Source organism: Primulina eburnea, chromosome 3 (genome assembly GCF_022965805.1).
Source record: "Primulina eburnea isolate SZY01 chromosome 3, ASM2296580v1, whole genome shotgun sequence".
NCBI classification, from domain to species: Eukaryota; Viridiplantae; Streptophyta; class Magnoliopsida; order Lamiales; family Gesneriaceae; genus Primulina; species Primulina eburnea.
The window spans coordinates 50,381,474-50,453,562 of record NC_133103.1 but is presented as its reverse complement, the minus strand read 5'-3'; the positions used below and the strand labels follow the sequence as shown (position 1 = coordinate 50,453,562).

Genomic DNA, 72,089 nt, shown 5'->3' with positions numbered 1-72,089 from the left:
GAACCTAGTATTTAACTACATCAAGATGAAATATATTGCTGCATTAAAAAATCAAAATGGAAATGATGCTCAATTGTAGTTTGCTGACGAGAATGAACGATCTTATATAGACGATAAAGGATCTTATATAGATAATAAAGGTCAGACACATCAATTTCATTTCTTGAACAAAAAACTTTCACTTCATGAATAAATTCTTCCCACCCACATTCTTTAAGTTTTTGAAGGAAATTTTTAGTTGTAGTAACAAATGTAATAATAGTCAAAATGTCCTGAGATTTTTTTTGAAGAATTTGACAAAGAGTATATGTTGTTCTCATAATTTTATGCATTAAGTGTAAAATGAACACGAATTCAAAGCTTGCCATGTTTCTGTAAATCCCACGAACTTCAGACTTGGCTCTTCCATTTGGAGAATGGTCACTAAGAACTTCAAAAATTTTGCAAGTTGCAGTGTACATACCTATCAATCTTTTTACTAACTGATAGTGAGAACTCCAACAAATAGCTCATACTCGCTAAAATTAGCAATCTGATTGGCCCCAGTTCCAGAATTATGTTCTCCACTTGCCAATAAATTCTTAATTTCATTTCTTTCTGCATCATGTAACTCAGCAATACAATTAGTGGAAGAGGTGACAATATTGTCCAAATGAGAAAAGAATTCTCAAATAACACTGACATACCTTAGCTACAAAAATCAATGTTAGTTTTAGTTGATGGGCAAAACAGTGGACATAGTATGTATACAGACAATCTCTGAAAAATAATGCTTGAAGTCCATTCCACGTGCCACGCATATTGCTAGCACTATCATATCCTTGACATCTGATTTTCTTAACCTTGAGGTCATGATGAACAAGAAAGTTTGATATCTCTTTTCGATTTTATGAGGTAGTGTCACTAACACTTTTGATGACAAAAAATATTTTGTCAAAATCTCATTATTGTTCACAAACCTCAAAATAATGACCATTTGCTCTCATTTAGATATATCTTGTGCTTCATCAACAATAATACAAAAGCATTTTCTCTAACTTCTTCACAAATCATCTGTCGTACTCTATTGGCCATAACATGTAAAATCTCTTTCTGGATTTTTGGAGCAATGTATGGGGCATTTTTGGAGCATTCTCAAGTACAATTTCGTCAATTTATGTACACATTTTTGAAAAAATATTCACCAATTCAAGAAGATTCTCACGATTAGATGAAGATAGAGATTCATCATTACTTTTAAAAGCACAACCTTGAAGTGCTAGCTAGCGAACAGCTACAATTGAGATCCTCAAATGCAAACAATATTTCTTTTTTTCCTCTTTATATTGTGCATGCACCATTTTATCAATATATTGCGAGAGTCTCATCAAATTTTCAGCCTTCGTCTCACACATAATATGAGGTGAAGTAGCTGCAGAACTAATATGAACAAGAAAAGCACATGTTTTTCTTTGGTTTACCTTTTTCTAGTTGTCAAATCATTCATTAACCAACATCGAGATATTACACGAATTCATATCATTCAGAAAAAGAAATCAATAGAAAATATATGTCTTATTTGTTGAAGGCGAATATTCCAACCAATGAAATTTCTAAAACCATTTTTTCTGAAGCCGAAGATTCTAATTTCCAAATTTTGTACCCAGATACTCCATCATATCTGGTTGATAAGACCCCATATTTAGATATGAACGTCTTATCTCATCTCGTACATTAATATGATATTTACATATTTGTTTTCTTTTTCCCGGATCTCGTTCAATACAAGTAGATGATGATAAATGCTTGTCTATAGGAGAGGAAATTGAAGGAATACAGATATTGGGAATCAAAAGACTTTTACAAGATTGATCTTGCATTGTAGAGACCGTAGCTGACATGCTTTCACTATTGATGATATCTCTTCTTAAAGAAAGATTATATCAGTGTCTTTCTTTTATTGACGGTAGATTGATGTTCCATTTTTGAAAATTTCAATGATATCCCTAAACAGGTAATAAAACAACCAAAACAAATAGAAATAAATCACTCGACTCTTTATGAAGCAATCAAGTGAATAGGCAGAAACTAACCTTCATACATTCATTGTGAAAAAATGAGGAAAATTGATAAATCAACGAAAAATGAAATGAAATGAATAGCAACTAAATGGAAGCCAAATTGAGAAATCATTATTATTTCCTTTTAATTATTATTTACTTATACTTTTAGAACTAAACATCCTACAAATATGAAATATAGAGATAGATAGATAGATAATAGATATTACGAAATATGAATCTATACACAAACACAACTTTATTTTTTGAATCGTTTCGAAACACCTAATGTCCTCTGCGTTTTTAATGTGTTTTTTCCTTAATTCGATAACATTTATTTAGGATTTCATGTAAAAAGAATAAAATAAGTAGCATAAAAATTTGAGAGGCCTCAACACAGAAACACATAGATACCTTCAAAAAGAGGAAAATATTTTATAATTTTACAAATTTGGGAAGATCAACTCAACTAATTGCAAATCCCACTCAGTAAATCAAGACTAATTTTACAAATTCCAAAGTAACTGTCAAATGGGTTCTAATTGTATTGCTGATTATTACTTTCTCTACTTCAGATAAATATGAAAGTTTGGTGTGTGCCTCTCTTTTTCCTTTACAAAAATCGTCTCGTTGAAATGAGAAAAGCCAACTGATGGAATGAGAATTGGAGATGTCAAGAGTTGAGGTGGGCTAAAAGAGATAGGGTTTGGATGTGTTAATAAAGTTTTAAACGGGTTGTAAAAAAAAGTTATTTTTGTGCTATGCTGCAGCTCGTTAGAGCTCATATGAAAATACGTCTCTGTTTATGATAATGAAATAAATCAAATACGTTAAACAGTAAAACGACCTAAAAAATGTTTAGTCACTCTTCTAACAGAACAATTATCGATTCCTAACATCATACAACAAAATTTAAATAATATTTTGAAATTGAATCGTTTTAAAAAAAGTGTCTACAAGTTATGTTACAAGAATAATCATATATTTGAATCGACGGAGTACAATATTTCACAAAATAATATTATAAAATAATTCATTACAAACTAATTATAACCAACATATGTTCAATTTTTTTTTGAGTGGGTCTCACTTGAGATCGTCTAACGGATCTTAATCTGTGAGACAAGTCAATCATATCCATATTCACAACAAAAACTAATATTCTTAGCATAAAAAATAATATTTTTTCATGGATGACCCAAATAAGATATTCGTCTAACAAATACGACCCATGAGACCGTCTCACACAAATTTTTGTCTTTTTTAATCGTATTACTTTTCTAAATACTATGAATCTCTTTAAGATCGGGTAGAACTTGAACCAAACACCGAACCGTTCTGTTTGGGTTGGATTGAATAAGAAATATTGATTTTTCTACACAAGCCCGTTTGGGTCGGGTCTACAATTAAACTTTTTGTAATCTAATTTTTATTGTAGTGTATTAGTTAAAAATATGAGTGAGTCTCATGTAAGATCGTCTCACAGATCATAATCTGTGAGACGGGTCAACCCTACCCATATTCATAATAAAAAGTAATACTTTTAGCATAAAAAGTAATACTTTTTCATGGTTGACCCAAATAAGAGACCCGTCTCACAAATACGACCCGTGAAACCGTCTCACACAAGTTTTTGCCTAAAAATATTATAAATATAATTGCCAAAAGATTTTTTACAAATCAATCCATTAAAATTTGTGGAGTAGGTCTCTTGTGATACGATCTGAATCTTTATCTGTGAGACATATCAACTCTATCGACATTTACAAAAAAATTAATATTTTTTTATGAATGATCTAAATAAGATATCTGTCTCACAAAATACGACCCGTAAGACCGTCTCACGCAAGTTTTTGCCAAATTTGTATATGAATTGTGAGAATTATATGCTAGCATTTAGGATCGGATTGAGTTGGATTGGTATAAATCTTTCAAAATAATAAATAAATAAATATAAACCCGCGTGATTTTTTTTCAAATTATATTTTCCCATAATACCGATATTAGCCAATAATAACAAAATAAAAAATTCAAACTTTGTAATATAAAATTTTTACGAAATGCCACGATTGTTGAAGAAAAAAATCCCACTCACCCCATACCCACATGGGATAATAAAAAAAACAATCGGTACACTATTATAATTTATTATATAATAAAGTTATTTTATTTTATTATTTAATTTATCGACACACATCTCAAGCCAAGATTTGCAATTTTTTAAATAAAAAAAGATAAAATAATAAAATTATTTTATTTTATTAATAAAAGTCCCATTTCGTGGACGTCAAAGAAACCTTACGAAGCTAAACTCCAACATGTCTTCTCCTACAGAGATTGTCACGTCCTCGCTCGAACCTTCACCCTTTGATCGAAATCCCACCGTTCCTTTCACGTGACTCCTAGACCATCCCAGCCGTCTAATCCGAAACCGTCCAAAGCCCGCCAAGTGTCCTGCGGGACACGTGTCGAAACCATGACGGTCCAACCGTTTAAAAAATCTCATCTTTTGTACTGTTTTCTATGTCTATAAATACGCACCACTCTTTCCTCCGTATACTACATGCATTGTTTGCTTCTGAGGAGAAAATTATCATTAAATTTGTGAAATTCGTTTTGAAATTTTGAAATTTGAAGTTGTGGGTATTATGGCAATGAGTTTCCCTCACCAGATCGGAGCGATATCCGGTGCCCAGTTTCCGGGGGAGGTTTCCGGGGAGGTATCGGCGTCGTCGACGGTGACCTCCGCGGTGTGGAGGGCGCCGGCGAATGTGCGGGTTTTGTCTCAGAGAGCGGGAGCTGAGGCGGACCGGCTGTCGCCTTCGCCTCCTGTGAGCCCGTTGAGGGGCGGCGGGCGGGCGGATCTGTCGGTTGCCGCGCAGGCTCTGATGATGCCGGCGCCAGTTACGGAGGATAAGGAGTATCTAGCGGGAGGAGGTGCACTGGATAAGGAGGCGCAAAAGGGGGTTCCGGTTTTCGTGATGATGCCGCTGGACAGCGTGACGTGGAACCACACGGTGAACAGGAAGAAGGCGATGAACGCGAGTTTGCAGGCGCTGAAGAGCGCTGGTGTGAAGGGGATAATGATGGATGTGTGGTGGGGATTGGTGGAGGGGGAGAGGCCCGGGGAGTATAACTGGGGCGGGTATACGGAGCTGATCGAGATGGCGAGGAAGCACGGGCTGAAAGTTCAGGCGGTGATGTCCTTCCATCAGTGCGGCGGAAATGTCGGGGACTCTTGCACGTAAGTCGATTCAATCCCTTCTTATTTTCTCTCGTAATGATTGGATTTTTGTTGGTCTTTTTGCTGGATTTGTTCATGATTTGGGATTTTTTATTCGTATCGGAATTGTGTGAGAGATCTCAATGGCCGCTGGAGACGATGAAATTGTTTGTTTCTATCTTCTGCTATATATCTTTGATCTGGTGTTAGAATAAAGATTGTTGAGGCCTAGAAATTCATCATGAAAGAAAAACATAGGAAAATGTTGGGTAAACATGGAATAAATGATATCTGATTAAAGATAGGAACTTTACACCATCTGGGATTCCGAGTAGCTTTTTGAATTTGGCAATGTATTTTGATGTGCATCATTAAGCAACATATGCTCAAATAATTAGGCGAAGATGTTATCGGTTTTTAACCAAAACTGGTGTCTTTTTAGACTCCGGGAACCGAGGAAGCCTCCCCAGTATTGTCCATTGGAGTGCACGTTATGTTTTATCACCATATGTGCGCGTTACGTTAGTTTGGTGGCATGTTATGTCCAAATAGTCAAGTGCATCTTGCATTGTTAACCTTGTACAATGTAAAGAAAATGGGACCAAAGAATCCTTTTTTTAACTTTTCCTTGCTTATATTGGATTTACCTTTAGATAACCAAAAAATGTTTGTTTGTTTCAAAGTCGGAGTAGGGATTTTAATTGAAATAATTCTTGATGCGATTCCCGTGTTCATATTGTTATCATTCTCGAATTTCAACAAGTACAGTCTGAAGTTATTGACATCATGTGATCTTTCACTTCTTCAGTATTCCTCTGCCGAAATGGGTTGTGGAGGAGATAGACCAGGATCCGGATCTTGCTTATACAGACCAGTGGGGTAGAAGGAACTACGAATACATATCACTTGGTTGTGATACTCTTCCAGTACTGAAGGGAAGAACTCCTGTCCAATGTTATTCAGATTTTATGAGGGCTTTCAAGGACAAATTCGAGAATTTCCTAGGCGACACCATCGTGGTAAATTTTCACATATAATTTATTTATCTTTATCAAATTATTCTTAATTGTTTTTTAAGATTCCCTTGTTATGGCATGAAAGTAAAATGCATTCCTTATTTCACTTAATAGGAAATTCAAGTTGGAATGGGACCAGCAGGTGAGCTTCGGTACCCATCCTATCCAGAGCAGAACGGGACCTGGAAGTTTCCTGGGATTGGAGCTTTTCAATGCTACGACAAGGTAAATCTTGCTTCCAAAGCCATATTTTTTTGGGCCTCTGTTGTATCTTTCTTTGGGTCGTTCGTTTACTTCTTGAATCATTCTTGAATCACCTCGTTTTCGTGCCATTTTTCAGTACATGATCAGCAGCTTAAAAGCAGCAGCTGAAGCAAATGGAAAACCTGAGTGGGGACTCACTGGTCCAACTGATGCGGGCCAGTACAACAACTGGCCGGAAGATACTGTTTTCTTCCGCAAAGAAGGTGGTGGCTGGAACAGCCCATTCGGGGAGTTTTTCCTTTCTTGGTACTCCCAAATGCTTCTAGGCCACGGCGAGCGAATACTGCAATCTGCCACAGGTATATTCCAAGACCATAGGGTCAAAATCTCCGTCAAGATTGCCGGCATTCACTGGCACTACGGCACCCGTTCCCACGCCCCTGAACTCACAGCCGGATATTACAACACTCGTTTTCGAGATGGCTACTTACCAATCGCTCAAATGCTCGCGCGCCACGGCGCCATATTCAACTTCACTTGTATAGAGATGAGAGACCACGAGCAACCACAAGATGCTCTTTGTGCACCTGAGAAACTCGTCAAGCAAGTGGCTTTAGCAACCATCGGAGCTGATGTTCCACTCGCTGGAGAAAACGCCCTCCCAAGATATGATGATTATGCACATGAACAGATTTTGCAGGCCGCGGCCTTAAATGTCGAAGGCAACTCAGAGGGGAAAGAGATGTGTGCTTTTACATATTTGAGGATGAACCCTGACCTGTTTCAACCCGATAATTGGAGACGTTTCGTTGCTTTCGTAAAGAAGATGAATGAGGGACGAGACGTCCACAGGTGTTGGGAGGAAGTAGAGCGGGAAGCCGAGCACTTTGTGCAAGTAACTCAGCCCTTAGTGGAGGAAGCTGCTGTTGCTCTGATGCATTAAAGTCGAAATATCGGAGATTTAGATGCTATTGTACAAGTATATCTTTGAATATCGGAGATTTAGATGCTATTGTACAAGTATATCTTTTACATATATCTAAGCAAATAGATATATGGATGCTTTTGTATTGCATTTTGAATTTATTATGATTCTAAGTTGGCAGGGATTTCAACTATGTATAAATTAATTAAAATATGTGTCCAATGTTTGTCTGAATTTTAAGGTTTGTGTTTCAAATCTGGCCCCGCTTAAATAATATTTGAAGATGAAAACTAGTCGATGGGTAAATCAAAAAGAAGAGATTGACTGCAGGTGGATTTGATACAACAAAAAGTTACAAATGTTCATACTTCACAAGAAAAAAACAATTGTGCTTAGCAAGAACGATTATTGTAAAACAGCAGTTTTTTCTAGAAATTGTTTTGTTCACAATTCATAAAAATCAAACATATCACATTGAATTTTTTAAATAAAATCTCAGTCTTTTTAGATTTATAGCTATAAAACTCAAACTTGAGGTGGAGGCACGTGAACGACCTCTCAGAGTCCCATACCACAAGGGGCCACAATTTTTTTCTACAATGTAATACTTTAATATTTTATTGTAACTCCCTTAAATAACAAAAAACAATTTTTTATTTTAGCATGTGATCCATTTACGGAGGTACTTAATACTTGTTGGAAAGAACTGTTGATTAATTAGTGGATGTTTTTGCTCCTGCTCATTTCTTAAAATATTAACTTGGTTGAACATTATGCTGAGGTTCCTTTACGTGAAATTAATGATCTTTTAAAACTTTGTGTTTCTTTATAGAAAAGTTTTATGTTTTTCGATATTTCACGGGTGTTCTCTACCTTAGTCTACAAGTTCTCTAGCTTAAAACTCGTTTGATGTTCACATGCGTGTTCGTCTCAACTGTCTCAATGTGTGGATAGTTGATGATTGACAAAATCCTTATTTGCAGAAACCTTATCTTTTTCTTATGTAATATTTTTGGCAGGTTCTAGCTGGATACGGCCTTCAAAAGCTTTTAGGCCCTGGGGAGTTGGTGCTACAAGTGATCATATCTACATGCACCCAGATCTTCCTTCAAACATGGTTCATCCTTTGTCATACTCTCAGTTCAATCCTGTGTTGTGTTTATATCACTGATGGATTACGACGATTCGCCTGGTTTTTAATTTGCCCTGTCGTGTAGAAAGTACCTTGGCCTCCTCGTAGTTTACTAAATGATATTGTAAAATAAACAGATAGATACCCTTTACTTTTACTTGACCATCATTTAAGTTGCACAAGCTTTAGTGTTGTCTATGGCTATCCTGCCAATTGATTACCTGGTGATTATTATAGAGATCTATTATTACCTTTTCTGGTTGGTTCGTTCTTGATGGGGGCTGGTTTGGTGTCTTATTTAAAGGAAGCATTTTCGAAGTTTCGGATAAACTAGGAATCGGGCTGACAACAGGCTCTCTTTGAAGCCTTACTACATTCAGTGGCTGGAATCAAAAGATGCTCGACCTTAGTACCGATGGCGAATGAGTTTTTGCTGTGCTTGGCATTGTTATAGGTGAAGGAGTTATTTTCTTTATCGAAAAACTTCCGGGTTTTTTCAGCTTGTTGCAGCTAATATCAAAAGGTAGACATTTATGTTTGAATCTCAACAGGCTTGCTTATAGTAGCTGGTTATATCGTGTTCGGGATCTAGACTACCAAATGGTTCGGATGGTTTTACAGACATACAAATGTCAACCCCTTCTCTCGCATCCCTTCATGCCTACACGTTTGGACTTCTGACAGGTCGTGTTGTTTCTGGACATTCACGATTATGCTAATACTTATCCTAGGCCTGCTATGGGGAGTGTTCGGAAGTTCGGAAAAGAAAGAGTTCATTGCAGGTGGTAGTTGCGCTCAACTATTCTTAGCTTGCATAGTTGGACCTGTTTATGTCTGGATCAGGTGGTTATTAGCTCCGTTCAATGGGCGTGGCTTGGGCAAAAAAGTGGCGCTGAAATGGATTCCCTTTTGGACCCTTGCTGCAAATGTTCTACCAGCCTGTATAATGGCTGCGTTGGCCACACTCAAGAAAGTAGTAAGAATCCAATTAGATACTCTCCATTTCTTCTTGCTTTCCAGTATCCTATTAATACACTCTAGATCTCTCCTTTCCTCGTGATGTTCGTATGTATATACGTACACACACAGACGCACACGTGTGAGGAATGCGGCCATAATAGGCCTATATGTTTACAATGGACACAGGTAAAAACCAAGAAGTTGGATGCTGCAGCAACAAGGTTCCAATACGAGCTTCCCGGTTGTTTGAGTACGGTTTCAACCTTCATTGCTGAGTTTCATGCAATGAGACAAAGCAAGTATGTATGGAGATCATATGCCTATGCCGCAATAACATTACTCATCTCCTTTGTGTTGGGAACTCTTTTGGTACCCGTCTGGACCAAGGGATACAATTAGAGACATGATAATGAGGCGTGGATCAAGCTATATCGCAGGCGTTTCGTTGCTTTCGTGAAGAAGACGAACGAGGGATGCATGAGACGTGAACAAATGTGGCAAGGAAGTAGATCGGGAAGCCGAGCATTCTGTGCAAGTAACTCACCCTTAAAGTGCAGGAAGCTGCTGTTTCAGTGCTTTATTTTCATTTTTCATATTTTCAAAGTTTTAAATTTACTTACTTGAAAATTTAAATAAATATTCTTGATCTGTTACTATAAGTGATGCCACAATTTAATTTTGGCAAAAACTTGTGTGAGGCGGTCTCATGGATCATATTTGTAAGACGGATCTCTTATTTGGGTTATCCATGAAAAAATAATATTTTTTATACTAAGAGTACTACTTTTTATTGTAAACTAGTATCTAAGCCGTGCGATGCACGGGATGAAATTAATTACTATGCTAAATTTTATAGAATTTAAATATACAAAATAAAATTTTAAATTTGAAAAACATATAAATTAGGTTGAACTTGATAATTATTTTTCCAAATTTTAGTTAAATAAAATAATTATTTTTCCTGTTTTTACTAAACTAAAATCAATCCGACGAAACAGTTCAACTTGCCAACTTGATAATTAGGTTGAAAACATATAACCATGATAAAAATTTTAAATTTAAAAAAATTAGATATGAATTATTTTTTCAAATGAGATTATTATGTTTCATGTGTTTATAAATTAAATTTAGTGGTCCATACGTTTCTAAATGATTAATTAATGAAAAAATAAAAAAAAAATTAGAAAATAAATGTTACATGTTTAAATTTTGAATTTTTTGTGATAACAGTATACAAAAAAATGAAGAATAAAAAAATAACTTAATTATTTAAAGCTCCATTTTTCGATATTTTTTACAATTGTCAAATCTTGAAACCACGAAAAAAAAAAAAATTAAAAAATGGAAAGTTTTAATAAATTTTAATTTATAAATTTCAAATCATTAAGTTAGTTTTCAAAGTGTGTATCCATAATTTGATGCAACTTATTATGGGTCGAAATGTGACAACATGATCCCGACTCTATCCTAACCGAATTTTATTTACAGGACATATTCACCCGAACCTGAAACCCCAATCTGACCTCAAATTTTTCCTTTGAATTATAATTGTGTTTGTTTTTTGCAACTCCTAACAAAACTTAGTATTTGATAAATTTAAATAAAATTTAAGGCCCAACCAACTTGAATTTAACACAATTTCATCTAAACAGAGGCCCATTATAACATTTAATATTTGGACATATGTACATTGTGTGCTTGGGCCCACAGAAAAATTTTAACCTAATTATTGTCATATATAAACAATACAACGGCAAGAGCTTCCATTTTGTGCACCATTTCTCTCCACTTTTCGTTTTTCAATGTCTGAAAATACAAACTTCCACAGTTTTTTTAAGTTTGTAATTTTTTAGGGTTTCTGTGCTATTGAGAATCAACATTTGTTGACAACATGATTAGTAGTTTGATCGATTTCAAAGATTCTCAAGAGACAGGTTGCACATATTTTTCTGAATTTCAATAGCTAATCGAAAAGCTATTTTATACATTTTGCATTCGGATTTGAACCTGGAGCTTTGTTTAAAGCTATTCCACACTTCAGATCTGAGAAATGATATGATTTCTTTTATTTGTGTTGGATCGATTTTCGGTTTTTTTATGTCTGTAATTTTTTATGGTTTATATGCTCTTGAGAATAAACATTTGTTGACAACATGATTAGTAGTTGGATCAACATTTGTAATTTTTTACGGTTTCAATGATTTCTTTTATGTAAATGGATCGATTTCGTTTTTTTAGTAAAAGCTATTTCATACAATTTTTCATTTACCTGGAGCTTTATTTGATTAAAAGATATGTTATACATTTTTCATTCAGATCTGAACCTGGAGCTTTGTTTATAAAGCTATTCCACACTTCAGATTATACAACAATCTCAAATCAACTTATATCTCGGTGACTATCTCTTGATATTTTTTTTAAAATAGTTTTTATATATAAAATAAACCTATATAAATTTTTATTCAGATAGATTAAGGAAAAGTCTCGTGCATTGATGTTCTCTTATTTTTTTACTTTTCGAATATAATAATCAATTTTTATACATATTATATTCGGATTATATTTCTTTATTAATCTTTGTTCATATTGTACATACATTTCGAAAGAGTTGGTATGATTGTTAAACATGAAAGATGTAAAAATCTCGTTTTTTATATATACTAGTATTTAACCCGTGCGATGCACGGGATGATATTATTAAAATTAGTGAAAAATGAATAGATATTTAAATTTTAAAAAACAATACAATTATAAAAAATAAAAATAAAAACTATTTTTCACTAATTTTAAAAAGTTTCTTATATACAACGCATGTCGATTAATTTTTTTGGATAATAATCACTATCATATATCAAAATTTTAGATCGTGTTAGCCTAAGGCAATAACATGATGTTTATCGTGTTTATTGTATTGATTCGGCCATCAACCTTAATACATATTTGATTATTTACTTTTCGAGAAGTTATATATTATTATTTTTTAACATGTGATAAGAAAATATTTTTAAATCACATTCAATAAAATTAATAAAAAATACTTTTTAAAAATTCAGTAATTTCGTCTAAATCCACATTCACAAACAATTTTGTGACATGACACGTATTTGACACATTTGAATGATAACAATAATTTTTCATCAATATTTTTATCCAAATGAGTTGTGATTTAATTTACAAAATCTCTTCGTAATATACACAACAGCCTATTACTCCGAAAGAAAAATGAAACATTTGATCATAAGTAGATTATGTATAAATCAGAAAAGGTATTTTATTAACATTTACTATGTGTATTCCAAAATAATGTCAACAAATTTTAAAAGGTATCTTCTAATAAGATGTTTGCTTTCTTTAGAATTGGTCTAATCATTTCCTTTACGGGACATTATACTATCATGTATCCGTGAACTTTGTAATATAAAAAAAATTTATCACATCAGTAACAAATAATAATTAAAATTTTGTATAAATAGAAGAATAATATTTTTTATTTCTTGATCATGAAAGATGGATTTCAAACTTAATGTCTCGTTGTTTCCATATGTAAGTATTTCATAACAACGAACAAATTTAAATTTAAACGAACATTACATCTTGAAAGGATTCAACTCATATATGGTGCTGAAAAGAAGAGCCATTTCAGAATTCAATTTTAGAATAAATAAATTTAATAAGATAAATTTTAATAAAATTGGTTTCTAATATAATATGCAATATTGCATTATTTATAATTTAAAATTCAAATAAGACATCTCAAGGGACAAAAAGTATACATTAGATGCTTTTGACAGAATTACAACATACATTAACTCTTTCAAATTATGGAAATCCCGAATTGCATGCATTGAGTGTCAAACATTTCTGATTATTGAGAATAATATCGAAAGTAATTTAATGTCAATTTGAAATTCTTTTGAATCTATCTCTTTTAATTTTTTTGTGCTATCTTATTTGAATTTTTAAGAAGACAAATCAAGATATACAATATACATATGATTTTGGAAGAAAACTACAATGCAATAATTCTTTAAAATTAAGGTAATTTCAAAATAATATGTATTTGAGATAAAAAATTTATGATTATTAAATAGTACATTAATGTCCATTAAAATACTTTGTTGTAATGATAATTTTTAACACTCAACCAATTTTATTTTTAGAAAATTTAAATAATTCTAATTAAATATAGTATTTCTTTTTTAGTAAGTATTTTGAGAAATAAATTATTTAAAATAGCAAAATTTATTTTTGGATGATTTACTTCATTAGTGATACTGAACATTGCAATTATTTTTATTTTAAATTTATTTAGATTGTTTTTACTTAAATTGATTGATATAATTAATGCAAATTTTTTTAATATAGTTTACTTTTTCAATATAGTTTAGTTTTAATTTGAGTAAAAAAATAAAAAAAATATTTAATACATAAATTACATTTGAATTAATATAAAAATTAATTAAATTCAAAATTGAATTAAATGAATTGATATAATCAATGTAAACAATAATTGAAGTGATCATTTATTGCATTGCACATATTTCAATTTTGATGATAAATATTTCCTTTTATAGAAATGGCATTTTGGCGGGAAATTACTATTTTTGACAAAAACTCTGCTTTTATATATATATAGATATAGATTTTTACAGAGAAATATAAGATAACTTTCCTGACCATAATTTATATGTAATATAAAGTCAGAGACCAATACATGAGAAACATACCGTTTGTTTGGGTATTATTCTTGGTGCGCTTGTTATTGATAATCGTAGATGTTGTCAACCTTTTCATTTTGTATTTGAGTTTTTGAGATGTATTTCTGTAAGATGATAAAGTCTAAACTTATCTCGTTGTGTCCCGAAATCTGTCAAAAAACATATAAAATTAAGATTTGAAATGTAAACTCATTCCATTCGAAAAGTAGTTTCAAGATACAAAATTGATATACATACTGTTTATCTTGAGCTTCTGAGAATTTGTTTTTCTACTTGTAACTTGTAAGAGTAAAAATTACTTTATAGGAGCTTTTTTTGAAAAATGGTGCTCGTGCTTGGGGTTTGTGCATATGTGGTTGGCTTGTGTAAATATTTTAACATTGGGTTGTGTTTATTTTTCTTTCGATGTATTGAAACTCTAAATAATTTAATGAAAAAATTATAATTATTTTCATAGCAGTTTATTTTTTAATCTGTAATTATTGATTGTTTTGTTAACCCAAGTCCATTTTACAAACGTTCCAGTTAAAATTATCTGCCGAAATATTTTTTTCGATTTCAACTAATAATTGTTTTATTGAACGTATGATTATTTTTAATGTTCACTTCAAACTCTTAAAAATCTAATGAGATAATTATTTATAGTATTTTTATATTTTATGGCTTTAAATATTATTTTTACAGAATATGTAAAAATGACTAATATTTTATCAAATATTTATACACATTATGTCTTTATTTTAGGCTCTTGGGCTGCCTTATTTGAATTCAAATTCAAATATGGCTAAGGCAGCCCATACGACTGGAGTTAAGAGGGTTGTCCTAAGTTAGATTTATTATTGAAAAACGATATTTTGTCAGACTTAATTTATTTGACAATGGGAAGACAAATCATTTACTCTGAATCATAAATGCTGAAGTCAGTAGTTTGAACAGAAATTAATAAATTAGGATCTCTCACTTTATTTCCTTTTTTAACTAATCATTTTGGCGGGATATTTCTATATTTGGCAGAACTGTGCTTTTATATATAGATAGATATGAGTAGGGTTGACTCGTATCACAAATTAAGATCCGTGAGACGGTCTCATATGAGACTCACTCTTTAATTATTTACCCCAATGAGCTTTCTGTTTAATTAATTACTAATTGAGATCCATAAATTTAAAACAAAAACTCATGTAAGACGGTCTCAAATGTTAATTTTGTGAGACAATTGTTCTATTTGAGTCATCCATGAAAAAATACTATTTTTTATGTCAAAATAACTATTTTTTATTGTAAATATAAGCAAAATTGATTCGTCTCAAGACTAAAGATCTGTGAAACCGTCTCACAAGAGACATACTCTTAATTAAACAAAAATCACATGGACCAAAAGCCGCAAAACTCTTCAAAATCTACAAAAAGATGAAGCTTTCATATTCTCAAAGTACTTTTTCTCATTACCAATAAAATGATCTATCTAACAAAAAAGAGAGATTCACAACACCCGAGCTTTTTTAGATATAATGTGAAGAATCAAAGGAGTCTTGAAACCTATGAATTATATATCTCGTTCCAACTTTATATTTCTAACTTGGTTTTTTTTTTTTTTTTTTTTTTGCTCTCAACCAGGGTGAGATTTTTACAAATCAATTATGATCATATGTACAATAATAAGTAATGTTTTTGATATAAAAATGATACTTTTTCATGAGTGGTCCAAATAAGATATTCGTCTCACAAAATTGATTCATGAGATCTATCAAAGTGAAATAGAGTATTTAGTTCTTTTTTCTTTTCATCCATGCCTATTGGTGTTCCAAAAGTACCTTTCCGAATTCCTGGAGAGGAAGATGCATCTTGGGTTGACGTATAGTGCGACTTGTCAGAAATATGGGGTCATATGGGATTTCCCCGTTCTCTTCCCCCATCGAGATATCCTCTGTTTCGCCCAAGAAATAAAAATGGAATCATCAAAAAATTGGAGCGTGAAGTGCATGCAATTAGATCCATTGTTTGGGGGGATTCATAGTACTATTATCAATTAAAATAATTTATGGTTGGCTTTGGTTGGACTAAAAAAATGAAAAATCCAGGCTCTGTTTATAAAAAACCCAATTGGTAATATATCTACGATTACTGCGCGTATGAAAAAAGATTCCTCTTTGTTATTTGTAAAGATATCCTATATTGGGAAACGAGGGAATCTCAAACTAAATACTTGGTGAAAGATTTTAAATTAATTGAAAAAAGTCATAAAAAAGAAATGGTGATCAGAAGATTTGTCCTATATGTGTAAATCAATATCGGGCAGATCTTTACCCGGAGTAGAGCAGAAACCTAAAAAGATGAAAGAGACCTATTCATGAACAAGAAAATACCATCGTGGTTTGGATTGAATCTTGATGAAATAATACATCAATGAGAAGTTAATTCGATTAATTTAGTGACTTTTTTCTATTCTAAGGAAGAAAAAAAAGTCCAAAACGCGTCTTTATTAAAAAATCGAAGAAAAAGTCCTTTCGTTATAAGTTAGAAAAAACCTGCTATCAAAAAAAAAGAATAGGCAAAAATAAACAGGACTGGAATCTAGACATTGATTCTTTTTTTTTTCGCAATCTTCTTTGAACCGTATGCATCAAAAGGTGCACGTACGGTTCTTAAGGGATGCAATTTTACCCTAATCAACCGACTTTATCGAGAAAGATTACTCTTTTTAGGCCAAGACGTTAATAGCGAGATCTCGAATCAACTTATTGGTCTTATGGTATATCTCAGTATCTAAGATGATACTAAGGATCTGTATTTGTTTATAAACTCTCCTGGCGGATGGGTAATAGCCGGATTAGCGATTTATGATACTATGCAATTTGTGCGACCAGAAGTCCATACAGTATGCATGGGCTTAGCTGCGTCAATGGGATCCTTTCTCCTAGCTGCGGGAGAACTTACCAAACGTCTAGCATTCCCTCACGCTTGGCGCCAATGAGGTTTTTTTTATTTGAGAAAACAAAGAGAACTATGCCTTCGCCATATGAATATTAAGTAATAATAAAGTAATAATAGCATGGCACTTCGAATTCGATATGAAAAATTTTTTGTATTGTTCAAGGGATTATTTCCTAACAAGGGAAGCATTAGGTTAATATTTATTCTATTCTGTTCATAATAATTGAACAATTCTGTTGGTAGGAACAAAGAGAAGCAAGTTTATTCTATACTCGATAAGTACCAATACGCAACGATACCATTTTCAATGATTAAACGCGTCCATCCTTAATTTATCTTCAAAAGAACTTATTCGTCAAAAAATTCCTTTATTTATTTTGTCTTTATTTTTGAATTTTTCTAATCTATGGATAAAATTAATTATGATAAAGCCAATATTATAAAGACAATAAAACCCTATTGTTACGTTTACTCGCGTTTCTCGAATTACTGCGTTTATCCGAGTGATCCACAAACGACGAAAATTTCTCTTTTGCTTATCCCTATCCCGATGAGACGAAACTAAAGCTCTTATTTTCTGTTGAGTAATAGTTCGAGTAAGTCTTGAATGAGCCCCTCGAAAGCTTGATGCAAATAAACGAATTTTTGTTCTACGTCTCCGAGCTATATATCCGCGTTTAATTCTGGTCATTTAATAAATAAGACTTTGATAAATAACTAATTGATTTCCTTTCTTTCAGTTATTCTTTTCCCCTTTCCTGGTCATTAATAATCAAACGAAATTTTCCAATGTATAAAAAAAAGATTCCAACGGCTTTGGCTACTATAACCTTCCCAACCACGATTTTTTCTTTTTGTAGGCATTTTACTGCGAAATACGAAATAAATAATAAATTTTATTTTGCTAGGTGTCAAAAAAAAATAGAGTCAATAAAAAAAATAAATATAAATTAAATGGATTATAGAAATAGTGGGTTCCTTCGTTTCTATGGTTACTTCTTAAACGGTGAGGTCTTCTCTATACACCGGAGCCTTTAACTTCATTTAATCAATGTTATTGAGAACTTGTATAGTTCACACCACGCTCTTTGGCTCTACCCCTGAATTATCCAGTAATAGGTCTTTCACAATCAGACCCGCTTATAACAGTAACGGTATTTAATTATGAAAGTTAGCTGGGTAGCTGACCCTTGTAGTCCGTTCTTGACCGAGTGGGAACTTAATTTTTATGTTTTTTTCATTTAAATTAAATAAGATTTCTTCCGCTTAATGGATAGCCATTTGCTACCAATGGAGAATTACTTATCATCTTAAATTCAGGTGATTAGATTTGCACCAACGGAAACCATAAACTTTAATACACAATATAAGCGATCAATTTCCTTATTTTTAGATAGTGAAGTGAAGGGCGTTCCTTCTTCTATTCTATCCTATTCATAGGTACTGATCATTCATACTGGAAAGCGTTTTTCTTTCTTTTTTTGTGCCAGCTTATGATCTAAACGAGTCGCACATACACCCTAGTACATGTTCCTCGACGCTGAGGACATCCCCCCAGAGCAGGGGATTTCGTGACATTTCGAATTGGCTGTCTTGTATTTCTAATAAGTTGTTTAATAGTTGGCATGTTGAATCATATACATAATGGGCTGGTTTAGATTGATCCTAACCGGATGATTATGAATTTTTTCTATTTAATAGAATAGTAAACTCGGAGATAAAATCTAAAATCACGGATTTGAACAAAATCCATCTTTTTCATTCAACTGCTACAAGATCAATAATTCCATAAGCTTGGGCTTCTGTTGCTGACATAAAAACGTCTCTTTCCAAGTCTTCAGATACAACCCATAATGGTTTGCCCGTCCTTTGTGCATAAACCCTTGTGATGGTTTCGCGTATTTTCAGCAGCTCTTCCGCTTCCAGGATAAATTCTCCCGTTTGCGCCTCATAAAAAGAAGCAGCAGGTTGATGGATCATTACCCTGATGATACAAGGGTTTTCTATCTGGTGTGATGAAACGAACAGAAAAGAAAGATAAAGAATAATAGGAAAAAAGATAGAATTATATAACCGTACGGGCATCGTCTTTTGTTCATTGCATACGGCTCTAGAATCAAATTGACTCTTTTACCCTCCATTGAAGATTGAAGAAAGATAAAAAGAGAATTTATCAGCCCCAGATGGGTAAATGATCAAATTGCCACCCTTCCTTTCGTAGGAGTTCAAAAATGCTATAAAAAATACTATGATGGCTCCGTTGCTTTCTATTTTAAAATGGATTATTTGTTATATCTTTGATTGAGCAATCCCAAAGTTTCTTTTTTTTATCCAAAAAATCTTTTTCGCGCTCTTTTTTATAACAAAAATATTGTTTAAGAGCCCTTCGGTGTGAAAACAAAAAAGTTTGTGACGCTGGATTTGACTTCCGATAGATAATTGAAAATCGGAAATCCCTAATCCCAAATTAGGTACCTTGGTGCCAACATCTTTCAACTCATATTTTCAGTGTTTTATTTCATGTTTTTTTAATGCAAATGTCAACAATTTAATGAATAGAAAATACTCTACATAATATTATTTGTAATCTAAGCCATTCATCTATGAAATCTACGACGAATGAAAATAGATATTGTATTTTTGGTGCATGTATTTGTCTATGTGATTTCGATCATCAAATTTTTCAAATTTCGATTTTAATCCGATCTTTTTTTAATCTATTTTACTCTCTTTTTTTTTTTGATGTAATGTTAAATAGTGTAATGTCCAGCCACTACTTTAAATGAAAAATCAATAAAATTATCAAAATTATATGACTAAAACTTAAATTTTGATAATACAGACACGAACTGCATACCTTCAAACTAAACTTAGAAATATTCCCGAATGAAAATATGCATTTGGGACGTGAAAATATATTATTGAATAAAACTAAATGTACAACCAATATATCGTTACAGCGATATTTACAATTATTATATCGCGAGAATTTAATGTTATGTCGTGAGATTTTGTATTCAGTATATAGTGAGATTGTAACAGATTGAATTTGTTTATTGATTTTTTTTATATGGTACAAATTGATATACAAATATCGATGTGACGATGTACGTGTAACACCATCTCTATATTTTTTCCTACCTGCGTGAACGTGTGGGCTAACATGGGCCTGTCCATAGATGATGGACCTAAGGCGAGGCCTGTGAAGATACAATATGGCCCATAATACAGGCCCAACATAGTAAACGAGAAATGCTAGATAATATCTTCACATGCTTATGTTATATTTACTCGAAAATATGAAACACAAAACCACTTGAATACATCAGATAACATTCTCAATCAAATTAATAAAATAAAAGCTAACGATATAACTCAAATATTTTAACAATAAAACAGTCCGAATAGTATGTTGATCATTCGTCCAATCAGAACAATTTAATATATACTTATGTATGTTCTTGTATAACTAGGAAACAAATTTCTGTGTCTTATGTTTTGGTTATTTTTTTCAAAATAGAGGCTTAAATCTTTATTTTTTTGTAATATCAAAGTCGAGTTTTCCTCCTATATCTTTCAATTTTTGACTATTTTTTGAAGGTAATTCGTTGAACCTTATTCGAAAGCGGATTTGTCTGCTTATTCAATGGATTCTAAAACTGCATTTGCAATTGAGGAAGCAAACTGGCCCTTTACCTTTGCACCTTTGCTGGCTTGAATGGGAGAAAACGAATGTCTAAAACTCATATAATGAACCTCTTTGATTAACCCCTAAAATGGGAAAAATCGATGAGAATCTCATCCATTAGATATGATTCGCCTTGACCGGATCAAATAGCGTCAGCGACTTTCTCGCTACATGAGATTGAATGTCATAACTCGTATTTGTATTTTACGAAGAAGAACCGAGATTTAAAAGAAACAACTAATACCACGCTAAGACCGAAATAAACATATTTCCAATAACATGTGACCACATGAACACTTCATGTTTGTAACATGAATCTCTCAATTTGGAAACATTATTACCAATAATAAAAAAACCCATCACATTCTAGTTAGTTCCAAATTTAATTAAAAAAATTAGAAAAAAATCTAAGAACATTGTTCTTAGGGATATATTAATTAATGGGGAGTTAACTTAATGTGTTCTTGAATTGAAATTGAGGGATGATTCTTTGTATGAATGTGGATATCTATGAAAAAAATGAGTTCTTGAAATCTTAAATACAATGAATGGAGATTAATTTATTTAGAGATATTGAGACATTTCCCCAAGATGGTTATTTTATATACATGTGAAGTTCTATTATTTTATGGATGACATGCAATTAATCATATAATTTTAGTGAATCCACATGAAAATTAAATAAGAATATACATACACATTTGATTTTTATTATCTTATGATAATTAAATTTAAAATAAAACACATTGAATATAATATAAAATGACTACCACTACTAGTGATGGACTTCATTGTTGAGCAATTTGTTGGAATATTTTTCGGGCTAATTTTAAATAATAAAATGAAAATATTCAAATTAACTTATTTAAATAATGGGCATTGGCGACAAATTTATGTTTATTTCTTATATTTAATAAACTAATAGATTTACTCTAGGAATGGTCTCATTCATTAAAAAAAACAATAATGGACCTAATTAATAGAATATGATCGTTAAAGTTGTATCAAACCTATGATTAATAAGTATAACATTATGGTTTGTTATTGTCTTATCGGTAATTAATTAATAAATGATAATAATCAAACATTCTTTCTTAATTTTTTTGCAATAGGGAAAAAACAAAGTCTACTTTTATATTTCTAAAATCAAAATTATAGTTATCAACCTATTTTGGCACGGATTAACTTTGGGTTGGTAATGCACAAGAAGGTATTATGACTTACTACCATTAGGAAAAGTCTCGAAGAAAAAAATCTCATTTTTTGTTTGATTCTGTACCGTAATGTAATAACACGTGAGAATTCGAGTACGTAGTACGAGAAAAATTTGGTTAAACGACCTGCAATAAAATCATCCGATAGGGGCAAACAAACGATAACGAATCAGTTGTTGTGCTAGAATCAGCCGCTACAGATTTCATTGTTGGCGAAAGGTTTGAAGACGAAACTAGAGGTAACTTTTGAATTGAGACTAAAATCATTTTATTGAATTAAAATTGATTCATAAACGACTTTATAATCTAGGGGTGTCAAAATCCGACACGACCCACCAACTCGACACGGTTCAACCCGAAAAAAATAAGGTTTGGGTTTGGGGTTTTCTGGTTCGGGTCAGATCAGGTTAGACCCGACAGTTGACCCGAAAAAAATGATCGGGTTGGGTTGGTTGAGTTTGGGATTGACCGAAAATTTAATTTTTTTTAATATATATATAATTAATAAGTATTGCATACATTTTTTTTTATATATTTTATGTCTTAAAAAATATTTATTGTATATTTATATCATAAATTTTCATAATTTAATATTTATTTTGAACATTTTTTTTATTTTTTAAATAATTGTTTATTTGATTTAGTAAATATATTTTGTTTTTCTACTATTAGACTTTCAAATTTAAATCATATATATGAGGGAGTTTTGTTATTATGTGTTTAGATTAAAATATTAGTATTATTTTTTGAATTTTATTTAATTTTCTTTCAAAAATTCAAAATCGGTTATACGGGTATATTCGGGTTCGGGTTCGGGTTCGGGTTCGGGTGTAATAATTTTCTATACTTGGTAGAGCAACCGAAACACGAGGCTTGAATTGTTATACGGTTTAAAAGATCAGAGTTTTACAATTACAACTAGCTATAATTTTTGGTAAAATAACGAGTGATCAGTCCTACTTGTTCTAATGTAGAACTCCAAATAGCAATAATTGATTGATCATATTTAACTAATATTGTCTGTATAAATGATTTTTTGAAATAATTCTAAATGATTTTTCATATTTACATATACTTCTAATAAAAATAAATAAATGATCAATGATTATGTATCATCGTGACGAATCAATGGAGTCAAACTAGATCTTGCGAAGTTTCCAAATGAAATAAACAAGATTTAATATTGCAATTTTATAAACTTAAAGTTATAAATTAACTTTTACACACTTAATTCCATGTGAACTTCTTTTAAATTACTTAATTAATTGAATAATCATTAATCTAATTGTCAAAGTATTTAAAGTTGTTGATGCAATGAGTGTCTGTATATATATATATAAAATAAGCCAATAAACTACATTAATTAACTCATTAAGTATAGGAATGGTATGTTCAAAAAAAAAAAGTATAGGAATGGGCAGAGCAAGATTAAGATTTTATTTCGAAAACAAAATTCGTTCAATAAGTTGGAATTTTTTGCTTTTGGTCATGTAAGTCAATAAATTTTGTAGGAATGGACGCTTGTTATTTTATCAAAAACTATGGTTTACGGTAATAGTGCCGCTAAAATCAAATAAAACAACATGTTTTTATTGCTCTAACAAACATGGCTAATTAGTGCATCCGAACAATCACTCTTCCAATAATTACACTCCTTACAATCAATTAGAATCGAACACACGATCTTGGTTCTGATACCAATGGAATGACCGAATGGTTGTCGTTTTATCAAAAACTATAGATGCTGATAATTGTCCAACTCAACAATGTAGCAGCCCAAACGTCGCATTTCGATTGCTCTAACAAGCAGAGAAAATTGATTACACCCAACACATTTTGATATTAAATCTGATAAATTTGTCTTTTATTTATGTTTCATAGAGACGTCTGAAATGTCCAATGTTCGATTAAGATTGTTTCCCTTGGAAAAGAGATATATATTTCAGTGGATTCTATCATCTTTCAAAGGCTCCACATACTGTTGTCGTCGTTCCAATCTCAGTCTAGGTCGGGTATGGGTGTTGTCACGCCACGAAACCGAGACGTGTAATCAGCGTTGCTTAACAATTAAAATCATGAAACAACAAGCCACGTAGTGCATAAAATAGCCAAAAGTCAGTCTATTACACATCTCATGATAGTTTCTACAGTGTAAAACACAAATGCGAAGCGAGAACTTAAAGAAAAATATAACTAAAACCACGCTTGAAACTTCATGTCTCGAACTTGATCACCAACTCCAAAACATGTGTTGTTCATCATCTTCCAACTGATCTTCGCCATTATCCGAAGATGGAAGTGAGGGGGTGAGTGTTTGGGAAAACGCTTCCAATCATACACAAGAATATCGAAATATACATACAATATGAATTCAAAAGTGAAATATTACAGAATAGATCGCAACATGAAATCGAGACACGGGAAAACAAAATTCGAAACAAGGCATATATAATCATTACATTATTATTTCGAAAGATATAACGAACCAAAAATGACATTAAAAAACATCATTTTCAATCTTATTTACAACTTGCCATTATGGCCACCTTCCCTATTTATATACCACGCCACACATTTCATCAACCTGCACTTTCTGCTCTTTTTCTTCTGTCACATTCGCAATTTAAACATATTTTTTTTGTTAGAAAACAATTCAAATTAACCACATTTTCATTCCTTACTATCTCAACATTTTCTATAATCCATAGAAAGTAAAAAATATATATATCTCGATGCCTCGTTGTGATCTTTGTAGGCCACCAATGTTGCCAACATTCCGAAAGGAGGATCTTTTCTCCGGTCGATGCATACTCGTAAACGGTCCGGTGATAGTTGGAGCCGGTCCATCCGGTCTAGCATTATGTGCAGGCCTTAAACAACAAGGAGTTCCATTTATCCTTCTTGAAAGATCAAACTGCATTGCTTCGTTGTGGCGAAATCGGACATATAATCGCTTGAAACTCCACCTCCCGAAACAATTCTGCGAACTTCCTTACGTCCCTTTTCCCAAATACTTCCCAGAGTACCCCACAAAACATCAGTTCATCGACTACCTCGAATCCTACGCAGAACGGTTCAAGATCGAACCAAGGTTCGATGAAACAGTCACCTCTGCTAAGTACGACGAAACTTGCGGTCTGTGGCGCGTTAAGACTAGCAAGGGGAAGTTTCCGGGGGACGATTCCGTGACGGAGTATATGTGTAGGTGGCTTGTGGTGGCTACTGGAGAGAATGCAGAGAAATTCGTGCCGGAATTCCAAGGATTAACAGAGGAGTTCAATGGGGATGTGATTCATGCTTGTGATTATAAAACGGGTAAGGTTTATAAGGAAAAGCGTGTGTTGGTAGTTGGCTGTGGGAATTCAGGAATGGAGGTTTGCCTTGATTTGTGTCACCATAATGCGTTTCCATCAATGGTGGTTAGAAGCTCTGTAAGTAATATTTATTTTCATTTCTATAATTACTTGATAATTATATACATAATATTTAATATTATGTATATATATATATATATATATATATAGATCCATGTATTACCAAGGGAAATTCTGGGAAGATCAACGTTCGAGGTGGCGGTATCGATGACGAAATGGCTACCAGTTTCAGTCGTGGATAGAGTACTTGTTGCATCAGCCAGATTAATCCTGGGAAACATAGAAAAATATGGGATCAAAAGGCCATGTTTGGGGCCTTTACAGCTCAAGAATAGTGAAGGGAAGACACCAGTATTGGACATAGGCACTCTCTCAAAGATCAGATCCGGAGATATAAGAATTGTGCCTGGAATCAAGAGATTCTTGAGCGATGGAGCCGAGCTGGTTAACGGCCAAGTTCTTGTGATCGATTCGGTTATTCTTGCGACAGGATATTCGAGCAATGTCCCATCTTGGTTGGAGGTAAGATTCAAACTGGTTTATTAGGAGCTACAATAGACTCGTATAATAGTTAAAGTTAAGTTAATCATTTTTGTAAAGCGAGAATAGATACCGAATAGTTGCTAGAAAAGTCTATAGAGTACAATCTTGCTCCAAAAGGTGAAATCGCTCACCTTAGACGCCCCTCACCCCCGACCCGACAGGAATGTGAGAGGAGGTAAATCATGGTGACTCAGACAACCAGCAGTAACTAGACCTTATGCTACGCCGCGCTATAGAGTACAATCTTGGTTGCCTCATGACAGTGTCATGCTTCTATTATTTTAGGATTAAATGTAGAAATCTATAACACAAGTTATTTTGAACCTGTCCCCTAGAAAGAGTGTATATATATTACATGTATGTATAGGTCAGTTATATCTGTGTGTCTGATTCCATGTGACAGTTATGGAGGTTTGGTTCATTTTAGATTCTGTATGCCTGAATTCGAATCTAGTCAGTATTTTTATTTTATTTATTTTTGCTTAAAAAAATATTGGTAAAAGAGAAATGTTGCTCAAGATTGATACCATAGGATATGAAACTAAATTATATAGAAAATATAGTACGAGGAGAAATTTTAGGATTTTCACAAGATTTTTTGGTATGACAGGAAAATGATTTCTTTTCAAGAGATGGATTTCCGAAAACGCCCTTTCCGAATGGATGGAAAGGTAAAAGGGGACTTTATGCAGTTGGCTTCACAAGGAGAGGACTCTCAGGGGCATCAATGGATGCCATTAAAGTTGCACAAGATATAGGCAGAATCTGGAAAAGTGAAACAAAGCAAAAGAACCATTCGGTAGGCGTCGCCTGCCATCGACGATGCAAGCCATAGTTGTGAGATCGACGACGCCGAGAACTCTATAAAAATTATTATTGAATTTTTTTGGTCATTTAATGTAATTTTTTACTTGGAGGTTGAATGAGTGATTTGAGTCTGTTTTAGAGAAGAAGAATGTAAACTAAAAGAAGCCCTCTTCATGACAAGTCCCAATACTTGGTTTTGTTGGGGATTTTTGTACAAAGGGAGATGAGGCTTTCCCATTTAATTTAGTCTCTTGGATTTGGTGCACAAGTTTGTGATGCTACTGTTTATTTCATGAATTTTAATTTAATTAGCTATTTTTTTAGTAATTATTTGTTTTTTATTCTACTATTTATACATAGTCACTTGTGATTCTTTTTAGGAGTAACATTTATTGTGACTGTGATTTTGGTATACCCAGAAGTAGGTCTCCTGTGAGACGTTCTCACGAATTTTTATCTGTGAGACGAGTCAACCTTACCAATCTTAGAATAAAAAGTAATATTTTTTCATTGATGACCCAAATAAGAGATCCGTCTCACAAAATACAACATGTGAGACCGTTTCGCACAAGTTTTTGTCATCATTGTATTTGTCAATTAATATTTTTAGAGGGTTTTATATCTTTATCCTTGTAAAAAATTAAAGATCTTTTTATTCTTCTTTGCCAATAAACTTCCTTGACAAAGAAAATGCTAAAAACACACGATTGATAGAGATATAAATTCCTTTTTATAATTTACTAAAATTGAAAAAAGAGTTGTATCAAAAGCATCACATTGCACATATTATTGGAGTCTATGAAGCTTGTGGCAATATAGTTATCATTAATGTTGTATTTGGAATAAACCGTTTAAATTTGAGAACAAATTTTTAATAACGGATTTCAAATTTGTGGATTTCAATATTATCAGAAAAGCGCTCAATAGATTTAGAGCGGATCTCTTGTGAGACGGTCTCACGAATCTTTATCTGTGATACGGGTCAATCCTACCGATATTCACAATAAAAAAATAATACTTTTCGCATAAAAAGTAATATTTTTTCATGGATGACCCAAATAAGATATCAGTCTCACAAAATACGACCCGTGAGACCGTCTCACACAAGTTTTTTCATAGATTTAAATATTGGATTCAAATATATTTTAAATTCAAGTTTTTCGATCCAAACGGAACCTTTATTTTTATTTAAGCATGCGAACGATCTCTTTGGAAATAATATTTTATTTAATTTGGACCGAATTATCTAATATGAGAATGAATGTAATGGGATTTGTCTCCAAAACATTGTCCACTTGAAGCAATTTAAAATGGTGGACCTTATTTCCATACAATTCTCCTGCATCCACATTCTATTCTATTCAATGTGAAGCCGACTCTTCCCTGCTTTTGGTTGGGGAGAAATGTTTGTATATTAAAAATTCACCAGAGTTTCATGTTGCTTTAGCACATGGAGAGAGCCCACAAAGACATTTTCTTTTAACTAAATTTAAAGATTTTTTTTTTATAAAAAGTGACGTATAAATAAATCACTTTATGGTTGCTAAGTTTATGTTACACCGAGAGTGTTACTTTCGATGCATTTTTATACAAGATGTTCACCAACATATGAGTTCAAACAAAAAATACGAGGTTCATCAGTAATTTTTGTTTTGAATTAAAATGTTCGATCGAACACCTTGTATAAATTGCACCGGGACGGACTAACACTTTCAGAGTATCGTAAACAAAAGTCTTTATGATAGGAGGATTTTTGTGTTTGTCGCTTAATGCTAATGATAACGACAAATGTTATAGCTAATGATTATGACGTAATTCAAACCTTTTAACTTATACATCGACTCAAATGTTGTGTTTCGATTGTTATCCTAGCATGAACACTTACTGCTTCGCGGCATCAAAGATTACAATTTCAACTCATTCTTTGTAATGATTATTTGAAATCTATCGAAACAAATGACTCATATCATAAGCTCGAACGCTATAACCTAAATTATTTAAATCAATATAATAACTCTCGAGCAATTTATCTTTCCGCGTATCAAAATTTCACAAATCTCATTTCAAATCATAATTTCCCTTCAGTAGCTGATGAGAGTATGATTTTCCTATAGGTGATCTTTCATGATTTACCGTTGAGAGAAAAAGATATATCAAACTCTCGATTCTTGTTTGTTTGCTAAGATAAGATAATTATTTTCCATTAATAGTTACTTGATTATTCAAATTCCAAGAGTCAAGAAGACTCGAAAAATATTTTAATCGAATTTTAGTCTAATTCAAACATGTTAGAATTTTAGTCTCGATCGAGCTCAAATTATTTTATTCAACATCTCTCGAAGCTGGCAAACTAACATGATATAATTATATAGTAAGTAAACATTTGCACCTCTATTCCTTACATTATACATACAACCCTACATGCAAGCTAGTGCTCTGTATAGTATTTGGCTTTAGCAGAATTTCTTCAGCAAGAACCTTACCAATCTCAGATAAAATGTATCAATTTCAAGGCTTAATGGACATTGTAATAAATCAAATTTCACCAGCTTGGTTCACACAGAATCATGTTAAGAATTCACAGACATAGTATTAGGGCGAAGATATGGGTAGATGAGATCCTACCTATGTGGGCACTACCCTAGCTTCATTTCAACGGGTAAGATCTTGCCACACAAACAATTTCAAAAAAAAAGTGAGTCCTATATATGCATGGGCAAATCTTGGCCATTCATCCTATCATGGGGCAATACTCACATGGATAGGATGAAATAAACCGAAGATATGAAAGCTTAAAAATTACTAAAAGAAGGGCACGGAAGCTACATTTGTACTAGTGTTTGGGAAGGCGAATATTCAGGTTAAGTTTGTGCGCTCGATTCCGAGCTTGCTTCAAACTAGAACCGCGGTATCCGGTATTTTGATCTCATTTTGAATTTTCTTGCATAATCTTTCTTGATCACATTACTGATACTCCTTAAAACGCACTTAATCATCTCATTCCGTCACACCGATTCTTTTCCAATGGGTTCAAACCCTTCGTCGCTCATTTTTCTTTTATTCTACTTAAATTTTCTCGCCCCATAAATGGACAGTGTGTTGTTAGACATCACAATAACCAAGAGAAAGAAACACATGGGATGGTCACCAAAAAGTATATCCTCTAGCTACTTCCTCGACTGCAGAAAGCCCCATTCCTTCATGTTATAATGAAGTTATTGTGTTTCACATATGTCCATGGAAGGTCGGCATTACCCTTATATCTTATCTTTCTTAGGGCCTACTCCAAACAATTTGCTATTTAATGCACCAAATCTTTGTTGGGTTTCTTCTGAAATCATAAATTCATTAAAGAAATCCAACGGTTCTTTATGGGTATGTAGGGCAACAAGTGGATTTAGCACAAGGGCAGGCAAGAAAAACAAAGTCCCTCTTGGAGTTTGGCGCGGGCATTGGCTTATCCTACTCTATAGGAGGTTTAGAAAATAGCAACAATCCCCATAAAATACATGCACTATGGTTCAAATTTTTTGGTCCTTCCGATTCTGCGACAAGGAAGACTACAAAGGTAGTTTGGCTCTATAAGTTTCACAAGGTTGCACGGAGAAATCTTAGTCATTTCATAATAATAGTAATAACAATAATAATAATAAACGAAATAAGCAATATTCATCGAAATTCATAGGTCCTCTACTGCCTATATATGTACGCACCCAGGAAGTACATGCTGATGATTGCTCATGCTAACACGACTAAGGATGGACCTCCAAAGGCAAAGACAAAACAATGATCTAGAAATATTTCCGTATGTGAGTCGAGTAATGTGCGAAAAGTGAGGAAGAGGGAAAATTAAATTCATATATAAAATTTTTTGCTACTTTCAGTTATCATTCCACAAGTATTACCATATGCTTTAGGTGTTCGGTATCTCTTGAGCTCCTAACATTTTGAACACATCCTTTTCCTCAAAAACTTTGGTCATTTCAAGCCCATACCCCATCCACATAACTTTACGTTATTGTAAATATAAAAGAAGGTAAGATGTTATGTGCATCAATAAGGGATTATCCTCTTAAGTTTTAACTTCAAAAAAACTGCAAACCTAACAAAATAACAAAAATTATATCAAGTTGCACCTTTTGCATACAAGTAAATGAAGCGCATGTACTGAAACTGGCTCTAAAACTTTTCATTTGGTAGAAAGCATCTTGTCAATCTCACCATTTTGGTTATACATAGCCACGAGTTTCTTTGCATACGATGGCATATGCTTATCAGCTCTGCAACCATATGTTTTCGAACAATCAGATAAAATAAAATTGAGACTATTAACACAAGTTACAAGTTTTTTCGCAGCCATACCTTTGTTTTCCCCAAGCACGATTTACGTGAAGGTAGTTGCGAATAGTGTGGTAATCCAAGGAATAACGAGCAAATTCAAGACCCTTTGGACCAATCTTGGAAAGAGTAATGGTGTCATAATATAGAACCTTCTATACTTAAAAAACTTTTTGGCTAGGGAAGAATCATTACTAGATTTAAAATGAACGCAATTATGTCACCCACAAACTTTGGAGCAGGTTGTGTCGGACCTTTTCCTAAGAAAATAAACGGAAAAAAAAGCTAAAATTCAGCAAGCTATAGGAACCATAATTCTTCATAATATTATGCAGAAAAATGCTTATTTTCATCACCCAACAGCATATTCATATCGTACACAGGCCATATATTCAATTGTAGCACTACGTGACATAAGCCATTGCGTACCCAATTTAGCATTATCGTCTGCTTTTACAGTTTCCATGACGAAAGGCCGTCTTTCACCCTAAAACAATCACCATGAACTAAGCCATACACAGTTTCTATATAGATTCCAAAATGGTAATGTCCACATGCCAAAAGATATGCTTACTCGGCTCACTGTGGGAGTGATTTCGAGGAGATCTTTCACCAAGTTAAGCATCTCCTTTCCACGTTCATTCCTGCCATTGGCAGATGAGATTACAAACAAGTAATACCGAAGAATAATGCAAATAGAAGTGATTGCTTCCCATGATTTAATATATACAAAAACATGACAATGAAAAACACAAATTTGCATGAGATCACCTGACAGTAACATATTGTGGATGTTGCGTCATGCTAAGTCCTGAAAATTTTGGCACGCCCATGTACCCAACTACCAAATCCTAGAATGGTTGAAAACCAAGTAATTAACAACTGTTTTCTGTGGACTTGAGCATTTACCGATGTTCTAAAAGCTATAGCTTAGAGTAATATAACTCAAATGTTTTATGTTGTAAACTGGTTCGAAAGTCGTATTTCGATTTCTGTAAGACACAAGCTAGCGAGAATAATTGATACCCAACTCCAGCAATCACTCAAACAAAGATTTCTACCCGTGATCTTAGTTTTACCCTAACTCTACCATTGAAAGCCTATCATTCTAATATTGCTATTTATAGGGTTGCTTGTGTAATGAAGTATACGAATATTATTTATTTCATGTGTGTAAGACATTTTCTTTTTGGTGTATTTGATTCAGATATGCATACTTAGATATTGTACAGGACTATGAAGGTGATGGTCCAGTCCAAGCTAAAATAAACACTCAGCAAGTAAGTTTAGGGTTACAGACTAATGTTTGATGAGGTGAGACAGTACTGACATGAAATAAATATATAATTGTTCAACTAGGGAATACGGGGAAGCAAAGGAAGACAAAACCAGAAACACAAAACATAAGACTATTGAATTAACGAGGGAAGCACTCACCGCTAAAGCATTTGTGTAGTCAAAACAGCTGCAATAAGACAGAATTATGCATGTTATTTAGTCTCAAATGGATAAAAGAAACTAAAAAGGTAGGATTTTATTTTAGTGCATATTTTGTCAAAATGAAAAATTAACAAATTTGAAACAGAAAATGGTAGTTGATTATTTTAAGGGCAGAAAACAAGAAAAATTGTTAGCTTAAGAAGCAATTGTAACAAACGATAATAGCATAGTTAATGAGATATTTCAATGGATTAACTTTTGAATCTCGCTTGGGCATGTATGTACATGTTTAATACAGGAAGACATGAGCTAATCACTTCAACCTTTAATTTGGGCTGAAGTTTGTCTATTATTCTAGTTCCTACTTTCATTGTTACTTGAACTTTTTCAAGATCACTGCTACTTTTTACCTGCATCTCGTACAACTAAGTTTTACTGACCATTTTGATTCGTCATCTCGTCAAAGAGTCTGAGTTATCTGAAAATATTCTTAATAAATGATAATCACTGGATACAAGATTTCAACGAAATTAGAAATTACCTATAGCAAGAAGGAGCAATTACATCAGTCAACTCATTCGCTGGAAGACAGAAATATGGAACCTGCTCTAGTAAGATTATAGAATCTAATCACAAAACAGAGTATACAGAAAGGCATGAGAAATGATTTCACTAAGTTACCTCCTCAATGTGGCCATCTAAATGCTTCAAGTGAACCTATAAAAGACAAATAGAAAACTATCTTAAGAATCATTTTTAGTAATCACGTAATCATTTGTCATGCAACAGTAGCAGGTTTAAGTATTTTAATACACACAATAATAATAGTATAAGAGATGATGATGATGATACAATGTGTATGCCCCGGTAGTTGTAAATGATAATGTACAGATTCAAAACCTATCACATGTTAAGTATGTTAAATTGGCCATTCATTTCCACATTTGGTCATAAAATCACATAAAGAATGTATATCTGCCTCAGACTAACAAGAAAGGTATGACTAAATGGTATCTGATTGCTAACCCAAGATTCTGAGCACATTTAGGATTTCAGCACTTATAATAAAAACTTGGATTCATTAAAAAAGAAATAATATGTACATGAAGAGACAAATTCAAGCAAAACCTTGTAATCTTGCATGAACTCATAGTGAAGAACTGTTTCTGGTTCACTGCTAGCAGCCTTTAGAAACTTATCTAAACCTTCTCGTGTACCATTATCGACTGTTGAGAAAAGCGAACAGGTATAAAGAATGTTAATTTAGAGAATTTCAAAACGAGATTGTCTGTCGACCGTGAAATAAAAAAATGAATCAGAAGACTAGTGGTTTCCTCATTTTTGCAATTAAAAAAACCTAGTGGTAACGGAATGAAAGAAATGCACTTGATAATGGTTCTAAAATATATAGTTAGTGAATAAAGCAATATTATCAAATACAATTAAATAAATATAGTTACCACAATTGGTTCCGAGAACATAAAGCTTTTCCAAATTCAAATAAGGCTCCACTGATCTCAGTGCTGCACTTTAACAAATTACTCTGCATTAAAATAGTGCAAGTCAAGATAAAACAGTTAATTGAATAAAGCACATGACATGTTGTAAGATGATAATACCTTGAACTTGGCAGCCAACGCCACAAAACAGAAGACGTCTCACACCCGCTGCCTGAGAATAAAAAGCAGTTGTTTACTCAGTCCACCTCAGAAAAGTGGGCTTCACATAAAATACAGGGTAAAAGCTTCATAAAAATACTTGAAAAAGAATCTTCAGGATTACATATATACATTTTTTGATTGGTGTCCACAGGCTTATATTATTTAATCATACATAGGTTGACATCCAGACCAGTTACTAAAAGAGAAGTGCAAGGAAGAACCTCGACTAATGCCAAAGTATTAAGATTAGGCGACAACGTTGGCTTAACACCTTTGGCAGCAAGAATTTCCTCTGGTGTCCTAATTTTTACAGATGATTAAGTTCAAAAAAAGATGTCAGTCATTTGAATCTATCAAAACTAATCATGTAACCAATAGAACAAACCTTGCCAAGATAGGTCTGGGAGTAAATCTATCTTCTGGATCACTGAAATGACATAACATAAAGTTACAAGAAACACACACATTAATGAATGATGATAATCATCTTTAAGAGGGTACAATTAGACTGCTTTAAAAGGATCAATACTTTTGCACACAGATAACAGCTTCAACCATGCCAGTTCTAAGCATTTCCATAGCAATTGTGGTCACTATACCAGTCCACTGAGCCCCTAAAAAGTAAGGTTATGTGGGACATCATTAAGTATGTGTCACTTAACCAAATGATAACATTTAGTTGCATTATGATGCATATTAGTTCATAAATAAGCATTCATTTCATCACTCGAAAAAAGAACAATGAGCTACAAGAAACGGAAGTGACCAAGCACTCAGTGATTCAATCTGTTCATTAGAAGGGAGAAAACATAATGTATTCTACAAGAATTTCCTTCACATGTTTAACCAAACAACGAAAAAATTTCAATTTATACTCGCACTTCTTAGCAATCCAAATTTTTTCATTTACAGTATCGTAACTAAATGAATACAAGTAAAATACGCATAAAGTGCAGAAATATTTAAAATATAAACTCCATATATTAACACAAATCAAACACTTTGACCGCTAGAAGATAAGAGAAGAGTCAAAGAGAGGACATTGTTAGGAATCTAGGAAATGAGGCATAAGAATCAACTTGAGGAGATTACCCTCGACTGGAATGATTTTCCGAGCATAAAGTAGATTCTCATACACCCCCATATAAGTCTCATCCATGGAACTTGTTTTCCTGCTTCGTCCGTGGACAACAGGTTCAAGAGCCTATAACAGCAAAAGGAAAGCTTAGCTACATGCCAAAACACCACGTATGAAAATCCCCTGTAACATGATAGATACCATAAATATTTGCATGTCATAATTATTGAGAATGGTCATCATATCCCTTTGAATCTATTCACAGAGTACAATGATTGTAATAATCAACAAAAGCAAAAAAATATCTATCAGCTATAAAGGATCTGAGATATTTCAGTATTTGTTGTTATCATAACTAATAGAAGAGAAACGGCAATACACTCGTTTGTAAGTGCAATACAACAACAGTTAATTATTTGACTAAAATAAAAGATAGAAGCTTAACAACTGATTAAGGCAAGATTGAGGAAAAAGATGTAGCTCACTAAATATATGAAGAGATGGGACAAAGATATAGGCTCACCTCAATTTTAGACATGCCGTCTCCCAAGAAGGCACAAGCGTTTTTGACATGAGCAATGTAATATGTATCACATAATCCGCAGTGGCTGGTCAAAGAATAACAAGGAGAACCAACCATTGTTATAATTTCTTTGCATCATTCAAGCTTTAAGTGTTTACATGAAAAGGAACAAAGCGGGTATATTTGCACTCTCCGTGCCTAAAAGGCATAAATTTAGGGGAAGACAAACAAGATGAGCATAACAGCCATCCTCTCAAATAAAACGCAATCTCAAATTCCATGTTCCAGATAGCTAAAGTTCGCCTTCGGATGCATTATAAACATGTTTTGCATGAATGGTGTAGCCGGCCCTTTGCAGCACCCGACTGTTTCAAATCCGTTGCAATGGTGTGGAGCTGGGTAATTCCACACGTTTCGAATTAATATAATCTCTCTAGCAGCATGCCTTTAACCATTGTTCAATAGTTATCCACAGAAATGAGTCAAATGCCCCCCAGGCACATCAAAACTTGGAACAATGACTTAACCTTCCATTCTCATGCAACTGTCATTTTTCTACCTCCATGGCTAAGGTTTTACACTGAACCGTGACTAACAAACAACTAAATTCTTGGGCCACCACACAGAAATGAAAGATTGGCAGCATTTCAAGAAAACATATGGCAAAACAGCAGTATCAAAGAATGTCTTGAACCTGCAATGATCCTTGGCGGGATAAGTCCCACCAGGAGGAATGGGCCTGGACTTCTGCCTCCAGTCATCTCTCAATTTCACCGACTTCGACCTTGTTCCTTCTGCACCTTTCAAAATTTTCTTTACCAAATGAAACCCATCAAACAAAAAAAGAACAAAAGGTGGACAAGTGAATTTTACCTGTAGAAGATGAAGAATTAATGGAGAAATTGAAGGGAAAAGAGTAGATAATTCCACTTGTCAAAGCCATTTGCAACTGAGTAAGAGCTATTGGTGAAGAGTGTGTTTACCGAGGAGGTGTGCGCCACAGAAGTTTGGCTGTTAAAATACCGATAATTCATTTCTGTTACGGCGTCGTATGGTACTTGTTTTTCCTTTTTTTATAAAATAACATTACTTTTATATTAAAATATGAATATATTCTCCACTCCAAAAAAATATATATGATTATATACTCAACAAAATAAATAATAATATATAAATAAATAATTTAAGAATTGCAGAAATGTCATTAATTAAAAATAAAATCAATCGTAAATTTATAAAGTATTATATAATTGATAAATTTATCATTCAATGAATACATGTTTAATTACTTAAAAATTGATATTAAACTTATTTAATTTGGTTAATTGTTTATGAATTAATATATTAAAAATTGATACAATAATTTCTTTTGTTAATACAATTTAATCAAAAAGTAACAGATAAAAATGTTTTACAATTTAAATTATTTAAGTTATGTCCACAATATATTTTGAACAAGTTAAAAATAAATAATGAGAGAGCAAATAGATTTGTTCGAGTGGTTGATTTTACCGAAGTTTTATACACTTTAAAATATGCTAAAATTTTGGACTTAAATATTATATGAGTAGGTCTCTTGTGAGATGGTCTCATGAATATTTATATGTGAGACGAGTTAACTCTACCGATATTCACAATAAAAAGTAATACTCTTAGCATAAAAAGTAATAATTTTTCATTGATGACTCAAATAAAAGATCTGTCTCACAATACGACATGTGAGAGCATCTCACACAAGTTTTTGTCATATTATATTATTTATTCAGCTTGGTCAAAACTCAAAACTAAGTTTGAGTCGAGTTTGGTCTCAACACCCAAGTCAAATGCATTGATGAAATTTCGCCTATCGACAATTTTCCAGTGAGTTCCAGGCAGGGCCGTACCTCTTATGAGGCGAGAGAGGCCATCGCCTCAGGGCCCGATCCTCACAGGGGCCCAAAATAAAAAAAAAAAACACAAGTCTCTTGTTGTTGAGGTATGCACCTAAATAGTATGTGCAATGAACATTTTAAAAAAAAAAAGGACATTGATCCATTGAAAACATGATTAAATATGATGATTATGTTCGTTGTGAATTTAATCAAATTATGTAGAGCTCAAACAATAAAGTTATGCGGCTCATTAATTAAATTTTTTAAAATTTTGTATGAATAAAATGGTAATGTTTAACCAATATATTTATTATTTTATCTTTTGTCAACTCATGTGTTAAAATTTTATACTTTAATTGTCGAATATTTGGTCTCTTTTCTTGAATTTATGTAGTTGGACCCATTTCAAAAAATAAAACACAAAAAATTGTGATAAAATATTATATTTATTATATTTATTATTTAAAATAAATCATATATTTTTACAATATTAGTTCATTATATTTATCATTTTGTTATTTTGATAGTTTATATTGATAAATTTCAATTTTGGCAACATATCTTACAATTTTTGTCAATTTCAATCTTTTTTCAATATAATTGTTTATATAATACTGTATTACGTTAGAGTCATGTTGATGTTGTAGCGCATGAAGAAAAAATCGCAAATAGATAAATATCTAACTCGTAAATTATATTTTCCTTATATCTATTGTTTGGTTATTTTTAATTTGCAAAATGAGCTTTACAGTTATTTATCACAATAATTTTTTTTAACATATTGTCTCAGGCCCCGTGAATCACAGGTACGGCTCTGGTTCCAGGTCTCGTGAGAAAAACTCAAAACAAGATAATTTTGTGTGCGTTTTATCGAGTATGAGTTCGGGTTTGTGTATTTTTTCAAATCTCCGCTGCAGAAGATGGATATGAGGATATTATCTTCGTTACTCAACTCACTCCGATAATAGTAAGTTATTATAGTCCATATCAAATGTATATTTTTAAAATTAGCCTTATTTATTGAAAAATGTATAATATAGGTTATTATAATTTAATAATTCTAAAATGCTCTTTTTCTTTATCTATTTTCACATATCAATAAAATTACTATAAGAGAAATAAGAGTCATTTCTAAAAATAATTTAAATAACTTATTTAATTATGCATTATTTCCTTTTTTAATATTAGTAATGAAAATCAGTTAAAAATAATATTTATGATAAAAATATAGATTAATTATTATAATACGCAATTAAGTATAATACTTAAAGATGATAAATAAATTAATATTAATCATACGAAAAATAATAAAAATAAAATTCAATTGTGAAGAATAAGCTAGCAATGTAATAATATCTGTAAAAATAATATTAAAAACATAATATGAATATTAACGTATTTATTTGTGTTGTACGTTTTTATTTATAAATTACAATTATGGATTAAAAAATAATAATTACTATATATTATACTCCTAGATCCAACTGTTAAAGGAGAAGAAAGTAACATAACGATGATATTGATGAGGTGATTATGATAATGATATGGTTTGATTTTTTTGTTTATTAAATCATGGATTATTAATATTATTACTAATACTACGTAATTGCTTGCAAAAGATGCTATAAATTATTGGAAAAATATTTTTGACTATCAAATATTTTTATGTTTGTGGAAATAAGTTTATATAAATTCATTTATTAAAAAAAAAAAAGTATATAAATTTTTTAAAAAAAACTAACACGCATGCAATAACTTGGTGCCATGGTGAAGAGAATATTGCATGGGAATTTTTAAAGCAAGGGCAGTTTTTGGCAATGTTCTAAAAAGCGTGAAGCACCCCGCAATACGGATGTCGAGCTCCAAGCTTTTCAAGCTTAAGCGAGATTAGTACATGTTTAAACGTGAAAAAACGCTTTTTATCTTTAGTGTAATTGTAATTATCTTAAACCAATAAATAGATTAGATAATACATAAATATAAGTCTGATACATTAATTCTTATATTTATAAAAACATAAAAATCTCAAAATTACAATATTTATTTGTTTTTGCAACTAGACCACATTAAAAATACTAAATATTTGTCAAATCACTATCATACATGCTTAATCATAATTAAAATTAAAAAAAATAAAAATCTAAATTATAGAGTAGGTCTCTTGTGAGACGGTCTCACGAATCTTTATTTGTGAGACGGGTCAACACTACCGATATTCACAATAAAAAAGCAATATTTTTAGCATAAAAAATAATATTTTTTTATGGATGACCCAAATAAGAGATCTGTCTCACAAGATACGACTTGTGATACAGTCTCCCACAAGTTTTTGCAAAAAATAAAAATAAATAGATCGATTAATTGTGCTTAAACACGTTTAATTAAACAATTTAATGACGTTTAATTCGATCAAACTACAATGTAACCACTTTTCTCGGAAACGAGACGTTTTTGTCGAGCTTCGAACTTGCACTTAAGCGAGCTATTTAAAACATTGGTTTTAGGTGGTTTTTATTTGGCAGGAGAATTTTATTTTCTGGAATAAAAGGATCTTAACTCCCACTTATTTTAAAATAAAAACGTCGCCACGGGGTTGGGGGTGAAAATTTCTGATTAGATATAATCAAGATGAAGGGGAAGACGTAATTCGTGGGCGAGAACTGGCTCAAAATCTAACATTTGAGATAGACATTTACCTAATAACACCAATCACTGATGAAAGGTACCTTTACACGAGTTCATTTGGTGAATGTTGGTTGATATTCTTTGCATTAACATTGCCATGTTAGAGGAGCCGTCGAGAAAATCAAAATGTAAAATATTCTCTCTGCACGAACATATCGCATACAAGTCCAGCATGGAACCGCAGAAACCTTGTTCGACTGAGTTGAGCAGACCCATCATTTACCTTTCTTACGTCTCTTCGTTCCAACACAATCCGAGCAGTACCATTTTCCCTTTGGTTGCTCTTTAAGGCCAACACACCCATAGTGAAACCATTCGATTTTGCACTGCAAACAGAAAGCTCGATTCCGTCAGAACAATGACAAGGAAAATCAATATTAACTGTCCCCGCCAGCCCTCTCTAATCATGGCACTGATGCTTAGGAAAAAATATAACAGGAGATTATGGGATTGTAACATACATCAGGATTATCGCATGCAACCATTTCTCCATAGCTCACTTGATTGCAGAAACAATATGTTGGTTCATTAGGATCAACTGGTAGATCTAATTCCATACTCGTATTTGCCGCAGTTGTTATTGAAGCAGCCATGGAGGCAGCAGCAGTTGCAAGGCGTGTTCTGCATAAAGGATGGTTTATTTTGGTGAAAAGTATAGTTCATAAAAAGGCACTGGGACGTTTATAAGAACCACAAATGAGAATGCTTCTAGACGCAAAACCAATGGGTTATAACATGCAAAAAAGCAATCTACATGGTAGACAAACAAGTGTTTGCAAACGGGAGCACGGGACTGAGGACGATAGTGATATCTTTTAGACAGGCATACCACATACAGTTTTTTTTTTAAAAGCATACCAAATACAGTTGAGCCATAAAAGAGAAATTAGGTTTAACTTCATGTACCAAGCTTGAGGTTTGGACTAAATTAGAGGTGTCCTCTTTAAGAATCACAACTGCATCGACTCCGATAAAATGGTAGTCTTATCATGTCTTTGCATTAAATTTCTCAAATTTCTTTAATGATTGCTCCTCGATTGACCAATGCATAAAATATATTATGTCTTAAGGGAAATAATGAGGACGAGTCTTCTTGTTTATGTTATTTCCGATGCAAAACAGTTACCTAATCAATATCACACAAAGTGTGGTAAAATTGGAATTGAAACAGGGATATTAAAGTACAAGAGCATAAAATTTTTAAAGCAGAATGTATCCAGGGTAGCAAGAAATTACTTTTTACGCCCTCTGTTACTAGTTTCACCAGACCTTCCAGCTTTAACATTGTTATCAACAGTCGAAGGTGAAGATACAGTTGAGGACATGGAATCTTTTTCTGAAACATTTGACATCATTAACAAAATTCATTAAAAAAATATCTCTTAAGGTTTCAACGTTCGTGCAGACAGAAAATTGAGCAAGCATGAAACAAATGCAAGTAGGAAAGATATAAAAGTTGCAGATTACAATACCACGCCGAAGATCTTCATCAAATTTCTTCAGATATCGATCTAGCTGTTGAATATGGGAATCCACCTGTGGCATCAAAATATATCACTGTCTAGGAAAGAATAACATACTATAAAGATATGGAAGACACTGTTAGATGCCAAATCTAGATTTTTACAATAATATTTCCAAGAAATGTAGAGCAAAAAGACTACGATAAACGCAGATGTCTTAGTGATCGACTTGGTCCCACAGTAATTTATCCTTCTATCAGTATTAATGGACCAAAAAGAAAATAACTAATGGATTTGAAATATCGAGCCTTATTCTTCTTCTTTACATCTAGAGAAAATGTATAAAAGAAAAAGGCAAGTTGAAACAGCACCAAATCACAATACATTTAGACCAACTTGACATACAACTAAAAATCGGTATTATGAGAATTGACTATTCTCTAATCTTAATAGTTAAGTTTGAATCCTTCTTCGTTTAAGTCGTCAACTGAATAATACATAGTCGGATACTTAACCATTCGGTATTAGATGAGGTACAATGCTATAGTTGAAAATCATATCAGATGTTGGAGGCACAAAACATATAAACAGCATAATGTACCCATGTTTGTGAAGACTAGTGCAATGATGCGAAATACCAGGATTGAAATAAAGTAGCAACAGAAAAGGAACAATTAACACATAGCACTGTTCACATGAAAGCACTTACATAATTGTGAAATGCTATTGACATCACACAAAATGGATAGCTTAATGTATGCTATCAAGACTTCGGGGGGAAAAATCAGAATAGTATCATTTGGAATGTAGAGTGCTATAATTTTATTTGTCAACCCACTGATAAACAAAACATCCAATTTCCTACCTTGTTCCATTCTTTGCCTGAACTTGAAGCCAAGTCCCAGCATCATTTAATATGTTATGGAAGAGTTAAACCACCCCACCGCACACAAATGCACTCTCTTTATCTCTATGTTACAGATTGCTTGAAAACAAGGGGATTATACATAGTTATATAGTACATGCACCTGATAATTCAGGTATTATAGGTGATAAGTGTTCAAGAATCAAAAAAAACTAAGGGAAATAAGCCATAGCTAGAAAAATAGATGAATGATAATCCTGACATTGAAAGGTGGATCACAAAATAATGGTTTGGAATGCTGAAAGAACAATAAAACTGAAGAAATATCCTAGGAAACATAAGGCATTTCATTTTTACCAAATCATATGCCTGAGAAGCCAATGAAACTTTCTCGTCAGCAATCCTGATGGCATGTTTTTGCTCATCCAAAGCTTCATCCGAGAATTTGAGCAGAGAAGAATTTGGAGTGATGTTACCGGACTTAATGCCCCGCTTCATATCAGCTAGTTCTTGTTCACAACGCTGCTCATTTTGCCGCTGTACTTCTGTTGAACAAAATAGAGAGGATAACACATATACTAGAAAGAAGTAGCTTCAAAATTAATAAGTTCGTATATTTAGTTTTATGTGGAAAGAAGTTTATCATATCTCAATCAAATGCAAACACACACAACTTGCAAATGGAAAAACTGTGAAGGTTGAAATAATCATTTAATATCTTTCATGGAAAAAAATATATGTGACTTCAAAAGCTCAGATTGAGGGAGCATATGCATTTCTTGAGAGCTACTTGGCCACATAATGCAAAAATAAAGGACAACAGTTGTCGAATGGAGCTCAAATTGAGGGGGAAATGCATTTCTTGAGAGCTACTTCGGCCACTTTAATGCAAAAATAAAGGAAAAGAGTTATGAAATGGAGCTCAGAACTGTGATATTATACGACAGAAAATTTCGGGCTTTGGCATAAAAAATCTGAAGAGGAAAAAACAAACAAATTTTCAGGAACTTTATCAACATAGAGATGTGTAACAATATATTTTTAATGCATAAATTAATAAATACCTTGTAGACAGGAATCTCTTAACCAGTTTAATATGTCAAATAGTTTCTAATCAATATTAACACCGATGCTCTGCAGCCAATTGTAATGCCTTGCAATATGTAATCTGCCAAATAATTTCTGATCGATTATGTATCACGAGTTGAAATTAAATAATCCAATTTCCCTTCAACTTTTCTAATTCTCTAATTTATTAATTAAATTTTCAAGGCATTACAGGCATTTAATGGAAAAAGCCACCACTTTAACATCGATCTTTTAAACACTCATTATTTCATTCAAACTGTCTTGCCAAGAATTTACATATATTGAGCCACATGACACAAATAACAGATAGGCGGTTAGAAAACCAAACATGTTTGCACATAGCCTTGACATATATACAACAAGAAAAACAATAAAGAATATATGTATTTTAAATTATCGACAAAACTCCATCATTATTCAATTACAATGATAACTGCTATAACATCTTGCTCAAGACACCGATTAATCCATATCAAGTAACAGGGTCTTGGGAGAGGTGAAAAATGAAACATGCCCATAACATCAAACTAAGAAAAGCATACCTTGCAGACTTTTATCTAGATCGCGTAACAAAGCGTACTTCCTTTGTAGAATATTTGGTAAGGCTTCAATATCTACATATCACAAAGAAATTAACATGATAAACTCTCAAACAAACGAAAAACAAATAACTTGGCGGGGCAGACACAGAAAATTAGGTGGGGAGATGCAACAAACTAAGGGGAGTGATTAAATGTATTTTTGGGGCGAAACGAGGATTTTTTAAAAAATTCAAAAATTTTCAGGAGGATGAAAACCATCACCCCCTTACCTCTACAGGGTTCGCCACCACATTTGACTGAGTAACAGTCACATAAAGTGACCCACTTTTCTAGTCAGAATGCATCACACATTAATGAAGGCGAAAAATTACCATCCCTAATGTCATATCCAAAGCAGATCAAACATTCAAAAAATAAAATACGTTCCCTTTTTTTAAAAAAAAAAAAGTTCAGATTGACAATTCCCACAAACGAAGAAATAAATGCTTAATTAACAAAACAACTAACAGAAAAATAAGCGCAATTGTAAAATATAAAAATCTAGGGTTTCCAAAATCATTACACAAAGGCATAAGGTGAAATCATGATAATAGCGAAAATCAGTTCTTGCAAAGGAAAAGATACTTACTGGATTGAAATTCCTCGGTGAATGACATCTCTTGCATTTAGAATTTTACTAAACCCTAACGAACCTTCCCGCCAGGAATGAATGAGTCGAAGGCGTTTGGGAGCACAAATTTATAATTTCGCGTCTAAATGTGAAAAGGCATGAATACCCCACAGTCTTTTCATCATTTGAGTAATTCGTTTTTTTTTTAAATTACAGTACACGCGAAGATTCGAACTCAGGAGTCGTCTAATTTTGCAAGGGATGAGACACTGGGGTCTCATCATTTGAGTAATTCTAACAACAAGAAATTTCTGTTACACGATTTCGTATAACAAATCTTTTATTGTAGTCATTTATTAAAAAATATTATTTTTTATATATAAAATAATATTTATTATTATAAATATAAATATAATTGATCTGTTTCATATATAATAATATGAGCATTTTTGATCGGTTTCGAAATAAAAATTGATAAAATCATCCCAATTATCCGTCTTAACAACAAGAGACGTGGGGATGGGGGTTGTTTTTGTAGTGGTTAGTTCGGAGGTGGGTGCCTAGGTTGAAACCAACCTACCTATATGATACTCACAGGAAATTTAGGGTCCGCTCCCAATAAGTGTCACTAGTACAGACGCAGGGTTTTGAAATGATCTTGAGCCTGAAATCACGAAAAAGACCGTTAAGAGGGGGCCAGGAGGGTGTCCTGGCGTAGCCCCTCCAACGCTCAAGTCAGTGACTGAGGATATATGGGGGGAGCAGCTAAGAGTGCTGCTGAGAACAATATAGTGAATTCAATGAATTAACACTCAAACCTGGTATTTATAAGAGAATACCTGGGCCTTTGGTGGGCCTGTCTTCCATTTGGGCTAGGGCCCTTGGTGGGCATGTCTTCCCTTTGGGGCTAGGGATGGGCTAGGGGTAGTGGGCCCATCCATGGGGTATCACCAGTCTTCCCCTCCCAAATCGAACTGAATCGCAGGTTCGAAGTTCGATTAGTCGTGCTGTCCTCGGGTTATCGGGTGCGAGTTGTGCATTATCTTCCAGCCATTCGTCAGTCCCCAAAAATTTAGAAACAAATCAAATCGTAATCATGCTTTCATTCTCCCTTCACCCACACAAAATCCTCTCCACCCCCTACTCAGCACTTCGCCCGGGCCGCTTCACAACGTCGTCTGTCTCACCTACGCCTCACCTACAACCCACTCACCCCCACATGTTGTTTCCTCGCCTTTCCTGCCAGCGTCGCCCTTCCTCTGTCCCAGCCTCAGCGCCAGCTTCGCTCACAGCCCTCGCCCTTCGCCTCCCTTCTCGCCCCTCGCCCCCTAGCACTCGCTTCCCGTCGCCGAGCCAGCACGCCTGCACACGCCTTCGCCCAGCCTCGCCGCTCGCCCCTATCGAGCTCTCGCCTACCTTGCCACACCCTCGCCCCACGCGCGCCTCGCACACAGCCGCCAGCTCGCCCACAGCCGCGGAAGCTCGCCCTCTCACCTCCTAACACCCTCGCTCAGTCGCCTGCAAGCCCTCGCCCACAGCCGCGGAAGCTCGCCCACACACTGCCGCACACCTCGTCGCATCCTCGCCCACACATCTCGGACGCTCGCCCGCGCCAGCCACCTCGCCCTGCCTGCACGCTCGCCCTCTCACCTCCTCGCCGTTCTCACCCTCGCCCAAGCGCCTGCCCGCACGCTCGCCTAGCCTCGCCGCATCGCACACCCTCGCCCACAACAGCACATGTAAAAAAAAAAATCGTGTTGCGAAATATTAATGGCTTGATAGCTTTTTTTTGTTGTTCGATTGTTTTCATCAGACCTGGTTGGGTACGGGTTTTCCCAAGAATATCGTATACTTTACAGAAAAAATTTTGTACCAAAAAATGAATATCGAGTTTGCATAGTTTTGTTGGACTATTTAACAACCATTTCAGTTTCAATTAACGTGTATTTTATGACAAAAACTTGTGTGAGACAGTCTCACGAGTCGTATTTGTGAGACGAATCTCTTATTTGGATCATCCATGAAAAAACATTACTTTTAATGCTAAAAGTATTATTTTTTATTGTGAATATCGGTAGAGTTGACAAGTCTCACAGATTAAGATCTGTAAAACGATCTCACATGAGACTCACTCGTATTTTATATATGCTGTTATTAGTAATGAGAAAACTGATTATTATTTTAAAAAACAGAGTTCTGAAAATAATATTATTTTGATGAAAAATTGGACACTTTTGTGATTATTTGTTAACACATTATATCATTATTGTAAAAGTATTTATCGACTAATCACGATGTACTAAATTTGTTAAAAAAAAAAGCAACAAAATTGTAAAATTATTTTATTAATTAATTTTATGAGATAAATATTCAACTCAAATAATATTAAAAAATATAATTTTTCGTAGAATCGTCTCGCAAAAATTCTATTTACGAATACACAGCTGTTAGACAAAGTTTTCGGTTTAGAGCTTGTCTCTGTCTTCCCCAACCAACCTGAGATCTGCAATTAAATAATGGTTTCTTGAAATAAACTCCATTACAACAACAATGTCCTAAAGTTCACAGCTTTAAGAAACCAACAATCGGAACCCACAATGCACCACCACCCTCCCTCCGCCGCCGCCGCCGTACCCTCTCCATACATTCTTCTATCCACCACCCTTTTCTCCATTCTCCTAATCCTTTCCCTCATTACCATCCCCACACCTCCCCGACCCCCCTCCCGGCCCCACCCATCCCTCTTCCCCCGCCACCACCGCATCCTCTTCCACAACCCCTCGACTACCCCTCCGGCCCCCCCTTCACTCGCCTACTTCATATCCGGATCCGGCAACGACTCGGGCCGGCTTATTCGTCTTCTTCACTCCATTTATCATCCTAGGAATCACTATCTACTCCACCTTGACCGCTCTGCTGAGCAGTCCGAGCGTGAGGCTTTGGCAGTTGCGGTTAAATCTGTGTCGGTCTTTGTAGCTGCGCAGAATGTTCATGTGATTGGGAAGGCGGACTATGTGTTCGACAATGGGCCTTCTTATCTCTCGTCAACGCTTCACGGCGCCGCTGTCTTGCTTCGTGTTTCGGATACTTGGGATTGGTTCATTAATCTTGATGCTGATGATTATCCCCTTGTCACTCAAGATGGTAATTTTATCTGTGCATTTTTTGAGTGAACATGTTTGTGAATAGGAACTTGCTGATTGTATGTTGGTTTCATTTTGTGTGATTTAATTGTTGCCGATTCATGTGGATTTCTACATGCTGTGCTATTAATCTCAGAAAGTTTCTTGCACTTGATCTTATTGTGTATTTAGTGTTCATCCTGAAGTACCTGTAGAGCGATCAAATGCCTGAGTTGGCGTCTTGGAGAGTATCTCGATTGAAGTTTGTTTGTTTGTTGGATAATTGAGTTGTGAGGCGTTGGGTTCTTATAGGTTATGGAGTTCCTAAACTCTCAAAATGTTTGGTCTTGTTGTTGTTCTTTTAGTATCGAGTGTGAATACTCGATAAAATTTTGGTTGGCTCTGTAATTTTAGTATGCTTGTGCGCGGTTGTGAAAGTAATTCGAGTTGGCGATTGGTGCATTGGCTGTTAATTATCAACTTTTGACCTGTAAAAGTAGTTACTGAATTTTGTATGGTGGCAATAGTATAGTGAAGACAGAATGGAATACAATATACAATTTACATGATTTTATCACAAAATGGTTGCAAAAATTTCGTATAACTATGAATCACGACCAATTTTATCAAAGATTTTAAATATGTTGTTTTGTTTCTTACATTAGCTTTATCTACATTTGTATGTGAACTTGTACATCACATATGTGAGGATAAAGTGGTTGTGATTTTGTTGTGTAATTGATGTGGACATAGCTTCAAATATCCATACTCTCTTCTATATTTTTAAACCTTTATGTTAGTCCATTATTGTGTGTGTTCGGGTGTTTTTGTTGATTGGAATTTTAGTATTACAACAGTTGCAGGATGTGGGAAAATTGTGAGGATAGTTGGAGGTAGTATTTATTCTGTTCGGGTTGGTTCATTCATCCGAATAACACTCGAGAGGCAGTTTTAAATATATTCCATGTTTATGTGTCTTCGTTATTGAATTTAATTGAGTTTTCTTGATTCCTGCTACCATAACGCTTTGTGTGTAATTCGAGTATTGAGTACATTGGTGTCATCTGTCATGTTCTAGCATTTGCTAAGTTTGCTTGGGGTTTGGTTAATCATAGTTGCTAAGTTTGCTATGAGTTTGGTTAACTTTGATTCATTTAGTAATCTACATAATTTGTTGGTAAATAACATTGTGTATATCAGTGAAAAGGATATTGTCTTTGAAATGATGTGCAAATTCGAGTTTTCTGTTATTTTAGATTTTTTATTTTGATCCCTTCAAATGTTTATGTACTCGTTATTTTACTCAATAGTCTATCCGGCATGGGCTACATGAGTTCAACTGTTTGTTTAAATTTTGTTAATGTGATGTGTCAACAACAATGCTATATGATAGTCGCTACTTGAATGATTCCTCGGACAGGGGCTTTGAAGTGCCTGCACTAATCAGACTTTTCAGTGTTTATTGTGTACACTCAAGTTTTTGTACACTTAAGTTTGTCACAAGTAATGTTATTGTAGGTATTTGGATAAACTTCCACTTTGAATGACAAGGAAATATTCATTTTTGCAGATCTTTTGCATATCTTGTCCTATCTGCCTCGAGATCTTAATTTTGTGAATCACACGAGCTACATTGGCTGGAGAGAGTATGGAATCTCACCTTTGATCACTGAATCACATTCTTTTATGCTAACCAAGCTGACTATTATAAAGTTTGTTTGCAGATCACGCAAATTGAAACCAATCGTTGTTGACACTGCGCTCTTTCTCGAGGGGAACAGTGAGATGTTTTATGCCACTCAAAAGAGAGAGCTCCCGGATACATTCCGTTTATTCACAGGTTGGCGCTTAAATACAGTTATATTTGTTTCATGTTGAACGAACTTCTAGTTCTTGTGCTCGGGTTATGATTTCTTTTAATATTTGTTATTTTAATATTATTTGAACTACTATTTTATCTTCAGGTATTTCACAAATATAACTACATTTTGGGATTACGAACTCTATATAGTTGAAGGGTATTTTTAATTTTGCACATGAATGGTCCAAAATTCGAGCTCGACAATGCTAAAAAAATAAAGCTTACATTGTTCAAGCTCGTCACTCCAAAGCTCAAGTCTGTGTTTATCGGAGATTACTCGAATTAAACTCGAGCTTGAAAATCATAGCTCTCTCAAGGTCGAACACATAATTATTTATTTTCATGTGGTGCTCGAATATGACTTGGCTCAACCTTAAACCTAGGGAAGGAAAGGATGTTTTCATTTCTTATATCTTGAGGAAGAAATTTCTGTGAATGCTGTATGTTATTATATGTCATGAAATATGCTTCTCATTTTGGTAATTATTTTTCTGGATGTTCCATTTGTGTTTTGAAATTCCAAGGACGTAAGGAGACAGTAGTCGTGTAACGTATATTATCCTTTCGCTTACAGGTTCATTTTCGACTATTTTAAGTCGGAAATTTCTCGAGTTCTGCATCATGGGTACAGATAACCTACCCAGAACACTACTAATGTACCTGTCTAATACACCCGCATCAAATACCGTTTACTTCCCAACAGTTGCATGCAATTCCCACCAATTCAATCGAAAAACAATCAACCACAGCTTTCATTACGCCTACCTCGACTCTAGGCACGAGCTCGACTTTCTTAACTCGAGCAACTTCAATGATCTGATCCAGAGTGGAGCAGCCTTCGCATCGCCATTCAGAGAAAACGACCCCATTCTTGACCAGATCGACCATGAAATCCTGCTGCGAAATCCGGGTAAACCTGTTCCTGGTGGATGGTGTTTAGGTAATTCGGTTGAAGATAAATGTGACGTATGGGGAGACTCTGATGTTTTGAAGCCTGGTGTGGGTGCTAAGAGGCTCGAAAGACGTCTTGTTGAGATCCTATCGAATGAAACGGCCCGATCCAATCGATGTGTAGACGAATGACTCTTGTTGATTCACCCTTTTTTCCTGGACGAGGATCTATGGGAAGGAAGACGAGGGAGCGAAGAGACAAGGAACAGGAGACATGAATTGTTTTCAAATCTTTGTTGTATTAATTCTTTGTTGTCAATATCTTCAGACCTCTTCATTTCCTTAACTTGGTCTAGTAATAACTCTCAGAATAGGGGAATATTTCACTCTACCTCATGGATCACTGCCCCTATGAGAAGATCAAAGGTCCAGTTTTAACCACACATATGCGGGGTTTTCCAAATTCTTTAAAATCAACGGTCCAGATCCTGTGGGGACAGGTAGCATCGACATAACCCAGAATAGCACAACATTTCTTGCAGTTCAGAAATTTAAAAGTAGCGGGATGCAACCGAACCAAATCGAGCTTGAATATTGTCTAATCCGAGTTTCAATATTCAAATTTTACATGAATACTGTTCAAATCGCTTGAACTCGAGTTCGACTCTAAAAAAGTGTAGAGTTTGAATGACATATGAAACATAAAAATAAAATAAAATTCATACAATAATGCTAAATTAATAATGAAAATTGTTATAATTCAATTTATGTGCTATAATTTCTTTAAAAATGATTTGAATGTGGATCAAACACCATATTGAATAAATCCTTAATACTCATTTACAAATTAAATGGAAAATTTAGACTTTGAATTAAATTACATAAACCCAATGTTTGACAAAATATCTTTAAATTTTCAAATAATAATAATATTTGTTTCAAGTGTGGTAATCACGTCAGAGACAAAATAATTATTACAAATGGAAAATGTTGGATCCGTCTTGATTTTGTTCGGACAGTTTCGATTAAAGTGCGACACATGTTATATGTGCACTAATAAATTGATTCGATTTGGGGTTGTGTTAGATTTGTGTTGGCTAGATAATGATTAAATTCTATGAAATTTGATACACACGACGATTCTATATATTGATTTTTTTTTTTTTTGCCCCCGATACGTGCATATAAAATAAATAATTTTGTGTTTGGTATTTTTTTAAAAAAATAGAAATCATATTAAAATTAAAATTGATTATGTATAATTATATTTTATAATGTATTTTTAAATAAAAATTTATGTTGTTTTACAATATTTTTTTGGATGAGGACTTATATGGTTATTTAAGCTTGGATAGGGACGTCAGTTCGTCCGGATTTTACCGATCCCGTATTGGACCCGTCCTGTTTAGGCATACCAAGCGGGTGATGAGGTGGGTCTCGGATCCAATTTTTCAGATCCGTCCGGGTATGACCGGTCTTATATATGTGCATATAAATACTATAAGGTTTTAGTTTTATTAATGTTCATTCGAGGATGTCAATATTTTTTCTTTGAAAATTAATAACTCTTTTTTTAAGTAATTCATTATGTCGTGAAGAAATTTATTTATTATTATTAAGTGTGGTCGAAGAAATACATTATTTTTCTATTATGTTATATTTAGAGGCTTGTTTGTTTTATAATTCAATCATATGAGAAGAAAATTGTTGTTTTCGTTTTTAAAAAATCGGATCTCACGAGTCTAACCGGCCTCATTTTGTATTCGGGGTGGGTCAGGTCCGAATAATACTTAACCGGAGTGAGACGAGTATTAAGTCAAAGTTTTCTTCATAGAACGGATATTGGGTCTAAACATATCCGCTTCACACTCACCTCGTTACATCTCTGAGCTTGGATAAGATTTGACTCAATTTTGTAGCTAATAAAATTTACAATAATTTATTTTTTAAAAAATATTATTAAAAAATAGGGAAGGGTATTATTTGTATTCCATAAAATTTGTATAATGACAGAAAGAGTTAATAGTATAACGGGCTCATGTTTAATAATATTCATTTATTCATAATATTTTGTAATATAATTATCGTATAATTAGCTCTAATTATTTTGATCATCTCAAGAATTGTGTTATTGTTATTATTTTTTAAAGCCCAACTAAATCGAGATTGAAACACTAGGAATCATATCTTTCGATTCCGATTCCGATTCCGATTCCGATTCCGATTCCACCTCTCATCGGTTCGGAACCGTCGGATCTAGAAACGATATGTTAGTTCTTTCCCAACCTAGGAATCATATCTTAGGAGTTCACTCTTGATTTTATTTATATTTTGTTTTTGTTTTTGTTTCTATTTCATCAATTAAGGTTGTAGTTTAAATAAAAATAGAGATAATGTGGTAGTTATAAAAATTGCTAGGGGTGATATTTGGAGGTCATATGGCAGTTCCAATAGATGTCTCAATTTTAATATAGTATAGATATTTCGTGATGATAATGTCCTCTATTTGTAAGAAAATTCCCAAAATTCACTAATCTGATTATAAAAATAAAGACAAAAGCTTGGGTGAGACGGTCTCACGGGTCGTATTTGTGAGACAGATCTCTTATTTTGGTCATCCATGAAAAATCATTACTTTTTATGCTAAGAGTATAAATTTTTATTGTGAATATAGGTAGGGTTGATCCGTCTCACAAATTAAGATCCGTATGACGGTCTCACATGAGACTCACTCAAAAATAAAACAATTTTTTTGAAGTAAAATCTTAAATTTGTAATTATCCAGGCAAATGATCATTCAAGAGTAAGTAGATAGGATGATATTACATGGTATTCGATGTAGGAACTAGGAACTGTTATGCCTCGGGCCCAAGCCCTCATAAGTTCGAGTGTACACAATAGGTCTCAATAACAACTATTTTGTATATGTTTTTATTATATGAAAATGATGAAAACGATTATTCCAAGTTGCTAAAGTTTTTTCGATCATTTATAAACCAATTTAAAGATTTATTTTCTAACTCGTATGGGACAATGGATACCGCGGTACTCATCGAACGAGACGTCACGCGTCTTGACCCAACTAAAATGAGTGCAAAATTCATAATTTTCTCAGGGAAAGGGAAACTATACACAACTTGTTGTCTTGGATTTTATTGTCTCGTGGCTCTTGTTTAATTTGAGAAACATGCATAGATAAGAATCTCAAATCAAGAAAAGCACCATTTAGTGGCAAATTCATGTATATTACATGGTCTGAATCTATCTTCTACCAGTCAAGGTCTTCTTGGAATTATACGAAGGAATGGGTCAATGGGATTTTTTTTTTTAGTTTTTGTTCTGTGGTTCTTCTTCGAGTTATTTTCAATCACATAAATCAATTGGTCAATTTTTTTGTTAAAGAAATTAAAGGAGTGAGCTCAAGTTGTTTTTTTCGTTAAAGAAATGGTTTTCGGTGTATACAATATTTTAATTAAACAAAAATAATTATTGCTTTATCTAGGTATACTATTTTTTAAACTTGAGGACTTGATAAATAAGTTTTGCTCGTCAAGCTGGTTTCATCAATTTTTTTTTTTTTTTTTTTGAAAATAAGCCTAATAAAATATCCCAAAAAAATAAATTCACGGCAGTGGCGGAGCCAGGAATCCGATTCTATCCGGGCTAGAATTTTAAATTCTAAAATTCTTTAATATTTTAAATTGATCTATCCGGGCTAGTATCAAATTTATCCAAAATTATAAAAAAAAATTACATATAAAATGCTGTGATTAGATACATTGATGGTGTTTTGACAAAGATGAAATACATTGAAGTAAATGATTAGAAAACTTATAATACATTTTTTTTTTAAAAAAGAAAAAACAAAACAAAACAAAAAAGTTAGAAGACATACAAATTTGATGCATGTGACTCTTTATTGAACTTTTGAACCAACTTTTTCTTTTGCAAGCAAACATAAATTTTTTTCTTTAAATGCAAAACGTTATCTTTTAACTACCCATTTATTTAACTTTCCTCCAAATTATATATCTGAACCAATAATGTCTGATGGGACATAAACAAATAAATCGAACAATTTATTAAATTAAATACAAAGTTCATTGTCCATATAAGTACATTCGTCGATTTAGTAAAAATTATAGCCGATAGCAACCATATAATTCAACCTTACCCATATTCGACACTAAGGTAATACCTTAGCATAAAAAATGATTACTTTTCAATGGGTGGACCCAATAAGAGATCCGTCTCCAAAATAATCCCGTGAGACCGTCTCACACAAGGTTTTTTGTCATCTTTTAAGCTTAAAACCGAACATCACATTTTTGAGTACTCGCATAATAAAACAATAGACAATTATCGTACTCCTATAACTGTCAAATTTGAAAGATCTCAAAGATATTTTAACGAAGAAGGAAGAACACCAACTAGATATAGAAAAAAGCAGGCCTTGTGAAAGCCTTACAAATATTTTTGACAAATAAATGTGACTGTGATATATATAATTTATTGTTCCAAATACCACATTAAATATATCTAAGACTCGAAGAAAATAAAGCAAAAAAAAAAAAAAAAAAAAACCACCGTCACAAGTAATTAACGTAATTCAATGTTTAACCTAACTCACGTACAAAGACCATGGATAAAATTTATTATGTAAATAAAGAAGATTTCAAACAAATGATTAATTAAGAACAAAAATACGACCATGTCATAAAATATGATCAAAATTCTAACATTGACTGTATTAAAATGACAAACGAAGAATAAATAAATAGTTATATGCGCGTATTAGATCTACTTGTTTTTGACTAAAAGGGTCAACTTTTTGCAGGTTTGACATATATATTGCTTCATTGGCAACGCTAATTTTCAAGTTTCGAGTATTATTATTTTTGCGACTTTCTATTTTATTTCCAACCTAACATGTAAGGTCCAATTTATTCAATGAGCAGGTATTTTGTGAGATACTTTCACGAATCTTTATATGTGAGATGGGTCAACCCAACTGATATTCACAATAAAAAATAATACTCTTAACATAAAAAAGTAATATTATTTTCATGGATGACTCAAGTAAGAGATATATCTCACAAATAAAACCAGTTAATCGTCTCACACAAGTTTTGTCATATCCAAATTATTTTTTGAGTAGATTTGAATAATCCAAATTAAACATGTTTCTTTACTTATTTTTTCTATGGATGAGATTATTGAGATGCAATCATTTCTCCCACTATGTTTTTAAAAATTAATCATTTCTCCTACTATGTTTTTAAAATTAACTACATGATTATCATAAATTATATTTTTGGCAAAAACTTGGGTGAGACGGTCTCACGGGCCGTATTTGTGAGACGGATCTCTGATTTGAGTCACCCATGAAAAATTATTACTTTTTATGCTAAGGTAAAACATTAATTGCTCAGCTCCAACTATGTAAAATTTGCCTGATATTTTAATGCTTGTTACGTTAGTATGACGAGTGAAAGGAAATATGGTTGGTTAATATAAAAAAAGTTTAAGATACAATTTTTTTTTTATCTTGGTTTTGTCCTAAAAAGTAAATAATAATCCATATATTTATATATATATATATTGATAAAGAATAATAATATGTAGAAATATACAATGAAAATATATAAAAGTTCTACTTTAGTGGCAGCATATGATTGTTCAAAATAACAATTTGTTAAATATGAACTCTATATCAATTGAAAATTCTTGAAAAAATAATGATATAAAAAGAAATAATTAATGACAAATAATTTTTTACCGAAAAATATTGAAATAAAATGAAAAAAGAAAATGATTATTTTTGCACGCTAATTTTCTAATTTTAGGTTTTAGTTCATTAAGTTTTCAAAATTTTATATTAGTACATTAACTTTAATTTTCGACTGTTTTGGTCTAATTGTTGACGTAACATCTGAGAAGTCACCAATTACGTCAGCAATTTTCAATGCGACGTAATGTTTTTTGGTGTTATGTCAGTATTTTCTAGTACCACATTATCATTTTTTGACTGCACATCAACGATTTGTCTAAAATAGTCGAAAATTAAAAGTTAGTATACCAAAATCATACTTTAAAATTTTAATGGACTAAAATTCAAAATTAAACAAGTTAGTTGAAACAAAAAACTTATTTTCGATTAAAACTTCTAGAAAACTAATAATCATCTCAGATTATAAAATACCCATTTTTTGATAAATTAATTTAATTCAACATAAAAATAGAAAATATCACAATTTTCTTTCCTTATCAAAACAATAGAATTCAATATATTATAGAAATATTTAAATAATCATGCTAGAAAATTGGAATATATTGATGCTAGGGTGCTTCTACGAGCTTGAAATAATAGTTGATTTTTTCATGATTGTCGTCTGGTTGATCGGTTGTAAGTCAATTAGGACTTTTCATATTGATCGACCGAATGTGTTAGGAGTATCAGCTGAGAATATGATATCGACTAACATGAAATGACAAGATTGTATAAATCAAATTAAGTCTCTAGTAAAAAACTTTCGAAGAATATGAGACGTAAAAAAAGTTGTTTTTTAAATTTCCGGAAACAAATTTGTGTATTCATTCATCTGCTTTTACAAAATCATTCCTTAAAAACACTCCTTTTATCACTTTACATCTTTTGGTATCAGTTTGACCAAAATATTCACAACATCAATTCGAGTTGATTCTAAGCAATTTTAAGGAGTCCCAAACTTAGCATAACACTAATCATCAATATGTGAAATTTATTTAAACATAAATAGCAAAATTTAAGGTAGATATTTAATATAGTAATAATATATGATACCCTAAACAATAAGTAACTCGTAATTCAGTTTAACACATCTTTACTTCTTAAAAATGTAAATTTAAAATAATCACAAAACCTACTAGGAGACGGTTTCATATGTCAGTTATATGAGACAGATTTCCAATCCAACCCAACTCACGAAAAAAAATTACTTTTATGTCATATTATTACTTTTCATTGCTTATATAGATATTGTGGATAGAGTTATATGTTAATACTTTAGTAAACCCAATATATTTTTATAGATTATAAAATCAAATATTATGAATTATTTGTACATATTTAAAAAAATTATATTATCCTCTCATGAAAGAGTAAGGAATCGTGTTGTTGGGGGATGCAGCCAGTCGGCCGCAACTAGTTGGGTCCATTTCTCTTATATTAATGCACAAATGAAAGTTCTTGTCATCATGATATGACAAATCACATGTGATTAATTATTATTTATAAATTATTTGATTTTTTAAATTAAATTTTTTTGTTGAGAATCTTTGGATAAGATTAATCAAATAAAATAATCTTGCTATAATTGATAGTTACTTGTATAAAGCAACTTAAAGTGATGCAATTATTTTCCACATTTATGTAAAAAATATAATTTTGAAAAAATAAAGTAAAAAATGATAGTATTGCATATATATATATATATATATATATATATATATATATATATATATATATATATATATATAGTGTGAATAAATATAAGAATAAAATCATCTACCCTACTTTATATACTCTTTCAGAAATGATTACTTTTTTAAAAAAAATTATTCGAGTTTAAGAAATAAAATATTTTTAAAATAAGTATTTAATGTACTATTTAATCTTGGATTTATCATGAATTAGATACTTAACCATTTAAGATTAATAATTTGAAGGGATTGATTTTGCGAATAAAATTCATACCGACCTCGAGTAACTTGAGAAATACTCGAGTAAAACTTGAGTTCAAGTGATATTTTTCCGTGCTTTACTTGGAATGATAATTTTAGTCATATAAGTTTGTATATTTTGTGTTTTAATTTAATGTTTTATTTTATGCAATAATTTATATATTTTTTAGTGTTAATATTTTTTTCCGAAACTATTAAATCTGTCAGATATTATTTATTTGACACTGATGATCTCATATATGACTCATATGACAAAAATAAAATATATTATACCCATTAAAATCTATCTTAGAAAAATTAAAGAGAAACACATTTTTTCCTCTCATTTTAAAATATAGATAGTCAATTTTATGTTTCTCTTTTTGGTTTTTTTAGATTTATTTTAATGTGTGTAATATAGATTTATTCTTGCTATATAAGTTAGTTCAGAGATAATCACTGCCAAATAAAGTATATTTTGATAATTTATTGGCTTATGGCGAAAAAATTAAACGACCAATAAAAAAATTCAAGTTACTATATGAAAAACAAATATTACCAAGTTACACAATTAATATTCAAAATAGATCAACTTTTGAGACTAGAATTACAATTTTTCCCTAGAAGTTGCAAAGACATGAGCATTGGAGCTATTTCATGATGAGATTCGAGGAAGATGAGAATTTATTTCATGACATAGGAACCTACAACTACTACCCTTTTGTAAGCACTGATTAAAACTTCGGACTAGCGCAATAGTATTCAATTCACGTTAGTCAAGTAAACAACACTAGAAAAACTCTGTGTGACAAGCTCACTCATAAAAATATTGGTATGAAGAATCGAACTTTCAACCATGATCATGTTAAGGGGGTATTGCCAATAATATAAATTCTGAGGCTTGAGCTTAATTTTTTTATGACTTACAACCTATAATCATTATTTTTCGGTATATATTGGGTAAATTTTTGGTAACGCAATAGCTTGCAAACTACATTAATTAGATAAACCACATTGGGAAAACCTTATGTGACAAACTCGTCCACAAAACGTTGTAGAGGGAATCGAGCTCCTGATATTTAACAAAACATTCACTTGCTCCACCAACTTGAACATCCTTTTAGGGACATGTTTTTGCTTAATAAGTTAAATATTTTAACCATAGAACAACTTAAACATCATATTTCGATCGTTACGTTGGATTAAAGGTGGGATTTTAGGCTTATGGGCTTTCCATGTGAGTGAATGAAAATTTGGAAAGGTGGGTTTGTCCCACATTGGAAAAAATAAAGTGGTATAGATAAGTTTATATTGTGTTACACTTTATGAAGGTGTAACAATGATGGGTCAAGAGGCTCTCTCTCGCGCACACAGGCGCATGGGGGTTTTGCAAATCATTGGCCCGATTTGCAGTGGAAAAAAGGATTGACTTGTGTGCAAGCGTACGAGCGCGACTTGGGCGCGTCAAATGTCGGACCGCTCAAGGCAAAAATCGCTTAGCAGTCTATGCCATCTTTTGTTATTTTTTTCAGTTCAGACCTTTCACATGCCCTTGAGACCTTTCGCGCATAACTGTTGGTGCTTCATCTCCCCAACTGTTGGTGCTTCATCTACCATCTTTAAGGCATATTTAAGGAAACCTGCGGCCTTTCATATGGATGGTATTGACATGTATAATAAATAGGGGATGTGCCTAGCCTAGAAACAGAGACCGAAAAATCCACTTTCTGCTAATGCTACAGTACTTCTGTTATGCTACAGTACTTCTGCTACTGGTTCTGCTATAGTACTAGCACTTCTGTTCTGTTACTGGTTCTGCTACAGTACTTCTGCTTGTTCTGCTGCAGTACTACTTCTGCTGCTACAGTACTGCTTCTGCTTGTTCTGCTTCTGCTCTGTTCACTGATAAAGTTCAGGTACTGATTTTGTTCGCTAGCATAGTGTTTCGTGCTGCAACTCTGCTGGTTTGCCCATTGTATCCTGGGAAACAGACGTCCGCTGAATCCTTGGAGCACATACCGGAGGGGGCGAATCTATTTTAAGGAAACTGTACAAGCTACAGGCATCGGTTTGATTTACTTAAACATTGTACTACTCTTTTGATTAACTACACTGATTTGCTAGTTTTACACATAAATATCTGTTCTAGTTTTCCATATATTTTGAACAACAAACTTAAAACAGATTTTACTCATTACGTGAAAAGTTCAGTTCAGATATGGCTACTGAATCCAGCGTGCAAAGGGAAACTGGTCATGTTGTCCCTACTGTGCCTGCTCAAGTTGTCTCACGTGCTGCTGCGGTTACTGTAGTGACCCGTTCCAGAATCACCTACTAATGAAGAACTAAGCATGCAATTAACTTAATTAAAAACAATCAGAAATAAAGGCGGAAAACTGTCACCAAAAGATAGTTATACAACCCAATCGAAAATCCAGGACAACTAAACTAAAAGGAAATATACTGTACAACCATATCGAATAGAAATAGTACTGAAAACTAAACCAACCAGCTACTCACGTCCTCCTCCTCCTCCTCCTGAGCTGTCCAACCTGAGGCCTGCCCCGTGGGAATGGGGTGTCCAAGATAAACAAAACCGAGGACGTGAGCGATAAGAACGCCCAGTACAAAAGCATGAGTATACAAACCTATATGAAATGCACATGCTATGATATGATACCAGGGTAGTCAAGAAATAGGAGTCACAAAGGATCTCAAAATGCTCAGTCTAGAGGCGCCAAGTGGATAGTGCCGCGCGGTACTCCTCTGGGTCACTGCATCCACTACAAGAACAGACGTGGACCTAAAATGTCCCGGATCACCGAAGCCCTCCGGACCCGTCGGCCACTGTGTACTCTCGGTGTCCATGCGTCCACAAGACAAGACAGGGCTGAGCGGCCCCACAAGATATAGCTTATCTCGAAAGAGATACAGCTCAACAGTAAAGGCTATCTCGAAGGAGATACGACTCAACATGAAATGCAACATGCATCATAAAACGTGACATAATAGCATGCATCATATGACATATATCAATGCACCACATAATCATGCAACACATATAGGAATGTATACTCGACCAGGATATCTCGGATAGTACTTTCGTACCTCAAACCAGCAGATCCTAACAATCAGTCCTAGACTCCCGCCTGCGTCCGCAGTCAGCCCACTGGTGCCGCTAGCTCCAAACTAGAGCACAGCTCCGCTACAACACTAGTAGCTCCCCGCTAGTGCCCGAACCTCGGAAAAAGACTAGAAACCTGTCAGAAACGACTGAAATGCTCTGGGACTCTCTGAAATGGCGAGTCACAAATGAAGCCTCGCGCCTCTATTTATAGCCAATGTTCGGACGCTCCGATCCACTTCGGAAGCTCCGATCTGGTACACTTCGGACGATCCGAACCCACTTCGGACGATCCGAACCCTGCATGTCTTCCACGAGTACAGCCACCTGTCCCGGACGATCCGAGTCTTGATCGGACGATCCGAACCCTTCCACGTGTCCAGACACCTGGCTCGGACGATCCGAACCCTGATCGGACGATCCGAACCCTTCCACGTGTCCAGAACCCTTCCACGTGTCCAGCCACCTGTCTCGGACGGTCCGAACCCACTTCGGATGATCCGAACCCTCTTCGGACGATCCGAACCTGGTTCGGTCTTTCCGATCCCACCGAAATATAATTAATCCAATAATTAACTCAAATTAGGAATCGGGCTACATTCTCCCCCCCTTAAAAAGATTTCGTCCTCGAAATCAGGTTTATAGGATGAACAAAAACTGAAATAACAACATTGTTATTACATCTCAATTGTTGTTGAATACAACTGATATTTCGATTATAACTGAAAACACAACATATACAAAGCATAACTCAAAAGAGCTCTGGATGCTCCGAACGCATACGACTCTCTAGCTCCCAAGTGGCTTCTTCAGTGCCTCTGCGCTGCCACTGAACTAAGACAAGAGGAATGATCTTATTCCGCAACACCTTGTCTTTGCGATCGAGAATCCGCACTGGTCGTTCCACGTAAGACAAATCCGAATTTAGTTGAACTTCAGAGGGATGCAAGATGTGAGACTCATCTGCTACGTATCGTCTCAACAAAGATACGTGGAACACATCATGAATACTTGATAGGTACGGCGGCAATGCAAGTCTGTAAGCCAAATCTCCCACGCTTTCCAATATTTCAAATGGACCAATAAATCTCGGAGACAGCTTACCCTTGAGACCAAATCTCAAAATCCTGCGAAAAGGCGAAACTCGGAGAAACACTTTCTCACCTGGCTGAAAATAAAGAGGTCGCCGCTTGGTGTTCGCATAACTAGCCTGTCGATCCTGAGCGATCTTAATCCGTTTCTTGATTATTGCAACCTTATCAATAGCCTGCTGGACTAACTCCGGTCCCTCAACATGTCGTTCCCCAACTTCGTCCCAGAATAATGGAGTACGACAACGTCGCCCATACAACGCCTCAAATGGTGCCATACCAATACTACGATGATAGCTGTTGTTGTATGCGAACTCAATCAAAGGCAAATGATCCTGCCAAGCGGTTCCGAAATCCATCACACAAGCTCGCATCATATCCTCAAGTGTACGGATAGTCCTCTCCGTCTGACCGTCGGTCTCTGGATGATAAGCTGTACTTAAACTTAGGGACGTACCCAATACCGCCTGGAAACTACCCCAAAATCGTGAGGTAAAACGAGGATCTCTGTCACTGACAATACTAACTGGCACCCCATGCAGACGTAAAATCTCTTGAATATACAAGCGAGCCATACGATCGAAAGTGAAATCACGGTTATATGGCAGAAAATGAGCAGACTTGGTGAGTCGATCCACCACTACCCAAATAGCATCACTATTCCTCGAAGACAATGGTAAGTGAGTAATGAAATCCATCGCGATATGCTCCCACTTCCATTCGGGAATAGGTAAGTTCAACAATAATCCTCCCGGTCTACGGTGCTCTGCCTTAACCTGCTGACAAACAAGACACTTGGAAACAAACTGATAAACGCTGCGCTTCATCCCTTTCCACCAAAATCGTGTCCTCAAATCTTTATACATCTTGTTGCTTCCTGGATGGACACTCAACTTGCTTCGATGAGCCTGAGCCAAGATCTCTTCCCTCAAAGTATCATCCTCTGGTACCACAACCCGATTAGACAAACACAGAAGACCATTAGACTGATAATGGAAATTGCTATCTCCACCAGCCAACCGAGCTAATCTCTGAGTCTTGAGATCAGACATCTGAGCATCTCGAATCCGAGCGAACAAAGCTGGCTCAGATAGAATGGTAGCAACACGAATGCTCTCCATACCTTTCCGATGTTTGAAATTAAATCCCAATGAACAACAATCCTGGATAGTACTAATCATAGCACTGGTCTGTAGTGCAGAGGCTCTCACCTTGCGACTAAGAGCATCGGCTGTGAGATTCGCAGAACCTGGATGGTATTTGATCTCGCAGTCATAATCTTTAAGTAGATCCATCCAACGACGTTGTCTCATGTTCAACTCAGCCTGAGTGAACAGATACTTCAGACTCTTATGATCAGTAAAAATTTCAAACTTAACTCCGTACAAGTAATGACGCCAGATTTTCAGCGCGAACACAATAGCAGCTAATTCTAGATCATGAATAGGGTACTTCTCCTCGTGAGGTTTTAACTGCCTGGATGCGTAAGCGATCACATGATCATTCTGCGTCAACACACACCCTAAGCCTTGAAAAGAGGCATCGGTGTAAACACTGAAACCATCAGATCCTGACGGTAACGCCAAAACAGGTGCAGAAGTCAGAAGTCGACGAAGCTCTCTGAAACTATCTTCGCACTCAGATGACCACTCAAATGGAACATCCTTCCGAGTAAGTTGCGTCAATGGTCTAGCTACCTGAGAGAAATTCACAATGAAGCGACGATAATACCCTGCCAGACCTAGAAAACTACGGATCTCAGCCACCGTCGTAGGACGTGACCAATTCAGCACTGCTTCGATCTTGCTGGGATCCACAGAAATTCCTTCCTTGGAAATCACATGACCAAGGAATACTACACGATCAATCCAGAACTCGCACTTACTCAGCTTAGCATACAATTGCTTCTCGCGAAGAATCTGCAACACAATCCTCAAGTGCTGGATATGCTCTTCCACACTGTGTGAATAAATCAAGATATCATCGATGAAAACCACAACAAACTGATCTAGAAAATCCCGAAAGACTCGATTCATCAAATCCATGAACACTGCTGGCGCATTCGTCAATCCAAATGGCATAACTAGAAACTCGTAATGCCCATATCGAGTACGAAATGCAGTCTTGGAAATATCATCATCTCTAACTCTCATCTGATGATAACCCGATCGCAAGTCAATCTTGGAGTAAACAGAGGTACCCTGAAGCTGATCGAACAAATCATCGATACGAGGTAATGGATACTTGTTTTTGATCGTCACACGATTCAGCTGGCGATAATCAATGCACAATCGAATAGATCCATCTTTCTTCTTGACAAACAAGACTGGAGCTCCCCAAGGTGAAACACTCGGGCGAATATAACCTTTATCAAGAAGATCCTGCAATTGCTGCTTCAATTCTCTCATCTCTGACGGAGCAAGACGATAGGGGGCACGAGAAATCGGTGCAGTCCCTGGCATTAACTCAATGCCAAATTCCACCTCTCTAACCGGAGGAAAACCAGGAATCTCATCTAGGAAAACATCAGGAAATTCACAAACCACTGGAATATCCTCTATACCAACACTACCTGTGGATGAATCAATCGCATAGATGAGGTAGCCTTCCCCGCCCGACTCTAAAGCACGACAGGCTTTCAGAGCAGATACCACTGGCATCGGAGGTCGCGCTCCCTCACCATAGAAGAACCAACTAGAGCTCTCAGTCGTACGAAACTGAACAAGCTTCTGGTAACAATCCACGGTAGCTCGGTATGTAGTCAATAGGTCTATACCTAGAATACAATCAAAATCTTCCATCTCCAGGATCATAAGATTCGCAATCAATTCGTTACCCTCAAAATCTAAGGGACAACCCATCACTAGACGCCTCGCTAACACCGAACGACCCATCGGGGTAGAAACGGAAAGAATGACGTCTAGAGAAACATACGGTAACTTATGACGCTTAACAAATCGTGCAGAAATGAATGAATGTGATGCTCTGGTATCAATAAGAACAAAAGCAGGAATACCGCATAAACGAAAAGTACCTGCTATGACTCTCTCTGTCTCATCTGCAGCCTGATCCTGGTTCAGCGCAAAAACCTGACCTTGGGCACGAGGTCGAAGATTTGAACTACCCACTGCCTTACCCTGCGTCCTCTGCTGAACAGTCGTCTGAGATCCGGAACCAGATCCTGCTCCACCTCGCAACTGAGGACAATTCTTCTTGAGATGACCCATCTCTCCGCACTGAAAACAAGCTCCCGCGGCTGATCGGCATTGCTCCGATGGATGATTCTTCCCACAATGTACACAAGAAACCTTCTTCTTACCAAAGCGGAAAACACCGCTAGACCGTGATCCAGATCCAGAAGAAGAAGAACCAGATTTCTTGAAAGACTGAGATCGAGGGCTCAAAGTACTCGGAGGTCTAGAGGAAAGAATAGCCCTACCACGCTGGAGACTGATCTCTGCCTGGCGACACCGGTTCACTAACCCATCATACGAAGTAGGATTATCACAGACAGTGACTCGATCAAAAATCTCCTGGTTAAGACCCTGGAGAAAATGGTCATACTTGGCCTCAGAACTGCCACTGATATGAGGGGCAAAGGGTAACAACTCGAAGAACTTCTGCTGATATTCATCAACAGACATACTCCCCTGCTTAAGATTCAGGAGCTCAATCGTCTTTGCCTGGCGAAGGGCTGGAGGAAAATACAGCTGCATGAAAGCTGCACGGAAGTCGGCCCAAGTCACCCTACCCTGGGACTGGACTATCGGCGCAGAAGTCGATCGCCACCACTTGCGCGCACGGCCCTCGAGAAGAAAACCAAGGGTCTCCATCTGCTGCTCCTCGGTGCACTGGAATGCACGGAAACAACTCTCCATGCGCTCTAACCAATCCTCAGCATCATCGGGAGTCTCACCGCCGACTAAAGGCTTAGGCCCCATCTGAATGAAACGGTGCAAATCAAAACGCCTAGGACCATCCCGACGATGACGATGTTCACGATGACGCCTACGATCGTCCTGGTCACCCCAACGACCTACACTTCCCTGACTACTCTCATCACCAAAGTGGTCAGCCATCGCTACAAGATAGAATGGGGAAAAATGGTAAAATGGTCAACGAAAATCCCAAAACAGAATCTATATCCCAAAATCGTAAGCATGCTCTGATACCATAAATGTAGTGACCCGTTCCAGAATCACCTACTAATGAAGAACTAAGCATGCAATTAACTTAATTAAAAACAATCAGAAATAAAGGCGGAAAATTGTCACCAAAAGATAGTTATACAACCCAATCGAAAATCCAGGACAACTAAACTAAAAGGAAATATACTGTACAACCATATCGAATAGAAATAGTACTGAAAACTAAACCAACCAGCTACTCACGTCCTCCTCCTCCTCCTCCTGAGCTGTCCAACCTGAGGCCTGCCCCGTGGGAATGGGGTGTCCAAGATAAACAAAACCGAGGACGTGAGCGATAAGAACGCCCAGTACAAAAGCATGAGTATACAAACCTATATGAAATGCACATGCTATGATATGATACCAGGGTAGTCAAGAAATAGGAGTCACAAAGGATCTCAAAATGCTCAGTCTAGAGGCGCCAAGTGGATAGTGCCGCGCGGTACTCCTCTGGGTCACTGCATCCACTACAAGAACAGACGTGGACCTAAAATGTCCCGGATCACCGAAGCCCTCCGGACCCGTCGGCCACTGTGTACTCTCGGTGTCCATGCGTCCACAAGACAAGACAGGGCTGAGCGGCCCCACAAGATATAGCTTATCTCGAAAGAGATACAGCTCAACAGTAAAGGCTATCTCGAAGGAGATACGGCTCAACATGAAATGCAACATGCATCATAAAACGTGACATAATAGCATGCATCATATGACATATATCAATGCACCACATAATCATGCAACACATATAGGAATGTATACTCGACCAGGATATCTCGGATAGTACTTTCGTACCTCAAACCAGCAGATCCTAACAATCAGTCCTAGACTCCCGCCTGCGTCCGCAGTCAGCTCACTGGTGCCGCTAGCTCCAAACTAGAGCACAGCTCCGCTACAACACTAGTAGCTCCCCGCTAGTGCCCGAACCTCGGAAAAAGACTAGAAACCTGTCAGAAACGACTGAAATGCTCTGGGACTCTCTGAAATGGCGAGTCACAAATGAAGCCTCGCGCCTCTATTTATAGCCAATGTTCGGACGCTCCGATCCACTTCGGAAGCTCCGATCTGGTACACTTCGGACGATCCGAACCCACTTCGGACGATCCGAACCCTGCATGTCTTCCACGAGTACAGCCACCTGTCCCGGACGATCCGAGTCTTGATCGGACGATCCGAACCCTTCCACGTGTCCAAACACCTGGCTCGGACGATCCGAACCCTGATCGGACGATCCGAACCCTTCCACGTGTCCAGAACCCTTCCACGTGTCCAGCCACCTGTCTCGGACGGTCCGAACCCACTTCGGATGATCCGAACCCTCTTCGGACGATCCGAACCTGGTTCGGTCTTTCCGATCCCACCGAAATATAATTAATCCAATAATTAACTCAAATTAGGAATCGGGTTACTACAGTTACTGTCCCTACCAGCCACGGTGAAAAGACTGAGAAGTTCACTGGTGTGGATTTCAAGAGGTGGCAGCAGAAAATGTTGTTTTACTTGACAACACTGAACCTGGCTAGATTCCTATTCGAGGATGCTCCTAACCTGAAAGAGGGTGAGGGAAATGTTGAATCCGTCAGTGCACTAGAGGCTTGGAATCATTATGATTTCCTATGCCAAAATTATGTGCTGAATGGATTGGCAGACTCACTGTACAATGTGTACTGCGAAAAGAAGACAGCCAAAGAGCTATGAGAATCTCTTGACAGAATGTACATAACGGAGGATGTCGGGGCCAAGAAGTTTCTTGTAGGCCGCTTTCTGGATTTTAAAATGGTGGATTCTAAGCCGGTTATCAGTCAAGTTCAAGAAATCCAAGTGATTCTTCACGAGATTCACGCCGAGAGGATGACGTTGAGCGAATCTTTCCAAGTGGCTGCTATAGTTGAGAAGCTACCACCAGTCTGGAAAGATTTCAAATACTACTTGAAACACAAACGAAAGGAGATGAACGTTGAAGAGCTCATTGTTAGGCTTCGCATCGATGAAGACAACAAGAGTTCGGAAAGACGATTGTTTTCTCCTGTTGCCACTAAGGCAAATGTTGTCGAGCATGGCCAAAGCTCGAAAAAGAGAAACTTCTCTCCCTTCAACAAGAAGTTGAACCTCAGACCCAAAGGAGGTGTTTCAACGAAGAAGTTCTCTGGAAAATGCTATAACTGTGATGGCATAGGTCCAAGGCATCTGAATGTAAGAAGCCAAAGAGAAATCGAGAAGTGAATATGGTGGAGAACATATCTCAAGAGGTTTCGAACATGAATCTCTGTGCTGTAATATCATAAGTTAATCTGGTGGGTTCTAACCCAAGGGAGTGGTGGATCGACACTGGTGCCACTCGCCATGTTTGCTCCGACAAGGAGATGTTTGCTACTCTTGAGGAATCTATGAATGGTGAAAAGTTATTCATGGGAAATTCCGCCACTTCCGAGATCAAGGGTCAAGGTAAAGTTGTCCTAAAGATGATATCTGGAAAAGAACTGACTTTGAACAATGTGTTATATGTGCCTGACATCTGAAAGAACTTGGTGTCAGGGTCGCTTCTTAACAAGCATGGTTTCTGCATTGTATTCGAGTCAGATAAGGTGATTTTGTCGAAAAGTGGAATGTTTGTTGGCAAATGTTATGTTTGTAATGAGTTATTCAAACTCAATGTTATGGCTGTTGAGCCTGTGATGAATAAAGTTCATACTTTTGCTTACTTGCTTGAGTCTTCTTGTTTATGGCATGGTATACTTGGACACGTTAGTTAAGATACAATACGTAGACTAATTAACGTGAAAAGCATTCCTGCATTCCATATTGAGAAACAACACAAATGTGAAACTTGTGTTGAGGCAAAACTAACGAGATCATATTTTCGAACTATTGAAAGAAATAGTGAACCACTTGATCTAATTCACAGTGATATATATCTAAAAAGTGTGCAAACTCGTGGTGGAAATAAATATTTCATCACTTTTGTTGACGATAGCACAAAATTCTGTTATGTGTATATCCTCAAAAGTAAGGATGAAGCTATTGACAAATTTGTCCAATATAAGAGTGAAGTTGAAAAAAAACTTAGCAAGAAAATTAAGATGCTAAGAAGTGATCGTGGAGGTGAATATGAATCGCCATTTGCTGAGTTTTATGCTCAACACGATATCAAACATGAAAGAACTGCACCTTATTCTCCTCAGCAAAATGGCATTGCAGAGAGAAAGAATCGCACATTGAAAGAATTGATGAATGCGTTGTTATTAAGTTCTGGTTTACCACAGAACATGTGGGGGGAATCTGTTCTAACAGCAAAGTACCTTTTAAATAAGGTGCCCCGAAAGAAGTAAGATAAAAGTCCATATGAGTTAGGGAAAGGTAGAAGTCCTTCCTACCAATATCTGCGAGTGTGGAGGTGTCTTGCCAAAGTAACAGTACCCACTCCAAAAAAAGTTAAGATATGACCAAAAACTGTTGATTGCATTTTCATTGGATATGCTCAAAACAGTAGCGCTTATCGTTTCTTTTATACGAATCTCAAATACCTGATATTTACAAGAATAAGATAATGGAATCAAGAAATGCTTCGTTCTTTGAACACATGTTTCCATACATATCTAAGGAAGAATCAAGTTCATCAAAAAGATTGTATGAGACAATTGATAAAGAACAAGAGCTTGATCAAGATATTGAACCTAGACGTAGTAAGAGAGCTAGGACTGAGAAATCCTTTGGTCCGGATTTCATCACTTTCATGATGGAAAGGGAACCTCAAAGCTTCAAGGAAGCAATGAGTTCATCTGATGAACCTCTATGGAAAGAGGCTATCAATTCCGAAATGGAATCCATTTTACAAACCATATGTGGGAATTAGTAAATCTTCCTCCGGAAGCAAACCACTAGGTTGTAAATAGATTTTCAAAAAGAAAATGAAATCAGATGGAACCATAGATAAGTATAAAGCCAGATTGGTAATTAAAGGTTTCCTATCAACGTGAAGGGCTTGATTACTTTGACACATATTCTCCTGTATCGAGAATAACCTCTATTCGTGTGATACTTGCGATTGCCGCCTTGCGGAATCTTGAACTACACCAAATGGACGTAAAGATAGCTTTTCTAAATGGAGATTTAGAAGAGGAAATTTACATGGAACAACCTGAGGGATTTTCTACGACTGAGCAAGAAAAAATGGTTTGTAAACTGGTGAAGTCTCTGTATGGCTTAAAACAAGCATCAAAACAATGGCACGAAAAATTTGATAAAGCCATGTTGGAAAATGGATTTAAATTCAGTGATTGTGACAAATGTGTACATAAAAAACACTGAAAATGGATATGTCATTTTATGTCTTTACGTAGATGACATACTTATCATTGGTAGTAATGATAAGATGATCAAATCCACCAAGAAGTTATTGAACTCAAGATTTGACATGAAAGATTTGGGCTTAGCCGATGTAATCTTTGGAATTAAAATTCATAGAATATCAGAAGGGTTAGTCCTAAGTCACATTATGTTGACAAAATACTTGAGAAGTTCAATAATGATGACTCTGCGTTTGCTACAACCCCGATAGATAACAGTCAATATCTATCAAAGAATCGAGGTGAAAGTATGTCTCAATTAGAATATTCTTGAGTCATTGGAAGTCTAATGTACTTAATGAGTTGTACAAGACCAGACATAGCTTATGCAGTAAGCAAATTGAGTAGATTCATGAGTAATCCAGGAGTTGAACACTGCAAAGCAATTATCAGATTGCTAAGATACTTAAGGTATACTCATGATCATGAACTGCACTATACCAGATATCATGCTGTTATTGAGGGATACAGCGATGCAAATTGGATATCTGATATAAAAGACTCAAAATCTACAAGTGGATTTATATTCACTTTAGGAGGTGCAGCAATTACGTGGAAATCTTCTAAACAAACTGTAATAGCCAGATTCACAATGGAATCTGAGTTTATAGCTCTTGACAAGTGTGCTGAAGAGGCTGAATGGCTGCGTCACTTCTTAGAAGATGTTCCAGTATGGGAAAAACCAGTGCCGGCTATAAGCATACATTGTGATAGCCAATCTGCGATTGCTAGGGCACAAAATAAAATGTATAATGGTAAGTCTAGGCATATACGTCGTATACATAATACCATTAGAAAACTACTCTGAACTGGAGTTATCTCTGTTA

The 72,089-nt window shown here is 34.7% G+C and overlaps 6 protein-coding genes across 8 annotated transcripts; 4 read left to right on the top strand and 2 right to left on the bottom strand.

Moving 5' to 3' along the window:
- Positions 1 to 4,597: 4,597 nt before the first annotated feature.
- On the top strand, positions 4,598 to 7,620 carry LOC140827823 (beta-amylase 1, chloroplastic). The gene is made up of 4 exons (XM_073190674.1): positions 4,598 to 5,283; positions 6,071 to 6,281; positions 6,393 to 6,503; positions 6,619 to 7,620. Exons 1-4 carry the CDS (start codon positions 4,688 to 4,690, stop codon positions 7,423 to 7,425), a joined length of 1,725 nt encoding a protein of 574 aa, XP_073046775.1. The 5' UTR covers positions 4,598 to 4,687; the 3' UTR covers positions 7,426 to 7,620.
- Positions 7,621 to 8,384: 764 nt separating this feature from the next.
- LOC140828544 (uncharacterized) lies at positions 8,385 to 10,157 on the top strand. The gene is made up of 4 exons (XM_073191477.1): positions 8,385 to 8,524; positions 8,844 to 8,993; positions 9,091 to 9,515; positions 9,686 to 10,157. Exons 3-4 carry the CDS (start codon positions 9,252 to 9,254, stop codon positions 9,896 to 9,898), a joined length of 477 nt encoding a protein of 158 aa, XP_073047578.1. The 5' UTR covers positions 8,385 to 8,524; positions 8,844 to 8,993; positions 9,091 to 9,251; the 3' UTR covers positions 9,899 to 10,157.
- Positions 10,158 to 24,670: 14,513 nt separating this feature from the next.
- On the top strand, positions 24,671 to 26,816 carry LOC140828543 (probable indole-3-pyruvate monooxygenase YUCCA5). The gene is made up of 3 exons (XM_073191476.1): positions 24,671 to 25,484; positions 25,578 to 25,949; positions 26,581 to 26,816. The coding sequence occupies exons 1-3, from the start codon at positions 24,786 to 24,788 to the stop codon at positions 26,803 to 26,805; spliced, it is 1,296 nt and encodes a 431-aa protein (XP_073047577.1). The 5' UTR covers positions 24,671 to 24,785; the 3' UTR covers positions 26,806 to 26,816.
- Positions 26,817 to 30,776: 3,960 nt separating this feature from the next.
- LOC140827821 (7-hydroxymethyl chlorophyll a reductase, chloroplastic) lies at positions 30,777 to 36,843 on the bottom strand. Of its 2 annotated transcripts, XM_073190672.1 has the most exons (19): positions 36,691 to 36,843; positions 36,512 to 36,611; positions 35,818 to 35,902; positions 35,309 to 35,420; positions 34,746 to 34,830; positions 34,602 to 34,643; positions 34,438 to 34,516; positions 34,175 to 34,226; positions 34,016 to 34,078; positions 33,684 to 33,781; positions 33,237 to 33,272; positions 33,097 to 33,158; positions 32,553 to 32,580; positions 31,887 to 31,966; positions 31,690 to 31,759; positions 31,545 to 31,602; positions 31,311 to 31,375; positions 31,140 to 31,234; positions 30,777 to 31,057 (listed from the first exon to the last, which is right to left on the bottom strand). In XM_073190672.1, the coding sequence occupies exons 1-19, from the start codon at positions 36,758 to 36,760 to the stop codon at positions 30,967 to 30,969; spliced, it is 1,371 nt and encodes a 456-aa protein (XP_073046773.1). In that variant the 5' UTR covers positions 36,761 to 36,843; the 3' UTR covers positions 30,777 to 30,966. The 2 variants fall into 2 exon arrangements, with proteins under 2 accessions (XP_073046773.1, XP_073046774.1); XM_073190673.1 differs by lacking the exon at positions 34,746 to 34,830 and having other exon boundaries at positions 34,438 to 34,508.
- Positions 36,844 to 40,379: 3,536 nt separating this feature from the next.
- Positions 40,380 to 45,095, bottom strand: LOC140827820 (PHD finger protein ING1). 2 transcript variants are annotated; one of them, XM_073190671.1, is made up of 7 exons: positions 44,961 to 45,095; positions 44,333 to 44,404; positions 43,059 to 43,246; positions 41,846 to 41,909; positions 41,610 to 41,709; positions 40,835 to 40,994; positions 40,380 to 40,699 (listed from the first exon to the last, which is right to left on the bottom strand). In XM_073190671.1, the coding sequence occupies exons 1-7, from the start codon at positions 44,995 to 44,997 to the stop codon at positions 40,589 to 40,591; spliced, it is 732 nt and encodes a 243-aa protein (XP_073046772.1). In that variant the 5' UTR covers positions 44,998 to 45,095; the 3' UTR covers positions 40,380 to 40,588. The 2 variants fall into 2 exon arrangements, with proteins under 2 accessions (XP_073046772.1, XP_073046771.1); XM_073190670.1 differs by having other exon boundaries at positions 41,610 to 41,717; positions 41,848 to 41,909.
- A 2,302-nt stretch (positions 45,096 to 47,397) lies between these two features.
- On the top strand, positions 47,398 to 51,198 carry LOC140827819 (beta-glucuronosyltransferase GlcAT14A). Its single transcript, XM_073190669.1, has 4 exons — positions 47,398 to 48,086; positions 49,635 to 49,710; positions 49,789 to 49,904; positions 50,500 to 51,198. Exons 1-4 carry the CDS (start codon positions 47,540 to 47,542, stop codon positions 51,006 to 51,008), a joined length of 1,248 nt encoding a protein of 415 aa, XP_073046770.1. The 5' UTR covers positions 47,398 to 47,539; the 3' UTR covers positions 51,009 to 51,198.
- Positions 51,199 to 72,089: the final 20,891 nt, after the last annotated feature.

Coding starts and splice junctions, on each gene's coding strand:
- LOC140827823 (XM_073190674.1), top strand. CDS start 4,688: ATGGCAATGAGTTTCCCTCACCAGATCGGAGCGATATCCGGTGCCCAG. Junction 5,284..6,070: donor AATGTCGGGGACTCTTGCAC/GTAAGTCGATTC, acceptor TCACTTCTTCAG/TATTCCTCTGCCGAAATGGG. Junction 6,282..6,392: donor TCCTAGGCGACACCATCGTG/GTAAATTTTCAC, acceptor TTCACTTAATAG/GAAATTCAAGTTGGAATGGG.
- LOC140828544 (XM_073191477.1), top strand. CDS start 9,252: ATGCTAATACTTATCCTAGGCCTGCTATGGGGAGTGTTCGGAAGTTCG. Junction 9,516..9,685: donor TGGCCACACTCAAGAAAGTA/GTAAGAATCCAA, acceptor CAATGGACACAG/GTAAAAACCAAGAAGTTGGA.
- LOC140828543 (XM_073191476.1), top strand. CDS start 24,786: ATGCCTCGTTGTGATCTTTGTAGGCCACCAATGTTGCCAACATTCCGA. Junction 25,485..25,577: donor CAATGGTGGTTAGAAGCTCT/GTAAGTAATATT, acceptor ATATATATATAG/ATCCATGTATTACCAAGGGA. Junction 25,950..26,580: donor ATGTCCCATCTTGGTTGGAG/GTAAGATTCAAA, acceptor TTGGTATGACAG/GAAAATGATTTCTTTTCAAG.
- LOC140827821 (XM_073190672.1), bottom strand. CDS start 36,760: ATGGCTTTGACAAGTGGAATTATCTACTCTTTTCCCTTCAATTTCTCC. Junction 34,227..34,437: donor ATACTTTGGCATTAGTCGAG/GTTCTTCCTTGC, acceptor TTTTATTCTCAG/GCAGCGGGTGTGAGACGTCT. Junction 33,782..34,015: donor TGTTCTCGGAACCAATTGTG/GTAACTATATTT, acceptor TTTTCTCAACAG/TCGATAATGGTACACGAGAA.
- LOC140827820 (XM_073190670.1), bottom strand. CDS start 44,997: ATGCAAGAGATGTCATTCACCGAGGAATTTCAATCCA. Junction 43,247..44,332: donor TCTAGATAAAAGTCTGCAAG/GTATGCTTTTCT, acceptor TTTGTTCAACAG/AAGTACAGCGGCAAAATGAG. Junction 41,910..43,058: donor CTTCTCAGGCATATGATTTG/GTAAAAATGAAA, acceptor TTGATGCCACAG/GTGGATTCCCATATTCAACA.
- LOC140827819 (XM_073190669.1), top strand. CDS start 47,540: ATGCACCACCACCCTCCCTCCGCCGCCGCCGCCGTACCCTCTCCATAC. Junction 48,087..49,634: donor TCCCCTTGTCACTCAAGATG/GTAATTTTATCT, acceptor TCATTTTTGCAG/ATCTTTTGCATATCTTGTCC. Junction 49,905..50,499: donor TACATTCCGTTTATTCACAG/GTTGGCGCTTAA, acceptor TTTCGCTTACAG/GTTCATTTTCGACTATTTTA.